We start from the raw sequence: 72089 nt of genomic DNA on the forward strand, positions 1-72089 counted from the left end.
AAAGATTGTACTGTGTACACCTATAACAAATGATGACGGCTCTACCTCTCAGGTGTATTGCGTTAATTGTGGGGAAACAGGTCATCCAGCCAATTTTAGTCAATGTAAAAAAAGACTTGAATTCATTCAAAAACAAGAAAATAAAACGTCATCTATCAATAATGTGAGACTTAAAAGAGCAGTTGAAGTCAACTCATCAATTTATAATAGGAATTCCCAATCATCTTTTGCTGATACAGCTAAAAAAAAGTACTCAATCTGTTTCGAATCGTCTCAAGCCTGTTGAAGGTGAACAATCTGTTTTTGGTGATTTTATGAAAAAATTAGTCAAATTATTTGGGGTCCCCCTTAATATACTTTTGTCAAAAGTAAAAGATTTTTGGCCAAAATATAGGTCACTTAACGATCAGGATAAACCGAGTGCATATCTCGGTTTCATTGCCTCTCTTTCAATAGGAATATGACAACATTAACTATTAACATAAATTCTTTAATATCATTTGAAAAGTGCGCAGATCTGGGCATTCTCATTGATGATAGCTGCGTTCCTTTGGAAATATTTATCTACTTTTTAGTACTTAAAACTACTTTGATCTACTTTGCTATACTGAAAAAGTAGTTCAAAGCAGCTTTAAGTACTAAAAAGTAGATAAATATTTTCAAAGGAACGCAGCTGATATTAAACCTACAGTAATTTTCATACAAGAAACACACTTAACATCTAAACACAAAAGACACTTTAACAACTACAATTTTATAAGAAACGATTCAGGGGTTGGAACCGGAATTCTTATCAAAGACTCAATCCAACACTCAGTTATTCACTTTAATAGTAACATAATCTCGGCTACAATCATAAGTATACATTTCGTTGACTCCCTTGGCCAATCGGACAGGATTGCTTTGGTTTCAATTTATGTACCATGTAACACCGGACATTCATTAAATCAAGCCCTTGATGACCTCTTTGATACATTAACCGGATTTAATCATTTTATTATTGGTGGGGACTTTAATTCCCGACATCCAATGTGGAGGGACAATGTAACCAACCAAAATGGATCAAATCTTTTTAATTGGTATCAAAATAATTTTCTTCGGGCAGATATAATTTTTCCTGGTGAACCAACCTTTCCTAGATCAAGTTCTTATATTGATTTCTTTTTAACTTCTCCCAGCTTAACATCAAGTTTTTCTCAATCTCAAAATTTCTCTTGTCTTACTCTTGATGCAATTTCTGACCATTTCTCTGTTTTATTAGCTCTCAATATAATTAATTTTTATCCCCTACCAAGTACTCAAATTCACCCAGTCTCGTTCAAATATACTAATTGGAATATTTGTAATAGAGATCTTGAACGTATCATTTCGAACCACTATTTCCCAAATGATGTAAATTTATCAAATTCAGAAATTGATAATCATATAGAATTCTTAACTAATGCTTTGAATACTTGCATGTCTAATCATTCTTCAATTCTTAAAATTAAAAACTCTTACAGTAACATTAGTGATAACACAATTACCCTCATGAAAACCAGAAAAATTTGGAAACGTCAACTTAAACGCATTTTTCATAGTAATGGAAATCGAAGAAATCAAATATATCAAGAACTTTCTGCTCGGATCTTCTGTTTAAGCAAAATTATAAAAGACAAAATAAGAATCGACTTAAACGAAAAACTTAAATCAAGACTTCAAAACCTTAAACCTTCATCCCAAGTTTTTAAAGAGATTAACCAGCTTACTGGTCGTAAAAAATCCAGTCCCTCTCAACTGCCACTATCATATAGAAATACTATTCTTTTAACAGACTCCGACAAGATAAATGCATTTCAAAATTTCTTTTCTGAATTATATGCAGATCATAGTATTTCGTTAAATCCAGTCACTGCACTTGAAGTTTTAACTTCAAAAAGTGCATTTCTCACTTATAATAACAACCCTACCATTTCTTCTTTTTCTCGACTAAACAAATCAGACTTTCCCTCCGAAAATAATTTTATTTCGACTTCCTATATTGAAAACACAATCCTTAACTTAAATAATAAAAAATCTTCGGGCCCTGACAAAATTTCAAATTTTTTTAATAAGAAATGCAACAAACCAATTTTAATCCCGCTAACTATAATAATTAACAACTGCGTAAATAATTCATACTTTCCCAAGGCTTGGAAGGAAGCCATTTTAATTCCATAAAAAAAAAAATTTTAGAACGCGCTATTTACAAACAAATTGAACCTTTCTGTGATGACAATAATACTATCCCAAATACTCAATTTGGGTTTAAAAAAGGTCACTCTACAGAGCATGCTATAATGATCTTAGAAAACCACATTTTAGAAAATTTGAGAAGACGAGAATGTACTGTCCTATGCGCGTTAGATCTTAAGAAAGCATTTGATTCTATGTGGCATGACGGTCTCATCTTTAAAATGATCTCCTTAAATTTCCCTGTCAATGTTATTAAAATTTTAATCAGCTTTTTATCAAACCGTTATCTTAGAATCAAAATTGGTTCTAATTTTTCAAATCTAGTTCAAGTCCATTCTGGTGTCCCGCAGGGTTCCTTTCTGGGCCCTTTTCTTTACAACATTTTTATTCACGACTTTCCATCTTCGATAGGTGCTTCACGGAGTATTCAATACGCCGACGACACAATAATATTTGCCTCTCATGAAGGACCTCATGAAGGCCTTGAATTAATTAAATCTCACCTTTATCAAGCGATTACTTATTTTGATAAATGGGGCATTTCACTCAACTTCCAAAAGTGCGAATTAATAGGTCTGAGGTGCGTTCTTTTTCTAGCAATAGTTAACTATTGTTAACTATCGTTAACTTTTGTCGTTCCTAAACTACATAATAGTTACGATTTGTAACTATTTGACAGATGAACATCGTTCCTAAACTCGTTTTGAAGTGTCAAATAGTTACAAATCGTAACTATTTCCAACTCACCTCCATGATATGAGTTGAACACTTATGAGATTGTTGATGTGTCAAAGTGGATGTTTTGTTTACAAAACCAGCTTAAGGATTTTATTCTTTTGGAAATAAGCGGAATAAAATGAAAATAAAAACAGAGTTTTGCAATTTTATGATGCAAGAGAATTTATTTTGACTAAAAAAACATTATTTTTGTTATAATTATGCAAATATAAATATTTTCAAAACAATTTTTTTTTTTGTGTTTGACAGTTTAACAATATCTAACAATAAATCGTTCCTAAATGATTTGTAAAAAACCCAACATTTTCTAACAATGACACATCAACAATATTTTTTGACATAACAACGATAGTTGACTATTGTTAGAAAAAGAACGCACCTCTGTTTGGGTTCTTTTTGTACAAAAATATGAAACCTGTCAAATTTTGAGGAGTGGGGATAAAATCCTCTCAGAGAAAGAAAAATTGTCCAAAAGTACCCAAACGCTTTTTGTTCAAACTTTTCTGCTTCCAAAAAAGTAAACAAAGAAAAAAAAAATAAACAAACGAAAAATATCAAAATAATCCAGTCAAATAAGGGTTTAACCTCGGAATGAATGTTAGTAGAATTTTTTTTGCTCAATATCTTCGTTTTGCCATTCTATAACATATCTCAAAAGTCTAGAAAAATCTCATGTCCGCTTGTCGCGATTTCAAGGTCAAATCGCGAAATGGAGATTTTCAAAATTAGCAAAAATAGGCTACCCAACTAACAATTTCGATGATATAACGATGGTGAGAAGCTTTTTGTCATCACTAATTTCACACCTAAAAGACTCATATAACCCTGTTTATCATCAAAAAGGCCCCCTTTTTTTACTCCTATTAAACCTATAAGAAGTACGATGAAATACTCCTGTAAAGTTTTTCATCAGTAGCCGAATGTGGTATTCGATCCTATAAATGTGCGAAGAAGTACACTGTAAGACTACTGTAAGGTTTCTCATCAGTAGCCGAAAGTGGTATTCGATCCTATAAGCCTACCACAGAATTCTTATTGGAAGCATAATAGGGCTATTCACCAGGAAGGAGGAAAAAAATAAAACCGAATAAAATAAAAAACGAGAAATTATTTATACAATATTTTATTTTTATAAACAAATACACTTCAAATTTACCCGTAATAGCACATTTTCTATGCCCTTCATCACACTTAGTTCGAAGGCCCATACTAACAGTCTGCAGACGTTTTATTTCAGCATTTTTACCTTCCAGGGCTTTGATTATGTCCAAATGGAACTCAGCCTTCATTTGATCTAATTTCGATTTGAGAAAATTCTTTTCGCCTTCTAGCTTATCGTTTTCTTGTTGAAGTGATGCAATTTCTCCAACGAATTTTGCATTTTATTCACCTAGCAGCATTTATCTCAAAGATTGTATCTAAAAACAAAATAATTAAAATAAGAATAGAACTGAACAAAGATGATTCTTTTAGAGTTATACGATTGGGAACCTTATTTTGCAGAAAGATAACCAATTTACTTACGCTGTTTTTCATTTAGTTGCCTTTGGATTTCCTCCATACTGCTGATATATTCATCTCCACTTTGATTGTGAGAAGAGTAGCCATATTTCCACTGGTTTTGGTAGCAGTTAAAGCAGCGGTCAAAATATCACTATAATAGATTTCATGAGAGCGACAAATTGTTCTGGTGCTACATCGGTTATTGAGCAAAGATCGATGATCCCAATTCACTTTGTTTTCGATCAACCGAACTGCAATTGCTGTATACAAATTGCAAGACCTCTTGGATCCATTATCCCTTCTTTTCATAATGAATCGAAACACCAATAAGCTGCGCAATGGCATTGCGAACGGATTTTTCTTGCTCCTGGATAAATGCATTGAGCATTCATTGTTTAATCCTGTAAATTAATACAAAAATGAAAGAATATTATATAGGGGAAGAAAATTGCATTTTTATTCTTACTCCAATTATTGCTCGGGTGGAATATTTTCCAATTGCGTAGTTTTCCAAAACGCTTTTCCGACAAAACAGCCGAATATTGGATTTTAGGTTTCTTTGATGAAACAACGATCTGGCTGGAATAGTTTCGGGATGCTTTTGTAGTCTTTTTGCGAATCATCCGTTGCCTGCAAAACAATTTTACAAAATTAATGGTTAAAAATATAAATTTAAAGAAAGTTCAGACCAAAAAAAAAAGGTTTTCCATTTTATTCAAGTTTAAGTCTTTCATGTAACTTTTTCAGTTTTGTTAGTCTGCCTCTTTCAAGATGTAATAAAAAATATGTTGGTTAAATTCAGTACTGCAGCGACTACTCTCATCCACTACTTTTCATATTTTGTAAGGTTTTGCATTCATTCATTTTATTCTGATCTCGCTGAGCGCGCTCTGACCATGTTCCTTAAAATGTTCGGAATGAAAAAAGAAATACAATTTGAAGCTCTGAACGTTCAGAGGAAAAAAAGAAACTTAATTATTTGTTTGTCAGTTCAGGCTCTGTTCTAAACTTAAGAAGAAAAACGCCTATTGATCTGATCAAAATTATCTTATTTTATCACCCTGTGAATAACAATACTGAACAAACAATTATTATGTTTCGGGGAGTTCGTTATACAGATGACTAACAGCGGCAAACAGCTCTTCAATTAAGTTGTTAAGACAATTGGCCTACGTGAAGTTTGCTTCTTTCGATTGCAATATACCGATTCGAGGGGTAACCTAACATGGATAAAATTATATAAAAAGGTAATGAACCAAGATGTAAAGAAAAAAGATACAGTTCCGCCTAAGAGGCAAATTTTATCCAGATGATGTTGCCGAATAACTCATCCAAGACATAACTCTGTGTCTGTTTTACTTGCAAGTAAAAAATGCCATATTGTCTTATGAAATCTATTGCCCGCCAGTTCTATTAGCATCGTATGCCGTTCAGACACGCCATGGTGATCACAATAAGAGCACCCACACCGCTGGTTTCCTATCCAACGACCAGACGTATCTGAAAAAAAGATTTTTTTAGTTGCATTGGACTTCAAACGATTTTAATCCAATAATTCAAAAGTCTTGAACCGATATTGCACTCTAAATTTTCAAGAAGCGAAAGAAACTTATTTTTTAATTCGATTCAACCGGGGCTGAAAAACGAGTGTCTAGAGTATTCATTTCAAATAAAAATATTTTTTTAAATTCATCTTCCAAGAATATTAATTTTCATTTGTCAGTTTCATGGTTCCCAACTTTATATTAAATTTATTTATTTTTTTACAAACAGCTCACAACCGTGACCACCCCGATGTATAGATCTCCAGAAATGGTTGCCACCTGGAACAATTATGTTAAATACCCCAAATTGGATATCTGTGCTTAAGGATGTGTTCTTTATTGTTTATGTTTCCAAAAACATCCATTTGAAGTTTCAGCCAAGCTACGAATTACAAACGGAAATTATACAAAGCCATCAGATGCCGGATTTAATTGTTTCCATGATGTCATCAAATAGTGAATAACTGTGAACCCCTCAAATAGGTTTAACATTTCAACAATTTTAGATCGTTTGGCTGGGATATCTTAAACGAAAAATTGGTCATTAAAGAGACCAATTGAATTGGTGGTAAGTAATTTTTTCTGAAAAGCAAAAAATGACTTACATGTTTGTTTAATTAAAAGGGAAAAACCATTAGTAATACCACCAAGTGGTTCACCGGAAAACAGTCCAGCAACAACAAATGCACCTGTGCTCTCTCCACTTCCCTCACGACCTACACCACGAAGGCCTACACATTCTCCCAACCTATCGGCCTATTCAGACAACAATGTCTCAGATAGTTTTCCCCAACATCAACAGCAGCGTCCAGCAAGACCACCACCAGCTGCTGCCACCAACAACATGCAACAATACAACTACCAAGGACAAAATCTACCACAGCCACCCAAAGCAGCAGGTGCCGCACAAACAGGAAGTCTTTTCTCCTCAATCCGAGGTGGTGCTAGCAGTTTTCTCAAGAATCTCAAGGACACCTCCTGTCGAGTTGACATCGAGATAAGTTACATTACATCAAGTATTCTAATGATGCCATGTCCCTCTGAAGGCTTCGAATCGGCCTACAAAACAAACATTGAAGACGTCCGGTTGTCCATCGCAAGTCGTTATCCACCAGCAAAAGTAAGCGTCTACAATTTTGGCAATCGAAACTGTCTACGTCTACCTCCACCGGTACGCCGGACAGTCGGAGACGGCTCCATCTACACATGTCCTCAATCCAAAGCACCGCATTTACATGGAATGTTTTCCGTTGCTAAAGATATGTATGTATGGTTTCTTGACTGCATATCCAAAAAGTATTATCATTCAGACAAGTGATAGTGGTGGCTGCAGTGCAGCCACAATGGTTTGTGCCCTTCTCATGTACAGTGGTCTTATTCATGAACCCGAAGATGCTGTTCAAGTGTTTGCTGTCAAAAGACATCCAATTAGACCTTCAGAGTTTCGCTATTTGTATTATTTGGATGATATTCTGAGGACAACACCACTTCTGCCGCACTACAAGACTCTTAATGTGGTTTCGTTAGTATGCCAACCAGTTCCACGTATGACAAAAGCTCGTGATGGTTGTCGATCGAAGTCTATTGCAATGAAAGACTTCTTATGAATACAGTTCAGGATTATGAAAAAATGAAGTGAGTTTTAGAAGATTTTTTGTACAAATTGAAATTCATTTTGATTATTTTAGATTATATTTATCTGGACCTGGAAAAATCATGCTACCAATTAACCTTACTGTTTGTGGAGATCTTACAGTTGTTCTCTATCATGCACGCAATGCTCTCAAGGGAATGGGTCGCCCTCAAGGCTTGAAAATTAAAATTAAATACTGGCTTCAGGAAACCCTTATTCACAACCAACGATTTGGACGAGCTAACTGACCAGGAACATGTTCCATCTAACGTCACTGTGTCTCTCTCGATTGTCGTTACTGACAATGAAAGCCGCCCGTCAAAGAATCCACCTTGGTTACCGGCTAAACCAAAACATATTCCAATCAATCTATTTAGTTCATAATAATTGGAATATGTAGAAATGGTTGATAGTTTTGGTAATCAAACAAAAATATATTATTCCCGAGTCTCGAATAAATTGTTCGTTCTTTTGTAGTTACCAAACCAACTGCGGGATCCGTGCCCGATCGCCCACACCAGCCGCCACGATCAAGGCCAGCACCACCCATACCCCATATAGAAACTACAACCAATCCGGTTTCAGAAGTATCTGAGCAACAAACAGAAGCACCTTTGGTAATGCCAGACATTACAGAGAATAGCAAAGAGCATCCTTATGCAAGCACATTGCCAGCTCCACCAATCGATTTGCTGAATTACGGAGGAGGAAGCCAATCAATGACTCAAAATCCAACAACATCTTAAAGTCGACAAAAGAGGTTAGCTTTGATTTGTTGGGATCATTTGATTCAGGTGATTTGCGTTCAGCTCTAATACCTGATATTTTGGGTAAGTTTTTTTTTTTAATTTTTCAAAATTCATAATTTTTGAATAATTATTTTAAATTTTTGTGTGGAGATAACAGTCAACCAAAATCAACAGTTGGATTAGATGATATATTTGGATCAATTAGTGCACCGGCCACTGCAACGGGGGGAAGAAGCAAGGCTCAAACAGGTTTGTTTAAAAAAAAAAAGTCAAAGCATATTGATTATAATATTTATTTGTTTGTTTTTGTAGGTTGAAGCTGCTGCTTTCTTGGATGCATCAAGAACACCGCAACGTCATCATGTTGCCGAAGATGAAAACGATAATAAAGAAGAATTGGCCAACGGTGATGTTGGTGGTGATGTGTAGATTTACAAGATGCTTAGAAATTGCTTGAAGAAGTCGTTGTTTTACCGATATTGATGCCATATTTTTTAAGGCAATTTATTATTTCATATACCTAAATACCATATACATAATATGCAATTTTTAAAATTTTTTTTTTGTTGACATTCAGTTTCAGTTAATTATTAGTTTGATGAAATAATTAAAAATGAAATAAAAATCATAAGTTTTTTTTTTTCGTATGTTTCCATACTTCCATTAAGGCTGCTGTTTTCCGTTAATTCGATTATGTATAATCTTTAAACAACAACAACATATTGAAAAGGTGCTACCACCAAATGTTTATGGCTAGATTTACCATAACAGAAACACGAAACTAGTAAAAAGTGACTAAAAATCTGGAACTTGAGGTGTCATAATAAGTTCTCTGCATAGTAAATGAAGTGTGTCTGCGCTTTTGTTTTGTGAAGATAATTCGTTTCGTATCATCAGCTTAATAAATCAATTTATTTTTTTTATTAACAAATAGTAGGGTATGACGTTACAAACAATGCCGCTGCGGGTGTCAGTTCTAACCCTCTACTGCATACGAAGCCAAATATGGTTTTGCCTGTTTGTATGCATTTTTCTCTTCTCTGTCACAAAAAAATGGTAAAGATTAATTACAATCCTCTTCTTTGTGTTTCTGAGAACCCATAGAGATAGTTATTTCGTGTGTCCGACACAAAATAAAGGTGTATTTTATGATCACAGGTGAGTCGATCAGTCGTGTGCATTGAAATCGAATGTGTAGAATATATTCATACTTTAAGTGCTAATTACTGCGTTTGTTTGGAAAGTAAAGTGGAATAAAAAAATTTTTTTTGATCGATTGTCTAATTTTGAAAAAAAATTATTGGACTGGTCTTGGGAGGGTAAAAAGTACGGAAGCCATATTTGGCTTCGTATGCATTGAGGGGTTGTAAATCTACACAATTTGTTAAATTTTTTTATTGGAAAATTTTGTTTCTTTACATTGTTATTTAGCTTGGAAGTATGTTTTACTTCAGAAATGGAGCCCCTTCGCTTTAAGAGACATTTTTCTCATGTTTACCCCATTTCCAGCGGCGTAACCACAAAAATTTTAGGGGGAAGGGGGCTCACCTATAATATTTTTCAATAATTTTATTACTTTTTAGTTTTTGTAAGATCTGGGAAAATGTTGGAGCAAGACTTAATTCGGCAGTGGAAAGAATGTGAGCCAGACAAAATATATATAACGGACAAAAACAAACTGCTTTTCTCGGTTCCATGTCTTAAAATGAGCCAAATTTGAATTAATTCTTAACCTTTTGTAATGCAATGTATTTATTTTACTTTATTTTGTTTTTAAATGATAAATATTTATCTTTTGATATTTTTAATTGTATTCTTTACAAAATCTGAGTAAAAAAATTAGTAAAATTTCTTACCCCTTAATGCATACGAAGCCAAATTTGGCTTATAAACAAATTTTTTAAACAAATTAATTTAAACAAATTTTTTTAATCAAACCCGTTTTTAAACAACCCAAAGAACCCATGTAAAGCATTTTTTAATTTTTTCGTCCGCTAATATTAATTCATGCAGTAGAGGGTTAAATGTTTGTATATCGCTCAATTTTTGTATTCCCGACCTTGAAATGACTAATCGATAACATTTTAGAAACTAGAGACATGCTCAAAGTACCTACTGAAATCGAATGAAGTGCTGTTTTTAATTAAATAAATAAAATTCAGCAAATAAATGAGCTTGGATTAGTTAAGTTAGGCATTTCAAAACCTTAGCTATTTTTTTAAGGTGGGGCTTTCAATGCTATATGCATTTTTATTTGGTCCTTGGGTTTCGGAAAAAAGATTACTTTATTTCTATTCCATTGGGTTGGTTCCTTATTTGGTTTGCATAAGGAACAAATTGAAAGGAACAAAAGTCCCCTTGTAAATGTTGAGTTTTTGGAATCGAAAAGGGGTAGACAGACTTCGTATGTTATACAATGGTTAAAAACTGGTTAAAAATTTAATCTTATTGGGGTGTAACATACAATCAGTACTGCTCATAACTGATTAGAGTGAAGGTATTAAGAGCAGTTTGGAGTTTGTCAAGAAGTAAAGATGCGGTGAGACAAGGTCTCTCTAAGCAATCACTTTGAAATCCTCAATTTCAGTTCAATGTTGATATTGGGGTATCCTACTTAGTTATGGTAAAAAAAAAAACAGCTACGGCACATCAGCCGGATTTGGTAGTGCTTGCTCAATTTAAATTTGAAGAGTAAAACTGAATCTGACAAGATAAGTGAACGACTACTAGGTCACTTAAGTCACGCTGTTCGCGCTAAATTTTAACCGATATAAAATTCCCATACAAGTTATCGATCATTTGTATGGGATCCATTTTAGCTGATATAAAATGTTTCGTTAATTTGTATGGGAGCTAAAATTTAGCGCGAGCTGCGTACCAGGCTTTAGAATAAAACTTTTATTTTATATAAACTATTCAATAGGCATGATTTCAAATATAGCTTTAAAGATTCAAAATGTGAGACGATTATCGTCTTTTTGATTATCATTTTAAAAAGTAATGAAATGATGAAAATACATTTTTCGTTCCAGCTGATTTACATTTGAAGTGTTCAAATGTAAAACTAGAAAAATAAAAAATCTCCTCGTGTCAATGGGGGGACATTTGTGTCCTTTTTGACTCTTGTTATTTTTGTTTTTATCTAGTTTTAAGTAGTTACCTTATCACAATATGTACACTCTGAAAAGTGCCTTGAACAACACTTAAATATATATGTTACTAACTAGTAAAGTTATCTATTACTTTGTACACAGGATATCTAAATCATTTTATGAATATTTATGCATAAGCTAGATTAGTCCAAGTCAGCAATGAACCTAGTCTTAGTATTATTACTTTAAAAAAAATGTATTTAAATGAAAGTCTCAATAAACTTTGAATTGAATAAATTTCCTGACCCGAAAATAAAAATTAACTAGTCAATAACTAAGTTACATACCACACTTAAGCTGGGAATCGAACCCAATCCCTTGTACTTGGACATCGTTGTCAACTGCTTTGAAGAATTTTGAAGCGAGTTAAGCATCTAGATGATTTCTCTAAGCAATGAGTGTTCTGGACTTGCGACAATCAAATCGTTCAAATGATAATTTTTTTTTGACGTTTCCAACAGGTGGGCTATTTGATCATAGAAGTCTTATCATCAGTCGAATTTCAACTAAGGCATTTAACTTCGGTTGAAGAACTTTCCTCTTCTCTGACCATACCTGTAAATGAATTTATTAAACAAAATTATTAATTTTGGTTAGATGGATTTACATTTAAATCGGAATTCGAGTCCAAATAATCATCAATTAATCATCATGGGAAGTTCTTTTCAATATTTGCCTTCTTTGTCGACCCTTTTGGAAGCTGCTTTTAAATCGAATTGATCTTTATTTTCAGTCTAACCGAGATTATAAACAAGTATTAAAGAGAAATTCTAGTATAGATCAAGATACATTCTCTTCGTAGCACCCAAAACAAATTGGGTCCTTGGCCAGTTCTTCTCACAGCTCTTGGAGGTGTTCGGCATATGGAATTTCTCTCTTGCATTCCTTTGATTTTACGTTTTTTTTTTGCTTTTAATGCTTAAGTTGCCAAGATATTCTACAATGTTCACAAATGAAAGGAATTTAAAATAGAATTTTCTATTGTTGAAAAGAACAAAATAACTTCACTCAAACGTGTTGTAACTTGTTGAGTAAATTTTGGAAGATTTTCTTGTTCGCCGAATGTCGTGCATGTTGTTGGACATTTTGTTGAATGTTGATAAGTACCTATTTTTGAAATAAATAATTTAATTTTTATAGCAAAAATGATCACTAAATTGTTTTTATAGAAATAAAATGAACAAAACAAAATGTAGCTAAAAAAATGTTTCACAGATGACAGATGAGCTGATTAGGGATGGGCCGATATTTCAGTAACAGGTATTGAATAACAGGTATTGGAAAGTAGCAATAACAACTTGCTACTCATCAGGGAAAATACCTGTTACTGAAATAACAGTTAATATTTTCAGTATCTAAAATAAATTTAAATTAAATTATTTTTTTTTTTGCAGTCCAAGAAAATTTTCGGTAATAAGAAGGTTAATAAAATGAAAAATACCTACTAATTATCTAAACAACTTTCTCTTATCCTACACAAAAAATTAATTTTATCGGTAATAATTAATAATCTGTAATACCTGTTACTCGGATCAAAATTATCTCCTTACTCAAAATTATCAAGGAATTTATAATACCTGTTACTTTTGATAAAATTCATCTTTGATACTTTCAGTTCAGGCAAATAATCTGTTAAAAACACAAACGCTCCTATAATACCTGTTACTCGGATCAAAATTATCTCCTAAATCAAAATTACCAAGGAATTTATAATACCTGTTACTTTTGACAAAATTCATCTTTGATACTTTCAGTTCAGGCAAATAATCTGTTAAAAACACAAACGCTCCTATAATACCTGTTACTCGGATCAAAATTATCTCCTTACTCAAAATTACCAAGGAATTTATAATACCTGTTACTTTTGACAAAATTCATCTTTGATACTTTCAGTTCAGGCAAATAATCTGTTAAAAACACAAACGCTCCTATAATACCTGTTACTCGGATCAAAATTATCTCCTTACTCAAAATTACCAAGGAATTTATAATACCTGTTACTTTTGACAAAATTCATCTTTGATACTTTCAGTTCAGGCAAATAATCTGTTAAAAACACAAACGCTCCTATAATACCTGTTACTCGGATCAAAATTATCTCCTTACTCAAAATTACCAAGGCATTTATAATACCTGTTACTTTTGACAAAATTCATCTTTGATACTTTCAGTTCAGGCAAATAATCTGTTAAAAACACAAACGCTCCTATAATACCTGTTACTCGGATCAAAATTATCTCCTTACTCAAAATTACCAAGGAATTTATAATACCTGTTACTTTTGACAAAATTCATCTTTGATACTTTCAGTTCAGGCAAATAATCTGTTAAAAACACAAACGCTCCTATAATACCTGTTACTCGGATCAAAATTATCTCCTTACTCAAAATTACCAAGGCATTTATAATACCTGTTACTTTTGACAAAATTCATCTTTGATACTTTCAGTTCAGGCAAATAATCTGTTAAAAACACAAACGCTCCTATAATACCTGTTACTCGGATCAAAATTATCTCCTTACTCAAAATTACCAAGGCATTTATAATACCTGTTACTTTTGACAAAATTCATCTTTGATACTTTCAGTTCAGGCAAATAATCTGTTAAAAACACAAACGCTCCTATAATACCTGTTACTCGGATCAAAATTATCTCCTTACTCAAAATTACCAAGGCATTTATAATACCTGTTACTTTTGACAAAATTCATCTTTGATACTTTCAGTTCAGGCAAATAATCTGTTAAAAACACAAACGCTCCTATAATACCTGTTACTCGGATCAAAATTATCTCCTTACTCAAAATTACCAAGGCATTTATAATACCTGTTACTTTTGACAAAATTCATCTTTGATACTTTCAGTTCAGGCAAATAATCTGTTAAAAACACAAACGCTCCTATAATACCTGTTACTCGGATCAAAATTATCTCCTTACTCAAAATTACCAAGGCATTTATAATACCTGTTACTGTAAGAAATATTTCTATACCTGTTATTTTTGGTATAATTTTACATAAGAAAAATGGGAAAATGTAAAATTAATACCAAAATTTCGTCGTTTTCCCCAATACCTGTTACTGTAAGAAATAATTCTGTACCTGTTATTTTTGGTATCATTTTACATAAGAAAAATGAGAAAATGTAAAATTAATACCAACATTTCGTCGTTTTCCCCAATACCTGTTACTGTAAGAAATAATTCTGTACCTGTTATTTTTGGTATCATTTTACATAAGAAAAATGAGAAAATGTAAAATTAATACCAAAATATCGTCGTTTTCCCCAATACCTGTTACTGAAAGAAATATTTCTATACCTGTAATTTTGGGTATCCATAATTAATGGTTTCATTATAATTACAGAAAAAAAATAACTTCAGGTTTTAGTTATATTTTGCATAAGATACGCATTTTATAACTACTTAAATTGCCACAATTACAGATAATTTTCTGCTCTTATTAAATATCATTCTCAAAATAATGAGATTGCACTCTCGTTCTTTAGTGAAAATTGTATTACTAACTGTTATTTCAGTAACAGGTATTTATACCTGTTATTGGAAAGTAGCAATAACAGGTAGTAACAGTTATCCAAAAGTAGCAGTTAAGCCCATCCCTAGAGCTGATCCATAGACAAATAACAAAAGATTTATACATTATTAATTGAAACAAAAATAAACACAGAGCAAAGGACGCCTTCCCTTTCACATTACCTGCCCAGATTATGGGTTTTGACTCCGACGGAACCCCACATCTGTATCAGACAGAACCGTCTGGTATTTATTACGAATTGAAAACCAATGCAACTGGTCGCTCGGCAAAAACAGTTCAAGATTTCCTCAAGTACAAACAACGCATTAAGTAGCTGAGGAAAATGGTGCTATTAAAGCTCTCTTGGGAGTAGAACAATCGGGACAGAAGAAACCAGAGATTGCGGTCATGCAAAAGAACAAACCCACTAAAAATGCTCGATGTTCGCAGTCAATTGAAAAACATGTAGCGATTATTAAAAACACGTAGACTTTTACATGTATATTTTTATGAAAGTATTTATTTTTTTAATTTGTTTTCATGAATCAAAATGTAGCTATTTCAATATTGTACTTGAAAAGGTAAAGTTACAACCCGTTCTTTGGCGTCCTTTATAGAACAATCGAGAAGCTGAGTATCATGCCTTCTATAAACCCTTCCAGATGCTACATTTTGTACACCTGTAAAGCTTTATAAGAATAAAATTGTTATGATGATAAGAAGCTTTTAATGACCTCTGTCGTGGATTCCTATAGGATTAAATGCTTCTCGACATCGTTATAGTGTGCTTATAGATAATTTTCTCATCACACCTATAATCCCACTATAAGATACTCCTAAAAAGTTTTTTAGAAGTATAAATATCAGCGTTTACTGATAATTTTTTTACCGTGGGTAGTATACCAGCCTTATAGGTGCGAATAGCCCTTTAGACTTGCAACCCGTAAGCAAAAATGTTAGTTGGGTATGGTATTATATACACATATGATACATGATTTCAAGGTATTTTTTAATGCTGATTCCAAAAAATCTAAAATCAAGACAATCTGACGTCTCTGGAAAAAGTTATACCTGTTTTTCATCTGTCAACTCATATTATTATAACAGTTGCAAACTTACTGCCGAAAAACCCTTAAAAGTTATGGTAGATGAACCAAATTTTGCATGAAAATTTTAGAATCCATCATTATTTAAAATCAAAACAATCCATTACAAAAAATATATATACTGTAACGATGAATTACCGAACTACTTTTAAGATAAAAGTCTGAACACACTACCTGCTACAGTAAAGGTAGAAATGTGAACGGACCTTTAGTAATTAAGAAACTACCCTCTGAACGCATCCAAAGAAATTCCCTCGACTGCTGAATATCCCAAAATATCCCACTGGACTGGAAGTATGAAGCGCCCCCTCTTGGAAAGGAAGCTTCGAGAAGCAAAGACGAGAACCTTCGAAGACATTCTCGAATTCCGAATTTCCGGTATAAAAGGGCAGCGTGGACACCGACCGGATACAGTTTAATCTTGAAAGTGAAAGAGTACAGTACAAAGTGAAATAAAGTGTTGCGAATTGTTAGTAGTAAATAAAGTGATTTAAAAGTGTGTTTGTTTGAGCGAATAATAAAAGTAAATTGAGTTGAAATAAAGTGTGTTCTTATTTGAACGGAAATATAAGTGGAAATTAAATAAGTTTTATTGTGAACCCGGAATAAAACATTACATTGGTGTCAGAAAAGTGGAATAAAACTTATTTATTTGTGCGAATCAGATAATTTCGCGAATAAAATAAAAAGTGCACGTGTGTTTTAACAATAAACAAAGTGTAAAACAGTTTGAAATAAGTAAAAGTGCTCGCGTTTTGAAAAGTTAAAATGGGTAAGACATTAAATCAGTTAAGTTTGACTGAGCTGAAGGCGGAATTAACTAAACGAGGTCTTCCTACTGCTGGATCGAAAAATGACCTCATTATTCACCTGCAGGATTATTTAACCCAGAAAAGCGAAGATTTGGATACATTTCAATTCGAAGTTGAAATGGTAGAAGAAAGAGTAAGTACTAGTTCCGATATGTCATCCATGATGGCTGTTCTCCTTGCAAAATTTGAAGAACAGAAAGATCAAATGGAACAGCAACGTAAAGAACAAAAGGATGAACAGAAGAATCTTCTCGAAAAATTAGATGAACAGAAAAACATCATCCAAGGTAAGCTTGACGCGATCGAGAACAAGTTCGTTGCTATTGATGCTTCCATCAAATGCGTTGAAAAGCAATCTCAAGAAAAGTTCGAGAAAGTTGAAGAAAAACTCGAGAAAGTAGAAGGAAAGTTCGAGGAAGTGGATGACAAATTTGAAAAAATGGAAGTTAAAATGCAAAGTATTACTGAGGAACTTGACAAGGTTCGGAAAATTAAGATCCGAGAAAGTTCTGGTGAGTACCCAAAGAAGAAGGAAATGCAGCCACCAACATTTGATGGACAAAGTTCTTGGTCGATCTACAAGAAACAGTTTGAGGCAGCTGCAACAACAAATGGCTGGGATGACGAAGACAAATGTATAGCGCTGACTCTTGCTCTTAGAGGTCCTGCTGCTGAGTTGTTACAAACTTTACCACCAGAAAAGAATGGTAACTTTGACGCTCTTGTCCAGGTCATTGAAAAACGCTTTGGACATGGCCATATGCAGGAAGTCTTCCGCGTCCAACTCAATACAAGAGTCCAGAAAAGAGGAGAAACTCTGCAACAACTCCAAGCAGATATTGAAAGGTTAGCTCATCTGGCATATCCGACAGCAGGAGAGGACATTATCAATCAGTTTGCGACAGAAGCCTTTGTACGTGCTGTATCTGATATAAATCTTCAGCGAGCAATTCGAACAGCTGGAAAACGTTCCCTTCCTGAAGCATTAGCGTTTGCACTGACTATGGAAGCAGCAGAACAGGCTTCTCAAGGCGTTCATCGGGTAAGAGAAGTTGCAGTGGAGGAATGCTCTTGTCAAAAACTCGCATTCCAAAGAAACCAGCGAGACGGAGCTGCTCGATGCTGGAACTGTAACAAGACAGGACATCTCCAGCGGCAGTGCAGATTGCCACCAAGAAGAACTGCTTGCGAACACTGTGGAAACAGGAATATTGCCCAACAACAGGTAAGCGATACAACTAACACTCATGCTCATCTTGATTCCCATTCGGGAAACGAGTAAGAACCAACTTCGAGGGGCAGAAGCTGGTTTCTGGTATCGATGGCCCCAGAACCACAATTCAAGTCTCACAGACTAAACGAGACAACAAAAGTCTGACAGTGGAGGCGACCATAAACAACAAACAACACGTGGCTACAATTGACACCGGTGCCACCGCCTCCATTGTACGAAGAGACTTGGTGAAGATGACATGGCTACATAACACCAACAGCTACCGTCTGAAGACCGCCACAGGAGAAGCAGCAAGGGTGTACGGTGAAGTTCGTCTTACGATCCGTATGGCAGAACTAGAGTTTTCGCATGTGTTTTTGGTGGCAGATATATGTGACGAGTGCATCATTGGAATCGACTTCATGAAGGAGCATGGAATCATTTTGGATATCGGTAATCAAGTTCTGAAATACAGAAATGTAGAGATCCCAATGGTCTATGGCACTGAAAACTCGACAACAATTAGAACTGTCATCGAAGAAGACATGTGCCTGCCTCCTTCTTCAGAAGTTTTTGTGTGGACCAAGTTAAAGGGGAACTTTGGAAGCCATCGATACCTCATGGTTGAACCAGAAGTTGAGCAAAGTTCCGAAAGCATCATCATCGGGAAGACTCTTGTGGCACCAAAGAACAACATGGTACCTGTACGGATACTTAACATCAAACCGTACCCAATCAAGCTTAAGAAAGGAGAAGTTGTTGGGCAATGTGAATCTGTGGCCGCAATAACTAAGATCAACGAGGTGGATACACAGATGACTATGAACTCTGAGAAACTAAAGACTCAAATTCTCAAATCAGACAACTTGAGTCAACATCAGCTTAATGTTGCTGGAAGGCTTCTTCATGAATATGCTGATATCTTCTCTTCACCCAGCGGGCAATACGGCCGAACACAACTGGTGCAGCACCGAATCGATACAGGAGACGCTAGGCCGATTCGTCAACCAGCAAGACGTCTCCCCTTGGCCAAACAAGGTGAAGTTGAAGAAATGATATCGACAATGAAGAAAGACGGGCTGATCGAAAATTCCAAAATCCCTTGGGCATCACCGGTAGTTCTCGTCAAAAAGAAGGATGGAAGCACTCGATTTTGTGTCGACTACCGCAGACTGAATGATGTGACGAAGAAAGACAGCTACCCACTGCCAAGAATCAGCGATACTCTAGATGCAATGGAAGGAGCACAATGGTTTTCGACTTTGGACTTGAAGAGTGGCTACTGGCAGGTAGAAATCCATCCAGAAGATCGAGAAAAGACGGCTTTCTCCACAGGAAATGGTCTGTGGCAGTTCAATGTCATGCCGTTTGGGCTATGTAATGCCCCAGCTACTTTTGAGCGCTTAATGGAGTGCGTTTTAAATGGATTAACCTGGAAATCTTGCCTAGTCTATTTGGATGATGTCATCGTTTACGGGAAAATATTTGATGACCATTGTGAAAACCTAAAGGCTGTATTCCAGAGGCTACGAGAAGCGCATCTTAAGTTAAATCCAAAGAAATGTGCACTTTTCAAGACCGAGGTCAAATATTTGGGGCATATCATCTCATCCCAAGGAGTAATGACTGATCCAGAAAAAGTTGACACTGTGAAGAACTGGCCAACCCCTCAGGACAAGCATCAACTTCGGAGTTTCCTCGGTCTGGCAACGTACTATCGACGATTCGTAAAGGATTTTGCGAGAATCGCCAAAAGCTTGCACCAGCTAACGGAGAAGGGTAAACCCTTTAAATGGTCAGGTGAGTGTGAGAAAAGCTTTCAGGAACTGAAGCTGCGGTTATGTGAAGCTCCTGTGTTGGCCTATCCGACTCCAGGCAAACAATTCATCATTGACGCAGATGCAAGTAATGTTGGAGTTGGTGCTGTTTTATCGCAAGTTCATGACGGAGAAGAAAAGGTCGTTGCCTATTTCAGCAAGGTACTCTCGAAACAAGAAAGAAACTATTGCGTGACCAGAAGGGAACTTCTAGCTCTGGTATTGGCAACAAAGCACTTCCATAAGTACATCTATGGACAGAAGTTCCTTCTTCGCACAGATCATGGTGCACTAAATTGGCTTTTGAACTTCAAAAATCCAGAGGGTCAAGTAGCAAGATGGATCGAGATACTCCAGACGTATCAATGTCAGATTCAACATCGAAGAGGAAAGCTACATTCAAATGCAGACGCATTATCTCGGCGCCCGTGCAAGCAAGACTGCAAGCATTGCACACGGCTAGAGGAAAAGGAAGTTGTCGCTGTAAGAAGAACGAGAGCTGATCCCATTTGCGGCTGGAGTAATGAAGAACTCAGGATGGCCCAACAGGAAGATTCGGACATCGAACCCATCCTTGCATGGAAGGAACATGAAGAGAAACCAGAATGGGCCGACATCTCCGACCGAAGCCCCAATCTCAAAGCATATTGGGCACAATGGGACTCACTTCATGTGCAAGAAGGGTTACTCAGGCGTAAGTGGGAATCCGCAGATGGTAAATCTTATGTAATGCAACTAATCGTACCTCAGTCAAAGGTTAATGATGTTCTCCGAGAGATGCACGAGGGAACTTCTGGAGGCCATTTAGGCATCAACAAGACGCTGGAAAAGGTACGCCAGCAATTCTACTGGTTACGTATGAGAGAAGACGTTGAAAAGTGGTGCCGAAAATGTGATACTTGTGCCGCTAGCAAAGGACCAGCTAGAAAAATGCAAAGCAAGATGCATCAGTACAATGTGGGCACACCTTTTGAGAGGATTGCAATAGACGTGGCAGGTCCTTTTCCCGAAACCAACAAAGGAAACCGGTATATCCTCGTAGTGATGGATTACTTCAGCAAGTGGCCTGAGGCATTTGCCATCCCAAACCAGGAAACCAAAACAGTTGTGGATAAGATTGTCTTTCATTGGGTGAGCAGGTTCGGAGTACCCATGGAACTTCATTCCGACCAAGGAAGGAACTTCGAATCTAAGATTTTTCAAGAGGTTTGCTCACTCCTTGGCATCAAGAAGACGCGAACAACACCGCTTCATCCACAATCTGATGGGATGGTTGAGCGATTTAACAGGACACTTAAAGAACACCTGTCAAAAGTAGTCAACGATAATCAACGAGACTGGGATCGACATATTCCATTATTCTTGATGGCTTATAGAAGTGCAACACATAGTTCCACTGGACATACACCATCGGAAGTCCTTTTTGGTTCTACAATACGGCTGCCAAGTGAGATAAAATTCGGATGTGTTCCAAATGAGCCACAGGAAATAGATGAGTATGTTGATAACCTGAAAGAAACACTGGCTGACATTCACCAACGGACAAGGACAAATATAAAAGCGTCTAGTGACGGGATGAAAACAAGATATGACGCGCGAGCGACAGCAACAGGGTTTCAAGAAGGAGAACTTGTGTGGTTTTACAATCCCCACCGACAAAAGGGACTATCACCGAAGCTTCAACAAAACTGGGAAGGCCCTTACACAGTAATAACCAGAATCAACGACGTGGTTTACCGTATACAGAGAGGGGTAAGAGGCAAATTAAAGGTAGTTCATTGTGACCGTTTACATCGTTATAATGGTGAAAGAAGCAATGGAGTTGTTCGGGACGAACAATCCTAAGAGGGGGGCAATGTAACGATGAATTACCGAACTACTTTTAAGATAAAAGTCTGAACACACTACCTGCTACAGTAAAGGTAGAAATGTGAACGGACCTTTAGTAATTAAGAAACTACCCTCTGAACGCATCCAAAGAAATTCCCTCGACTGCTGAATATCCCAAAATATCCCACTGGACTGGAAGTATGAAGCGCCCCCTCTTGGAAAGGAAGCTTCGAGAAGCAAAGACGAGAACCTTCGAAGACATTCTCGAATTCCGAATTTCCGGTATAAAAGGGCAGCGTGGACACCGACCGGATACAGTTTAATCTTGAAAGTGAAAGAGTACAGTACAAAGTGAAATAAAGTGTTGCGAATTGTTAGTAGTAAATAAAGTGATTTAAAAGTGTGTTTGTTTGAGCGAATAATAAAAGTAAATTGAGTTGAAATAAAGTGTGTTCTTATTTGAACGGAAATATAAGTGGAAATTAAATAAGTTTTATTGTGAACCCGGAATAAAACATTACAATACCTACGAAATAATGGTATTTTTTGATGGAGGGGCAAATTTTAGGATATGCACTAAAGAAGATTCTTGTTCATCTTAGGAATAAGTGCTAATAGGCTATTTTTTCATTTTAATCTTTGTTTGGATATTCTTTAACTACCCTCAAAAATCTAAAAAAATCTCATGTCCGCAAGTCCTAATTTTTTTGGTTTGAAGATAAGGTGCAGATTTTAAAAATTGAAAAACTACACTTCAGATATTTGTGTCAGATCAACATGAATAAGGTGCTTTACTTTTCAGGGATGGTCAGGTTGACTTGTTTGTGAGTTTTGTTGGAATAAGTGTTAAAAAATACCTTTAAATCATGTCGCTTATGTTGGTATACATATACAAATTTAAACTTTTCTTATTAATTTTTTTAAATCTGTACCTTATCTTCAAACCAAGAAAATTAGGACTTGCGGACATGAGATTTTTTTTTAGATTTTTGAGGGTAGTTAAAGAATATCCAAACAAAGATTAAAATGAAAAAAATAGCCTATTAGCACTTATTCCTAAAATGAACAAGAATCTTCTTTAGTGCATATCCTAAAATTTGCCCCTCCATCAAAAAATACCATTATTTCGTAGGTATATATATTTTTTGTAATGGATTGTTTTGATTTTTAATAATGATGGATTCTAAAATCTTCATGCAAAATTTGGTTCATCTACCATAATTTTTAAGGGTTTTTCGGCAGTAAGTTTGCAACTGTTATAATAATATGAGTTGACAGATGACAAACAAGTATAACTTTTTCCAGAGACGTCAGATTGTCTTGATTTTAGATTTTTTGGAATCAGCATTAAAAAATACCTTGAAATCATGTATCATATGTGTATATAATACCATAGCCTATTTTTGCTAATTTTGAAAATCTCCATTTCGCGATTTGACCTTGAAATCGCGACAAGCGGACATGAGATTTTTCTAGACTTTTGAGATATGTTATAGAATGGTAAAAGGAAGATATTGAGCAAAAAAAATTTCTACTAACATTTATTCCGAGATTTACCCCTTTTTTCTCCTTATTTGACTGTATTAAAACATTTTTTTTCAAACAATTTTTTATTATTTTTTCTTCAAATATTAATATATTTTAAGAATTTAACCACTAAAACTTGATAAACTAAAATAAAAACACAAAAAAATCCACACCGCTATGTTTTTAGTTTTTTTTTTTTTTTTTCATCAAAAAATGTAAACAACACCAATTGAAAAAAAAAATAAGGAAATAAAAAATATCAAAACACGTCAAACACTTTTTTTATAATTTTTACTTATGTCGTTTTCGATTGGCTCTCCGGAAGCGTCCGGAATCATTCAGAAGCCTTCTGATAGTGTTTTATTCGCTCGAATTTGACAGCTAGAACGCTTCTGAGAAGAGAAATTCTCTTCTCGATTTCAAATCAGAATTCAAATCGGAATTCACTCACATGTCAAAAAAAAAAAACACTCAATCAATGTTTTTTGTTTTTGATTCAACAATTTATTGTTTTCTGAAATTTAAATTAATTATAAATCAAAAATTCATACAGTAATGGATAAATGACCACTTTTTTCGAACATTAGTTTATAATTTTCCAACTCTAACGCCATGATTTTCATTTGCAAGAAAAAAAAAAATAATAAAATTAAAAATATTTGACATTTGAAATTTCACAGAAATAAAATAAAAATAGAATTGAGTGGAAGCGATTTGACCTGTTCCATTCGATTTTAGAATGTGTCAATTCTTGAGTGAAACCAATCGAAAACGACATTAGAATATTATAATATATTTTGATCACAAAGCCACTAAAACGCAATAAATTAAAATTAAAACACAAGAAAAAACCACACCGCCATGTTTATAGTTTGTTTTGCTTATGTTGTGCGACAAGACCGAATATGTAAAACAGAGAAAGCACTACATTTTGACAGATTTCAGATTTTTGTCCGACGAAATTTTCTGGGCAGAAAATCGCAAGAAGGGGAAATTATTTTCTCTCTCGCGGCCATCTTTTTTGTGAAAAAATGCTCAATTTCAGAGTACCCAAACAGGAATTGGGTTAAAATAGTTGAAAAAAGTAAAAATATTTCTGTTTTAGGCAGTACCCAAACAGACCTAATATGTTTCAGAAATGCTTCTCCCAGAGGTCATTACCTGGCAGTAAGAGAGAGTAAGCAACTTAATCTTTCTATACAAGGCAACACAATTCCACTAAAAAATCAAATAAAATACCTAGGCATAAACCTTCACCATAGATTAAAAATGAACATTCACGCTCGGCTATCACTTAACAAGAGTAAGGCCGCTGCTGCTCAACTTAAATTTCTATTTCGATCTAGATTTGTCGATAAAAATACGAAGCTTCTTTTGTATAAATCACTTATTCGACCTATACTTGCTTATGGCTTTACTTCTTGGTTCAAAATCTCCCCTACAGTAGCCAAGGAGTGTCAAATTTTCGAACGATACATATTACGAAATTGTGTCCATAAATATAGGAGACCTGGAGGAAAATGGTATAGAAACTCAATTATATATGACGAATCTGAAATCAAACCGCTGCTATTTTATCTTTCCGAATTAGCAATCAAAAGAATACATTCATTTCGTTACCAAGAAAACCCACTTATAAGAAATTTGTATTCTGAAAATATTAATTTTAATTTAGAAGAGAGATACTACGCTTCTCCAATTAGTTTAGCCAATCCCAACTCATTACAACTTTTGCAACTCAATAATAACGAATCCCTTTCTGACTTCTTCAGGAGAAGTAGCCATGTCATAGATAGAGGATAACAATTCATAAAATTTTGTAAATACTTTTTTTTATCTTCAACCTTATTACAAATGTTATATAAAGATTAAAACTATAGCTGATATTAAACATTTTTTTTGATAAATTATTATATGTTCCTTTTGTCAAACTTTAGTCATTTCACTTAATGAATTGACAAATACACAAGCACTTTTTTTATTTTAATTACTTTTTTTTTTTTTTTTGTTATTGTTTGTTAGTTTTAAGTTGTATATACGTTTGTCTTTATATCTAGTTTTAAGAAAACCTACACATTTTGTAAATTTTGTAAGTGCCTTTGAGCAGCACTAAAATTATTCCTAATACTATATAAGTTTCTTACCTTAACATATTATAGAATTAACAAGTCTATTAATTTAATTATTGAAATGTTAAAGCTAGACCAATTCTAAGTCAGTTTTTTTAAATATACTAATGTATTTCAAACATAAGTACTTTAATGTAATCAAAAATAAGTCTCAATAAATCTAAATTTTAATTTATTATTCCTTGAACAATTTTTGTAAATAATTGAATTGTTTTTTTTTTTTTTTAACTCAACTCATTCAAACACTTTTTGTGGCTTTTTTTTTAATTAAAATATTAACACACTTGAACAATTCCAGATCTCAAAAAAGTTTTTTAAATAATGTACAAATTTATAAACTTTATGAAAATTCTAAATTATTTGCTTTATTTAATTAAATGAACAATGTACAAATTTTATGAAATATTCAAAACCTTTTGCTTTATTTAACTAAACTTTATACCATGTATAATGAAAACTTATGTAATACCTTTTCTGGTATGATGCATTTATCGACTCATGTCAATGAGGGGACTTTTGTGTCCTTTTTGGCACGAGTCGATATCTGCCTCTTGTTAATTTGTTAATTTTTTTATTAAGTTTTAAGTACCCAATCACAATATGTACATTCTGAAAAGTGCCCTGAGCAACACTTAAACACATATGTAACTAGTCAAGTTATTTATTACTTTTTCAAAAGATAATGTAAATCTTTTTATAAAAATTTGTATGTATGAGCTAGACCAATTCCAAGTCAGCAACAAAACCTAGTATAAGTTTTACTACTTTTATAAATCAAATGTTAAAAATAAAAGAAAGTCTCAATAAACTTAAATTGAATTGAATTGACTATCACCTCTCATCTGTCAGCTGTCATCTGTCAGCTGTCATCTGTCAGCTGTCATCTGTCAGCTGCCATCTGTCAGCTGTCAACTGTCATCTCTCAGCTGTCATCTGTCACCTGTCACATGTGATCTGTCACTGTCATCTGTTACCTGTCATCTGTCACCTGTCACGTAATTTCTTAATAACTTTTAACATTGACCTATTATATTATTCCTTGAACAATTTTTGTAAATAATTGAATTGTTTTTTTTTTCAAATTACTATTTCCCGCTGCCCTACCAAGGGGCGCCACCATAGCTTGAACCTGGTCCTGGCAGTCCATATATAATAGGTCAATGACTTTTAAGCTATGATTCACCAAATTGTAAAATCTATTCACTAAATTTCACTTAATTCTCACAAATTTTTGAAATTCCCCACTAGTGCTGGTAAGTTGATGACGATAAATTTTTGTTGGTTTTTTATCCAGAAATGCGAGTGCAAAATCAGTTTTAAAAGTTTGCTCATTTTGCAGAGTAGTTTTGCAAGTTATACCTCAATGTGGTCTCACCTTAACTGTGAACATTTCTTTCAAATCGTCATATACATCCCTGCTTTTTGTGCTTTCAAAATGTCTATAATGTCTTCTCTTTTTCTCTTCAAATCAAATAGCTGCCCTTCCGTTTTTTTATGACAGGTGGAAAAAACGGGAAAAAACGAAAGTTAAAGTTCCAAGTTGGCAGTAAAATTCCGTAGCTGAAATTTTGCACTTTCGTTTTTCTGTCGTTTTTAATTCTAAAAAAACAAAAACTACTCAAAATACATCGCAGATTTTCGTACATTCTCAAAACAAAGTTTATTTGTAAAATAAATAACTGCATTTTGTGTAAAACTTGCAATTTTTCGTGTTAACAAATATATGTACGTGCATATATAGGTAAATAATCTTATGTTTTTCCTAGGGTGAAAGTTATCAAAAAAAAAAGAAAAACTTGTTTTTATTTCAAAAATTGTGTTGGAAACCTGTCGACTCGCCTTCTTCTTGTGTTCGAAAAAGATAAATCTATTGTAGGCAAATATTGCTGTAGTGCGGGTATAACAGTTACCTTATTGTTTTTGTTGGTGTCATACAAAATAAAAAGTTCGCAACCATCCGATCAGACAGAGACAGCCAGTTTAAACCTGTCAACTTGGCACCAGTGTTTTTTTCACTTCACGAAACGAAAATTTTTCTGTCGTTTTATTGTTCCTTGTGGGGATTAATTTTGAGGAAAAAAACTGACAAAATTTTCTGTTTTAATTGAGTATATTATATTTTTGGCTATATATTCTAAACAGCTAATTGTGATTTGTGTTTGTGAGCCAATAAATTGAGAAAATCGTATTCAAAATTTGATTTTTTCTCAACCCTACTTCGTCGAAAAGCAACCAAACGAAAACATCCACGTAAACTCGTTGAACGTCAATCCAATCACCTCACCTCAGAGTATTTTTTATTTAAATTCTCTTTGCGATTAGCTTGCACAATCAACGAATAAAAAATAAACTAAATATGAAATCCAGTTTATTGAAAATGTTGTAAAATGCTCGATAGGTAATTTTTGAAGTTAGTAGTGGGGGTAAATTGAAACGAGTCCGAGTGCATTTTTAATTGAAAGTAAAATTTGAGACTGGGAGAAGAAGGAAATATCGATTATTCAATTAATTAAGAACGGAAATGTCGTGGGCCCCTAACCGCCAGCCGGCGAATATGGCCAAACCACCACCTTCATCTTTGGTACCGCTCCAGCATTTACAACCCCAGCAGGTGGGTGTAGTTGCTGTTGGTAGTTCTAGTGATCATGGTAGTACGGGAAATTTTGGCTCTCAGGTAAATGTCTAATGTTGTTGTACATGTAGCAAGTAGTTCGAGAAAAGTAGTTTGTTGCTTTTAATTAATTTTTTTTTTTTGTTTAATTTCTTTTTTTGCAAAAAAAAATAAAGATTTAAAATTATGTAATATAGTTAGGTGCCTGGAGGGAAGGGGGGCGTTTATCTTTCTAATTAAACATCAACAACAAGCATTCATTCTTGGGCAATTTGTTACTGTCCTAAATCTATCATCGGGAATCTTTCTGATTATTGGGTTGTTATAATATTGAAAGTGTATTTCACATACTCTCAGTGGCGGATCCTTCTGTAAAAAACAAAAAATTATAAGACAAATGGTAGAAGCAAGGTCTTATACAATATACAGGGTTATTTTTTTTAATGGGCTGGGTGTGTTTTTAGAAATTATCCATTAGCATATTTGGACAAAGTCCGTTTTAGGCCATGAGAACAATTTTTGATTTCTTACACATTTTTTTAACGAAAGCTTAAAAAACTTGAAAAATCATATAGGTTACTATGGCTACAATAATAGCCTGATATCATAATTTTTTTGACAATATTTTTGAACCAACAAATTAAAAATTCAGTGAGTTTATCGCTTCAAAAAGCCCTACCGCATTCGTTGTGACGGCAGTGTATCCTGATCCACGAACATTCTATCATAACTAATCGCAAAAACGTAAATGCCAAAAACATTGCGCTTTAAAACATTTATACATATATTGATACGTCAATGCTTTTTTTAAAAGTGAAACGCAACAGGGATTTAATGCAATAAATATTAAGTGTTGAGCTGCTGATGCACTGAATCTGTGTGTACCTATGAAGGGACTAAGTTCAACCCAAAACACGATTGTGGAAAAAATCGTTAATTTACATATGCTTCTAATACAGTTATTGCCTTATACTTTAGGACCTTTGGAACCATAAGCTACCTTCCATGTAAACATTTTGTAAAAGTATCATTTTCCCAAACCGGTTCCTACGATTTTGATAAAAATATTCAGCTTCTAGTTTTTGAACAAGGTTTATCTTTTCATAGAAAAAGGGTTTTCCGAAAATTATTATTAACAGTATCTCCTACTCGCTGAGGAAAAAAAACGAAATGTAAAATGTTTTAAAGTCAACGTTGAAGCCATATTAAAAACAACTTACCCACATGATTATTGTCTTCAACACAAAATCATTCCGAAAAATAGTTAAATCAAAGTAGTTTTCGTTGATTTTAACTTGTTTTTTCCTTAATTTTTTTTTAATTTCTGAAAAACTTTACCTGAGTTTTCCATACAATTTCCTCAAATATACATACATATGCATATTTGATCTAAGATTTTGGATAAAATTGAATAGAAATATGTACATACATTCTAGATTTAACTTTAAACATTAAAACAAAACAATTATGTACAAAAATCATTTACAAAATTTCGAGTTACATACATTTTTTGATGGTTTTCTTGTAATACAAATATTTTGTGCATTTGAACAAAACCGAATTTCTAGTCCGCGCCTGCATACTCCAAAATTTTAAATAGTAATCGTGTTATGAACCCAAAGCAGAAGTTATTGGAATAAAGTAATCTTTAATACTGCAAAAATTAATTTCTTAACTTTAAAAATTGACGAAGAAGGAGCACTAGATTTGTTTTAGAAACTAACTTTTTACATACAAAAATAGATCGATACTAAATTTAAAACTCGTTTTCTGAAAAACCAATTTTTTGAGTTATGACAGTGTTCAAGTAAATGAGCGACATGCACGCAATAAGACCAATAAAACGAGAAATTGATATACCTATTTTTTTCAAAATTCTATCCGACTTGCTTACTTACTTACTTAGGGTCAACAATTTTGGCCTCAATAAGCTTCTCCAGCCAGGTCTACCCATAACCAGCTGATTCCAGTTTTACACGCCAAGTTGGTTGAGGTGCCCTTCTACAGCGCCGTTACCTTGGGTTGGAGTGATGGCCATTATTTTCCATGCGCTCCACATGACCTGAACCATTACATGTACAATCCGTGCAGTTCCTTTTTGTATCCTCCTCTCCGCGTTGTTTTTGTAATACATATAAATTCTTGATGGACGTACGGATAGCTATACAAAAAAAAGTAAAATTATAGTTAAAATTAATGAATAATGTACATTCGTATGCAAGTCTTACAGAGTGTTATCGATCTGCGATTATCTTTCGTCGCCGATCGATTTATAATTAAAGAATTAACTAAACCCATCCCCCGTCGCGTCGAGTATTTTTTAGTGCAGGTTAAAGAAAGAAAGTCTCTATAGACTGTAAAAGGAATTGCCTCGAGTATTGAGGCATTGAGTTTTCCATAAAATTGAACTTAAAAAAAATAGTAAAAAACTATGTTTCAAAAAAGAGTCCACAAAAAACCACAAGAAAATTTCATTTTCCTCAATAATTCAAAATAATTCAATACTTAGTGAAATTTCATTTCTTACTAAATTTTGAATGGGATATATTAAATCTCTATAGTTCATAGAAAATATACCAAGTACAGCCACCTGTCATTAAGTGTCACTAACAGCTCGAGTAAGAAAAAAAAAATTTGCAAAATTTTTCTAAAGAATAAGAAAATACATGGATAAAAAATTCAAAAATAGTTACCAAACGTTTTCAATAAATTCGTTTTTAGAAAAAAAAAATATTTTTTTTAATCCAAAATGTGAATTTTTTGAAAATCAAAGTCACTTGATTAATTATGTCGAATTTGCTTTAAAAAAGTTTTATCTTTGGGTTGGGTGCTTCTGCTTGTTTTTGAATTTCCAAGAAAAACTGTTTCTTAAAACTTAACTTTTAGTGCCATTTGAACACATGTTGTTTTTGATAATATCACGAGTATTAAATGGCAGGTAGCATAAAACTAAGAGCTTTAAGAGTAGTAAAAAATGAGAAAAAAACAGTCCCCTCTAAGGAACCTCCCAAAAGAGTTTGAAGAGTTTTTGAGTTCGATTTTTGTACGACTCATTAACTTGCCTTATAGTATACATACATATCTATCCATCGAAAGAAAAAGGCTATTGGGCTAGAGCCACGTTCGATAATTAATGAAAACAATAAATATTCTTTTACTTTTTACTAAAAGATAATTTAATTTTAATTTTAGCTTTTGCGATGCTTTTAATATTTCTTACATAATTTTATTTATATTAAAATGTTTCTTTTAAGGCGGTTTGGAAGCCAAACTTTAATCAGCAACAACTCATGCAACCAGTTCAGCAACCTCCACCAAACAATTGGGCTACACATCCAATTGGCAATGTCTTTCAACAAAAGCAAGAAAACATTTTGGCTCCCATGCCTCAACAAACTCAACAAACTCAACAACAAAACAATAACTGGACCCCACAAGATTTTCATACGCCCTCAACTCAACGACAACAACAACCAGCTTTGCCTACATCAGGATATTTTCTGAATCAAGACAATTTTAATCAACCGCAACAACAGTACCCTGTGTTGCAACCGGCGTATCCACCCCCACAGCAATATCAACAGCAAAATGTTCAGCAAGCTGTTGAATTACCACTTGCTACTCCAGTGGCACCTGCTGTTCCTGTAAGCTATTCGCGTCAAAGCACACAGCAGATGGATAACGTGCAGGAAGCATCCGATTATTTTGATAACAAGTCTAGCAACACTAATGATGGCTGGGGTGATTGGGATTGGAATGATAATAATCTTCAACAGCATCAGGTACAGCAACAACAAGTTCAGCAACAGCAGGTACAGCAACAACAGGTACAGCAACAGGAGGTGCAACAACAACAGTTACAACAACATCAAGAACAGCAACAACAACTACAACAATCGCTCCCAGTTGCAACTTCTATATCAGGAAACTTGCAAAACAACAATACCAGCATTGACGACAGTTTTCGCATTGAATCGAATGATAACTGGCAATGGGGGCAAACTGTAGAAAAAACCCAACAAAATAATAACCTGGGCTCTGATGACCACCACCAGAATTCCCAAAAACCTCCACTACAAGGACATGGCGAAAATAATGCACCTCAACCATCAACGAATAGTTCGGAGTCGATTGCATTAATTCCTCCACCACAACCACAGGCCCCCAACCTACAGCCTGCGTTGGTCACACTTCCGCAGCAAATAATACATGATTCGGCAGTTCTTGTCAAACCAACTAATCTTCCTCTAAACGATGTATCAAGCTTACCAGAGAACACACAGTCTAACAATAACATACCGAGTCCAGTTTATGTTTCACAAGCTAAGCCCGTTCCAAAGCCCCCACGCCAATTTGCCAGTCCTCCTGGTACATTAAGCGATACCGTGAATTCTATCGGGCCCACAACGCCACCACACGCATTTCAAAATCGACCAGAACATCAGCCAGCTACTATTTCAGCGGTTCAAATACCAACTTCAAATCCAACACTGCCTCCTCCGATGATAAGTAATGCTTCATCGTCTTCCACGGCATCCAACAACCCTTTCAAAAGGGCTGGATTACCACAACACCACCGAGCGGATATTGTTGCACCACCAGTCAATGTACAAGCATCCAATTTAGTAGCTCCACCAGCTCCTTTTTATGCCTCTCCTCCACCACCTCCTGAAGATTTTGCAAATCCTTCTGTGGAAAATCACGAGGTAATTGCTCCCGATAACTCTGAAATATTGCATGAAAATCAAGAAATAGCACCCAACAACGATCGCAACGAATATCTTCAGACCAGTCATTTATCTGAAATTGGTGGTGGGCATGCTGATGCTGCATTTAATATTGAAACGCAAGAACAATATAATGAATCAGATGACTTTCCTCCTCCAGGACTGTCGAGATTAGTTTTAGGTCAGCCAGAAAATGAATCTCGCCAAGTTCCTGGAACAGAAGATGACAGCAGTTTGAATATTGAGCGCCAAGCTGATGGAGAAGATACCGACCCAACACAATTGAGATCTAACTTTGCTTCGTCCTCCGATAATAACCAAAACAATGCTTTGCCAAGTCAAATTGACATTACTGCGGATCGAAATTTGTATTTAGTTCCAGGTGAAAGTGATGCTCATGAACAGCGAGTTGTTACTGGTCTAGAAAATGGCTCTTCAACCACTGTTGCACTACTTCCCATTCAAGTTGAGCAGAGGGAACTTGAATTAGATGGAGAAAATATTGAAGATCAACACCAACCACAGCAGCCTCAGCAAACCTCGCAGCATCATCATTCCCATCAACATCGACCTGCAAGTCCTGTGCAAAATGTTCGCGATGAAGCCCTTGATGGAGCCAACAGCCTCGACCGTCAAGTACAAGGGAGCCAAAATAAGAATCAAGAAATTGGATCAAATTTGACTCAGGAAACAAATTTAAAAGATCTTTCTAACATCTCCACTGGAAATGACGAAAGCGACCAACGCGATCGTCATTACAATAAAACTCGGCGAGGAATAGCTGATACTGACAACAAAAAACGTCGTTCTGGTCACGAAGCAAAAGAAAATCGATACGAAAGCGAAGAATCAGAGTTTTCTAGTGATAGAGAACGACGCCGATATCGTGAGGGTAGCGTGCGCAGCGAACGGGATAGGGAAAGGGATAGCAAGGAGCGCAAAAGACGTGACAAACGTGAAAGGGAAGCTGGGGGCGAACGCGATCGGGAACGTTATAGAGGTGATGATCGTGAAAACAGATATCGAGAAAAATTCTACCGTGATCGTGAGGGTAAACAAAGTGGTCGATATGTTGGTGGTCGTTATGATGTTGATTCAAAATATGAAACAGAAAGTTCAACTCGCCACGAACGCCGAAGAGGTGGAGACCGTGGAGATAGATCTGATCGTGTTGATCGTGAGGCGTACGAAGAGTACCGAAGATATCGCAAATACGACCCTCGCGAAGAACGTGGCGGCCACGACAGACGTGGAGGACCTCGTGTAGATGGAGATAGACGTCGAACCGATAGGGAATACCGAGAAGAACGCGATACGCGTCGCCACAAGGAAACGCGCGAAAAACCTCGCATTGAATACGAAGAATATCGTAAGGCAAGCAGTCGCAACGCAAGAGAAAGTGATATTGAAAAAGATTCTCGTATACGCGAAAAAGATCCCCGCTATGCTGGTCATAGCATGTATGGTGGATACTCTGGATATGGATATGATCCGTATGCAGCCTATTATTATGAACAGATGGTAAGGACAAATCCACAGGCATACTCCGAATGGTACAAAAAGTACTATGGACAAGCCCCAGCACCCGAATCGATAACTAACAACGGCAGAGAATCGGTTCATTCAGGGCGAAGCTCAGCAAATAATGAGAAAGATCGGTGAGTTTTATTTTTTGATGGTGACGATGAGTAAATGAAAAAGCTTTTGTACATTTTCACAGTTTTCGAATACTAAGCAAAAGACATTTAACACTTTGGTAGTTGTGGCTGAAGATCAATTTATTTTACTTTTTATTTTTAAATACACAAAAACATAGGTATAACTTGAAAAAAAAAACTTTAATTTTTTGTTGCAACAATAGAAGTTAGTTTTTATTTGATGTGTGAAAGTTAAAGGTGTTTCTTCAAAGAATAAAAATATCATCTATATAAGATGAGGTATTCAATGATTTTTAAAGCATTTGGACATTGAATACACTTATATTGTTGATTAATTTTTAAAATTGTTTTTTGAGTTTTCACAAATTTCTATTGACACTTGAAATCAATACTTTTCGCAAAACCCGTTTTTCACAAGATTAATTTTCAATTAAATCTTCGTGGTTTTCTGTTGTTTACCTCAATAACGATGGGCGAAATGTCTTAAATTCTTATTTCTCAAATTTAGATTTTCTGTTTCACATTATTTGACGATTATCAACTCCTAATTTTCATTCAAAAAATAACTTCCCACATCATTTAAAATATAATTCAAAACAAGTTGCTAACAAATATTGAAGAATTTTATGATGCACAGTTTGTTTTTGAGTGGATATTTGTGTTGGTTGTTTTAATTTCTTTTTATGTTTCAACCATTTCCTGTTTTTATATAATCATCAAAACATTTCTATACACAAATCTCTTTTATCATTTTAACCGATCAAGACAAAATTTATAATTAAAAATATTGAATATATAAACTTTTTGGTTTAGTTCTCTTAAATCAAAGAATAAAGTAGGGTAAAGTTATAATATTTGAGTATAAAAATATTAACTTCTGAAACTTTTAACATTTCATTATCCGGATTAAAAAAAAAACATAAATTCCTTGAAAACAAAATCAATTTAGGTATACCGCTCAACACCATCAATACATTCCACATACTGGTGATTATCAACGACATTTTATGCCTCCTGGGTCTATGGCCGCCAATATGTCGTCGGTTTCAATGAACTCTACCATGAATGAGTCACAGCAGCAGCAAAAACTACAACAACAACAGCGAAACTACGGCTTAAGTGGTGGACCATCAACTGGGAATCTGTCGCAAATTAATCAACTATCTGGACCGGATTACTATGCATCAACAGCTCGATCATACTATGCCCGAAGTGAATATACTGAATCAAGGTGCTTACAATAAATTAACTTGTTTAAATACAAAGAACCAAAAATAAAAGCCAGTATTTTGTAATTATTGTAATGCATTAAATTATGTAACAGTAACTACAGAGCTCCTTTACTGCTACTAGTAGAAGCTGTAAACGATTAGAATATAATATATGTATTTTAAACCCTAAATGACCACATAGAAAATATAAAAAAAAAACTACAGCTGTTTGATGATTAAAATAATGGATTTTTTAAAATAGCTGTCTTGAAATATAAAAATGTGCAAATGGTTCATATTGGCGTATGATATTATCCAGAAAATTAATATAAAATAAGAGAAGGTGAACTTTAAAATGCATCGGTTTTCATTACAGTTCAAACGGTATTTAACATATTCTTTTGGATTCAATTTAAAAGCCCATAAGGGAGTCTTTAATCCTAATTCTTAAATAAAAATCATAGATTAGGTTTATATTTAAATACATTTTAAATACATATTATTATATTATTGAAAGTTTGGAATATTCCGTATTCTATTTCACCTATTTCATTATTTTTACCACCATCGATTATATTACATTGCTCACTGCTAGTTCTTTTTCTTGTGTGTGTATGAGATCGCAATCGAGAAAAAAATTAAAAAATCAATTTTTAAATCGTGAATAACTTCTTCAGAACTCAATTTAGGGAAAATTACTAAAAGACCTTTTTTGTAGAGAATTAAATTTCCTATAAGAATCTGTCGTGGTTTTATTTTTCTATTCACTTATTTGCTCATCACAAAATTCCAAAGTGAAACAGTCAAATTGAAAAAACACTTCGATTTAAAAAGCTTAATTACTCGAATACGGCTCGTCTGACGAAAATTTTCAATCAGATCTTTTTTGTAGGAAATTTAATTTTATATAAGAAAAAATGAACAGAAAATTTTTTTACTTTGATCGTCTAGCAGTTCTGTTGTAACACATCATATCATGTATAAAAATAAAAAACACCGATGATAGACCTCTTAAAATTATTTTTAACGGCTCAAATTTTCACCAAATTTTTTTTTCATCATCCTGAACAAGATTTTCGAAGTAACTTTCAAAAAAAAAAATATTTTATTTTTTTGGCCCAGTCTAATGTGTATAAATTATGTATGAAAACAATGCTAATTCAGCAAGTGCAATTTCAAAATTCTTTTATCCGTACAGTAAGAAAAAAAATACGATAAGTATGTACGCTCAATATTTTGTCATGGTTAACAGGTATTTTCATTTCACTTTTCCCTAACAATTCATAATAATAACCGATGCATTTAATGAAATAAGAAATAATAACCAATAAATATATTACTTACGTAAATATATACGATTTTTTTTCAAAATATCATTTTTTTTGTATAGAAACGAAAATAATTTGAACTTCTTTCAACAACAATATGTATTTATGAGACCTTGATACATAGCAGAACTTTGTTCATATTTGACGTAAAATAAACTAACCTTATCATGTTACATACACTTATTTCATAAATAAGAACCGATAATCATTTTTAAAATCCCCCTTGCGCTTCATATAATTTTATGCTTAATCTTTCTATTTGGTGTTTTCTTAGTTTTTTATTTGGTTACATTGTCAAAATACATTATTTGCTTTAAAAAATAATATTTTTGTCTCAAATTGTGTAGAATTAATCAATTTCATTTTAATATTTTCGATTTAACGCAAATTAGGCCAGATAATTTGTCACATAATTTAGTTGATGCTCCAAATTCATCAACCCAAGAAGATCCTCAACGACTAACGCCACATAAATTTACGATCGACCATCCAATTGTTTCACTGGGACCAGGTTTAATGGTCACTGTAAAACCCAATTACTCTCAAAGCGGAATAACAAATGTTGTGAAGATTTTTAGAATGGGTTGTAATGATGCAACTAATAAACTGTTTCAATCGTTCCCTGGTCCACTGATCCGTGGTCTTACACACAAGAAGACTATAATAGAATTTTGTGAGGACCAGATTCGCCTCGGACCACATTCGGCTATTAATCCTTCACGACAAAATTCAACAAACAGCCTGTCTGTGGTAGGACAACCGAATAAGCCATCATTCACTTTAATGTGGAATTTATTGATTCTTTTATTGCGGCAAAATGGCGTAAGTTATTTTGTATTTAATATAATACCAAATAAGGACATTACTAATAAATGTTTTGTTTAAATTTCTATTTCAGATGGTTGTTGGAACTGATATAGCAGAGCTTCTTATTAAAAATCAACAACAGTTTCCATATGAGAGTGCACAAAATTCTGTGGCTTCAAATTCAAATCTACGTGAATCTCTGCAATCAGATGAACAGCGAAAATCTAAAGAGAACACCCCGAGTGAGCCAATACAGGATGAAGATGAATCATCAGCAGACGAATCAGATGAACAAACATCAAAAACGTCTTCGCTTAGTGAAGATGAAATAACCGAAAAGTTCCGAAACTATTTACTCTATGGAAATGTTAACGAAGCCTTAGAATGGGCAACAGACAAAAACCTCTGGGGACATGCATTGTTCTTAGCGTCAAAAGTTGATAGACGCTCACACGCAAACGTCATGATGAAATTTGCAAACAAACTCTCGTTGAACGATCCTCTTCAAACATTGTATCAACTGATGAGTGGCCGTACACCATCGAGTGTAACCAGTGTTCAGGATGAGAAATGGGGAGACTGGCGTCCACATTTGTCAATGATTTTATCCAACACTTCACAAAAACCAGAATTGGATAGGAAAGCAATTACAACGCTCGGCGATTCACTTTTCAATCGTGGAGATCTGTTTGCGGCTCATTTTTGCTATTTAATGGCTCAAGTTGGCTTTAGCAAATATCCAGAGGAACGAAGTGATACAATTTCATCACAGAATTTGGTTAGGTAAGTAAATAGACATACAATCAAATTTCTTTCTTTTCTTCTAAGTTTACTCAATACTCATTTATTAACTAAATCAATTATTAAATTAAAACTCAAAAAAAATTTGTGTTCAAAAATTTGGAAAATTGTACAGAACACTATCATTAAGCCCTTAAATGGATTCTGAATATATCTATCTGTCATTTTTGCCCAATAAATACATTTGAGAGGACTTTTGGGTGCTTTCGAACGCTTCTGGGTCACTAAACGAAAACCAATCGTAAACGACATATTTATTGCCTATTTACGATTGAACACTGAAAAACACTTGAAAATTATTGATTTTTATTATCGAATTTCGTGCTCTGTGAAAAAATGTTTCTCTTTTTTATCGATAAAAATTGTCTATGTTGTAAGCTAAAGCGTAGCACTTGCACGATGAGGGACCTCAGACAATACAGTTGTTTTATTTAGAAAACTGCACTGTTTCGTGCGGTCTATAGTCTGGCCGAATCTATGGCCCGTATTTATTCAAAGATGACGGTAAGAAAAATAATACCTTCAATGGTGGCCATTGTTTTTCAATGGTGTCGAACTTTTTGCGACGATGCTAAAAGCATACAGTACGCCAATAAATGGACCGAATTGTCACTTAGCATCGAAAAATTAACGACATTAAGCCAACTCAGTTTTTTTTTTGTGAATGGTTGCAAAGTCGCTTTCCAAACTAGCTTCTGCCTGCTTGAAGCGAAAAGTTAGAAAGTAGTCAAAGGATTAGTTGAAATGATTCTTGCAGGGAAAGTGGTTAAGATTTAACCCAGATGTTACATCAAACTTAGTAAAATCAATGGCTTCTAGAGAATTTCCCATAATCGTTTCAAGAGGTATTACTCAATGTTTTAATCAAAACCAACATTAAGATACTGGAGAAGTCCGAAAAAGTGGTATTGCTAGTTAAGTCCGTTGGTATCTGCATCTGCGCGTCTATCTGTACACATTTCCACAGCCTAAATGGGTAGTCAGATTTCCTTCAAATTTGATACAGATGATTTTTATGGAATTCTGAAAGTTATTTTTTTTGTTTCTTTTTTTATGTCTCCCATAGAACGTGTACAAATGTTTCCAATTTTTGCAAATTTATCGAAAACCGCTCTAACGATTTTGATTAAACTTTGCATACATAACATTCAAATTGCAATTGCAGACATTTTTAGTTTTTCTCAAAAAAGTAAGAAAAAAAGACTTGTGGCACTCGAGGACTGCCGCGGTTAAGCTATTGCATTTTTTATCAACTTATGTAATTATAATTTGTTTACTTACACTACACAAAACCAATAATTATGTTATGTATCTAACTTTCAATTCATATACCTACCTAAAAAAAAAAAAAAAAAAGGAATATAAACAAAAAAAAACATCAACATAGAAACTCTATGAACAAAGGGAATTTCATCATCAAATTTAAAATCAAATAGCAATTGGTATACGACGATTTCATACATCTACATAAACAAGTCTTATAAGCAACAAGGTCACATTTGAAAATATGCATACATACAATCTCATCTGTCATAAACTTCTCCAGATCAAAAAATAAGAAAACACAAGAATACTTTTTCTCGTGTTATTTAATATCGCAATCCCAACGCAACGCTTTATTCGTTCACAAATCACAAGTTGAACAAGAAACAAAAGAATAGGAAGAGAAAACTAAAGAAAAAAATACGTAGATAATTTTCTTTGCTCACATACCATTTATGGTCTTCTTCCTTACTCCTTTTTTTGTTGTCTAACACAATTTATATAACCCTCTCTGTTTGAACCAAAAAGGAAAACCATTCACACAAACGGCACTTTCTTGCTCTCGTTCGTCTCGATTCATGGAAGCTTCGTACAATTGTACATTCGTACCATGTACACAGATACCATACACGTTTAGTGAACCATCCATGTGTGCGGCGTAATAATTTTTCGTTACTATTTTCGTTACTAAATTTTTTGGTTTAGTCCCCATCCCCATGCCAAGGTCTGCCATAAAATCTATGCAATAGCTTAAAAAAATTCATTGAACAAAAATGTATCCTCCATGTCCACTCTTCCAATGTTCTTATAAAGTTAACCATATTCTTCCTTTTGTTACAGACTAGTTCTTCTAGGATCTTCACATCAAAAAGAATTCGAAGAATTTGCGACAAACGAATCAATTATGATGACTGAGGTCTACGAATATGCATGTTCTTTAAACGATGACAAATTTTCTCTTGTGGAGTTCCAGGTTTACTTAATAATGATACAAATACAAATATAGAATGAAATGCACATACTTTTAATTTTTCAGCCTTACAAATTGTTGCTTGCTACTCGAATGCTAGATTATGGATACCAACTAAAGTGTTTAATGTATATGGAACAAATTTCTTTGCATATAAAACGAGATCCATCGAAATATGAGGCATTGTTTATCAATCAGGTATATAACTTTTTTCCTTATGGTGCTTGATGATTTAACAAAATCATAATTTTAATGCCTTAGGTGTATGAACTTGCTGATCGTTTGAAGTACTACGATCCAGTCCTTGAAAAGTCGATGGATGAAATAATGGCCGATGGTGAAGATCATAATAATGATGTGCCTTTTGATGAACAACCTTGGCTACAAGAGCTTCGTTCATTAGCCATTGAACATACGGTACACAATGATAATAAGAAATAATTGTGAGTTTTTTTTTTTAATAAATATTCAAAACAGGTTCAACCTAATTCCCAAGATATTAATGAAGACTACCAGCAGACATCGAATGTAATTGATCAGCAATTTGCAGAAATTAATCGTCAGTTTAACGAGCTTAATTTGCAATATGATAATACGAATACATTGATACAAGACCAGCATCAGCAACTTCCATCTCAAACAGATCCAACGCAAGTGCAATATATTCCTCAACCAGATGGTAGCCAAATTTCTCAAACAAATGAGCAGATATATCCACAATTTTACAACCCAATGGATGGTCAAACAACACATGATGTTGCTTCGGAAGGAATAACGAATGTTAATGGATATATGCAACCGACACAGGAACCATACCAACAACCATCGATACAATCAAATTACGACCGGGAAAACAATCAAGCATATACATCGTATGGTCAAGACGAACAGCAACAATATTGGTCAAATCAGGCTAATATACAAAACGATGAGGTACGCTAAAATGTGTTGTTTTATTTTTTTCTGTTGAAAATTTTCAAATTGTGCAAGAAATTTCGTAGAAAAAAAATCGTTTATTTGAATTTACACACAAAATATTAAAAGAAAATAATATAATCACAATTTGGGAAATTTATAAATTGAAACATTGAAATGTGATGTGCCAGTGCCCGTCTCAGAGCTTTTTCATTATTTAGTATTAAGGGTATGTTTCTTTATATGTACATTTGCATTTGTTAAAATTATTTTGATTCATGTGTTGTTACGAGCTAAGTTATAATTTGTACCATGAAGCACCAGTTTGTCCTGAAGTAAAAATTGCATCAGTTTTGAACATCCAGCGACTAATTTTATTTTTATTTGTGTTGGTATTTTTTGATTTTATCCAAAAAATTTTGAACACTTAAAATCAACTTTTAATTTAGATTGATGTAAGTTTACATAATTTAAAGTTACTACGCCCAAATTATTGAGAAATTTAAAAACTATGTAGTTTATTTGAAAAGAAGTTTTGTGAAGGTTTTATTGTAATTGTTTTTCATAATATATTTGTGGAAATTGTGCTACTTAAAACATTCACAAAACAAGTTTTCAGATAAAACTACTTTTCAAATGTCTGAATAATACGGTCGTTATTGTACATTTTAATTTTATCCGCAGCAATACTAAATTTCTATTATCATATATTTTATATAATATATAAATAAAATAAAACACAGATAATATTATTATCTGTGTTTTATTTTCCTCGTGATCCAGATCAGATCATTGTTTTTATAAGCCTTACAACAAAAGCTGGATTTTGTTTTGTTATTGTTTCGCAAAAAAATACAACTATCTGGGGTCGAACTACGCATACGTACGTTAAGGTATTGACGCTTTATGTCTATATCATTTTCTTCTGATTAAATAGAGAGAGCAAAAGTCAAGTCAAAACGTTAACGAACGTATGCCGTAGTTCGACCCCTGATCTGGATCACGAGAAAAATAAAACACAGCTGTTGTATCGTTAAATTTAAAATTTAATGTAAATATTTTAATTTTTATACTTATTTTTTTTTTTTAATTTTTTATAATTTAAAATTCATTACTCAGCTTGAGATTTTGTTAAAATATCCTCAAAAGTTCGTCAAGTATTTGAATATAACTAAATGAAAGAGTCTTCCTGAGCTATATTTCCTGGGCTATATTTTTGTGTGCTCATTGATTTTGAAATTTACCTTATTACAAACATGGTTTTGTATTTGAGAATTTTGTTTTCCAAATATTATTGAAACTCAGTGGAACTTCTCTTCTGTTTTTAAAAAGGGTTTCCATGGGTAAAATAAATCAATTTAATTTGTATCTAACACAGATTTAGCCTGTTTTTGCATTCCAAGGGGCAAAATATATTAATTAATTTTTAATTTAAAATCAAATATGCAGAGCTAGATTTTTCGGCAGATTTGCCTCTCTGTGGAATCATTTTTGGTTCTATTCTATGGTATTAAACAAATAAATTTGACAACTTAGTGGGTACGTTCAGGAAACGTTAAGGACTAAATATTTAGCTAACATCATTGTCAGAACGGGCATTTAGGAAGATGAGTAAATCGAGTTAAGAGATTTCTCTGGCAGTGGTTAGCCGAGGTCTTCGAAATGATCATGATCTCAAAATATAATAAAACATCGTTTTTGTAACAACGTCATCGTTGCAAATTAAAAAATCCTCAGCTGAATTTTGTTTTGTTTTCTGCGATCGTGAATCTCCTTCGGAATTTGTTTCCAAGGAAAAAAAATCCTATGAATGACAGCTTAGTTTCCCTGAAAAATATATTCCGAGCGTAACTTTTCATGATCGTTTCGTTCCCATATGGTAACATTCCCAGGAAAATTTGTATCCACGATAGCCCCCAATATTTTTAAATAGGACGTTGTAGATATGGAGAGAAAAAAAAAAACTAGATTAAAAATTTTCGAACTTTCGTTTCATTTTTGAAAAATGGATAGCCAATGGATATCCATAAAAAAAACATGGAGTATGAGATTTTTTGCTTATTTTTGTCTCTCAAAAAAATGAACCGCAATATCGAAAATTTAATCTTTTGGTTTTACCTCGTCTAGATCTCCAACTTCACATTTAAAACAAAAACATATTTTGCAACGATTATGTTGCTGTATCTTTTTTCATATTACTTTTCATATAACTAACTATAATGTAAATTAATATAACAAATATCTCTAAAGCTCTGAGAGTGTGGTGTACATCAGATCTATTTCATTAGTTTGTCAATTTTTAATAAAGGTCCAATAAAAAAAAACAGATCCGAACAATTTCTAAAGTTTATACCATTTGGTGAATAATAATTTCTAAATAAATTCAATAATGTTTTGTTTATTACCTTAAGCCTTTTGTAACTGTAAAAAATCAGCTTAAATAATACTTTTACTACTCACAATTTTGTTCTCCTTTATATAAGCTTTTGAAATTTTTCTTTATACATAGCATAATTTGTACTGTATGTTTTTTTTATTGGATTTTTAACTATTTTATAAAAAAAAAGCTAACATAAACAACGTTAGCGTAACTCTTAGTAATTATATTTGCCCTTTCCCATTAAACTACACATGGAACGCAGCTTGAGGACAAAAGTAACTCAAAATCAACTTCACAATCAGATAACTCCGATTCAATGAGTAGTACAACTAAAACCAACTCATTATACATAAACGGTCCTCAAAACACATTAACCACATCCAACCATTTGATTTCAAAATCTCAAAACAAATTATTGGAATCCCCGAAACATTTAATGGTGGAATCAACGAAGTTGCAGCAAAAGCAAAATTTGAAAAGCGTCAGCTTAGTACCAGTTGAAAGAAACTTTAAAAAACTGCAACAAAATGACTCACCGACCATACGTAAACAAAATTCTCCAAATACTCTTGGTTCGGGAACAAAACAAAAACCACTAAAACAACAGCAGCCTTATAATATAAACACAGATGTAAGTAATAAAGAATTTGCACGAAGCAAAAACTTACTTGCATCGTCGAATAAGACAAGCCAATACAAGAGCCAAACGCTTTCACTTATCCCTCGTAATCTAACTGATCAGCAATTAGTAAGGAAACTAAACCCTAATAACAAAAAATCTTTAGAATCTTGTGCAGTATCTAATTTAAATTGTATTCCATCTAGTAGTGAAATTGTGACGAATAGTAAAAGAGTAAATTTTGATCTCTCTGATAGTTTAGGAGAGAAGAAAATAAACTCTTTAGTCAGTTCGACATGTAGTAATAACATTGCTAGTAGTAAAATAAATTCCACTAAGCTTGCAAACCAGGTTTTAATCAAAAGCAAACAAAAGATGTCTATGAGCTATAAAAATATTGTTTTTAATGGTACCTATCCCATTGATATGCCTCTTAAAAGTCGTTTTAATGCTATTCTAGAGGACTATGATCCTGAAGCAAATAAAAAGAATGTTTATGATGATGAGGACGACTATGATGATGAAGATGATGAGGAGAATGATTACGATGAGGATGATGACGATGATGAATACGATATTGAGAATGATGAATATTATGAAAACCATCATGCCGCTTGGACAATACAAGAACTTTATAATGATCCTTCGATACCATTAAACTATAAAAAAATGTGTAGCGATGTAGAAACTAGCTTAACGAGCTTTGAAAGGTTTTTAGATAGTAAACAAATGATAAGAGAAAAGGAAGTTCGTACATTCGATATCGATGGCCCTATTATTGAAGAAAAGAAAAATATATAGATAGCACAAATTATTTTAATATTCCGGTAGAAATTGATAGTCTTTTTTTGTGTTATCCCTGAAAAAGCAAATTTCAATACAAATAACACCAATACTCCTATTGCGATTATCAATAATCAATAGATAAATTAAAAATATTAAAATTTGGGATTTTGAAAATGATTTTATTCTATTTTTTTTTTAAAGTAATCAACTATTTAATGATAATATTTAACTTTATATTAACTCACAGTGGTAACGAACATTATTTATAGTCAATATGTTTGTTAATTTATTAAGTTAAAAAATATTGAATTTTAACTCTGTTAAGCTATTAATTGATAATTGACATTCGCAATACGGATGCAAATATTTGTTGGTATCGAAATTTAGTGAGCAACGTTTTTTTCTAACATTCATGAATGTATCCTTCTTCTTATCGGAGATAGTTACATTCAAACGAAAATGTCATTTTAAAAGATATGTTGCATGTCAAAAAGTACATTTTATCGATATCATTTAGTCACACTTTCAATACGGCCACAAAAGGTCGTGCCATGTCTTTAACCTCTATATCTTCGTTTTATTGTCAAAAACAATGCTTTAATTTAATTCATGAATTTTTATGATTACAACAACACAAATATCACCCCGATGCCCGATAACATATTCAAAGACCTCCGAGTTCCTTTTCATGAACTCTTTCAGAAAAGAGAATAAATGGGAAAGGTTCGCAAACTAAGACATTATGCCACTTTATTTAACGGATCGAATGGGACCTAAACCTACAACTAAAATAATTTTAAAGTCGAGTAATGAATTCTTCAAAATTTTTGATTTTGATGATTTTTTTTTTCGGAGCTGTTTCTGAGGATAACCTGGAAAAGCCTTCATTGGCTCGACTATTAAAGTAACAGAATTAAGCCCCCATTTTTGCAAATATATATTATATGCGTACAAAAATAAAAAAAAACAACATTACGATGATGGAGAAGTCCGAAGAAGTTTGTTTCGTTATTTCGTCCGACGACCTGTCCGTCCGTCTGTACACATTTCCACGCTCTAAACGGATGGACGGATTTCCTTCAAATTTGATACACATGGTTTTTATACATATAATTTTCAAAGTTGTTTCTTTTTTTCGTTTTTTTATATGTGTCTCGCTTCAAAAGAGGCTCTTACAATTTTGTTTAAACATTGCACACGTATTATTCAAAGCAATTAACAATTCTTCTAAAAAAATCAAATCATAAAAGATTGGAGTTTTCATTAAAATAATTGTCATCTGTGTCGGCTCTTCCCGTATATCAACCGAGTTTCCATAAAATGCATATAGAGTCAGTTCATGTAATATACAAGTTAAGTATATAAAATAGCTTTGAACTGCAAAAGCAAGTCGACCAAGTAGTATATTTTACTTGAATACGAAAAACTTTCAACGATCTGTAAAAAATTTTTAGAGGATACAATTTTCTGTCAGAACCCATCATAAAAATTCATGAATTTATTTTTCCGACCCTATCTGCTATCATTTATAGATTACACTGGTTTACAGCCAAAATAAACACTCAATACTTTTTTTGTGTCGTTGTTTTTCCAAGCAAACTTAGTATTCGGGCTATATCTTGAATAATGACCAATTTGGAAAGAAGAATCGGCACCTGCAATTCGAGGATTCGAAAAATTTTGATTTTTTTTTGTAAAAAATCCATTTTTTTTGTAAAAAACTTCCTTTAAAAAATGTTTTGATTCATTGGACTTACACATTTGAGGTGACCCGGAAAAGTTATTCTAGTTTTTCTTGCTTTCCTGCTTCTTTAAGCAACCAAAGCTTCCTTCTGTTCAGATTGGTCATTTATTACTAAAGAGTGAAGATATAGCTCTAATACTAGGTATACCTGAAAACAACGACCGTATCATTTTAAAAATCATATCTCAAAAAACTATCCATAAACTTTTTTTTAGCATGATTTTCGAGTTTTATTGATTCCATACAAAAAGTATAACGACACTTGGTGTTCATAATTTTTTTTTATTATTTTTTTTTTGTAAACAAGTGTTATTAGAACAGTGCCCTCTTCATTATTGAAGTTGAAGTGTCTACCCAATTAATAAATGTAAAAATTGTTAAGACTTGTCGCTCATTACAAATTTCGATACGAACTTGCTATATTTTTGTATGTTATTATTTTTTCAATGCCCAACAAAAAGATGAATCTTACATACATTTATTGTATAAACTTATTTAATATTGAAATGTATATTTTAATGTAAAAATGCTTTAATTTTAAGTTCGGTATTATATTATGAAAAACAAAATATATATGCCACTCATTTGTTTTTAGTATTAAAAAAAAAAATTGATTCAATAAAAAAGAAACTATATCAAACTAAGGAAAACAAATATGTAATGTCTCTTATGTACTGTGATGATTTGCGTATGGAGATATTTTGGTTTTTAACAGTTTTTGTTATTATTTGGAATACAATGAAAAAAAAAAATTACGGAATCTTTTCACGGAAAAGCTACACGTTTGTTTCTTAATATATGCTTTGAAGATTTGTATATCAAGGAGTCTTAAAGTAAAATATTTATTTAACTTTTAAATGTTATAGATGAATAATACATGCATACAATGTCAGGATGATTTCAAAACTAAAACTAGTTGTAATATAAAATTCAGTGTCATCGATCTATAAGCTTTCAGTCTACTTAACACGTTTTAGGATCACGCTTCCTCTTTGTTTCTACACAATTTCTTGTCAGTAAATCTTCAACTAGTAACCATTTTCTTGGACAATATTCCATGGATACAAAACTAGCTATTAGCCAAACGTAATTTCATTTTACATTTCCTTCACTCTGTTTTACTTCAGATAGCCCACTTTGTTACAACAATTAAGAGACAAGAATTCCTGGAATGATTTGTGATAAAAATAATTTAACCTGTATACAATTATATCACACAAAAACATGCTATTGTATAAGAAAACAGTTTTGCAAATAACATACTCTCCGTACTAATGCAAAAGTATATAATTTTTTCAATCAATAACCTTGCTTTTAATCTACATTTCTTTTAAAAAGACAAAAAAAAAACTGCCAGCTTTTTTATTTAATCCGTCATCTCATTTGTATATGTTTACTTAAGTATTTTTTATTTTGTTTTCTTAAGCTAAATACATATACCAAAGAGAAGTTTCCTTAATCTTTAATAATAATTTAACATAGACTTAATGATTTTCAAAACATTATAATTGTTTAAGAACCGAAGAATAAGTTCAATTAAAAATAACTTTAGACCGCACGTCCAACAATATCGATGCCAAATTCACAATCACAAAAATCTGGATCATACGATGAAGACTCCCAGCCAGGCGACTCCAAACAAAGTGATGCAAAGAGGACAGGTAATCAGGGATCATCTGCTGCAGGACCAAAGGCTGATTCGAAAAATTCTTCAAAAGGGTATGTATAGAAACATTCAAATAAATGTATATCATTACTGTACCAACTAACTACAAAAAAAAAAAAAAACAACAGTGGACATAGTTCTAGCCAAAATTCTGGATGGTTTGGTGGCATATGGAATAAACTCTCTTTGAAACCTAAAAATCAAATGATTTTGCCTGATGACAAAAATCCAGCTATTGTGTGGGACCCAGAGAAAAAGAAATGGGTAAACACAGATGGCGAAGAACAAAATGAAGAAAGCTTAAAACCGCCGCCAAAAATGAGTGATCTTGTGCCCAAAGTAATGCAGAATTTATCAGTGTCACAAGTACAGCAGCAACACCAACAAGCGCTGCCACATGAGGAAGCTTCACAGCAACTGATTCAGACAATGCCAACGCGAAGTCTAGATCCTGTACAGACATTTAATGCGGCACCTGCATTTGTTGCCCCAACACTTGGTGAACCAACGAAACCACCAAGCTTGCAATCGAACATGTTTAAGATGCAAAGAAATAGAAGTAAGCAAAATATTTAAAGTTATTTTTGTATTGGAGGTTTATTTTTATACGCAGTCTCACTTTTTACTTTTTTCCATCACAACTATATCACAGCTTTTTGTTGTTGAGAAATGCGGGTAATAACATAGACATCGCTTAACCCTATAAATGAGATTCAAATGTGAAAAACTAAGCCATCTTAATGGCTTGTTCATATAATTGTCTTTTTGAAAACGCACATTTTGCATATCCTATACCTATATTCAATTTCCGCACGAAAAAAATGTTCAATTCGGTTTAATGTAGATGATTTAAATATAATACCATATCATTTTTTTCGCAAAGTCAGGAAAGCATTATCTCAAACAAACATCTATTTTGGGCGCAGGAAGCAAAATACTATTGCGAAATTCCACAAGAACTGCATTTAATCGAAAACCTTACGGATTTGAAATGAACAAGTTACCAAGTCTGAGAGCCCTTAAGTTGGTCTATCAGTATATTTCGTTTGACCCATTACTTTTGGGACACCCTGTATATTAGACTGATTCAAAAAAAAATTTTTTTTATGTTCAAAGCATTGTTAAAAATATTGTTGGAAATGACGAAAAAAAAATACTGTAAAAGTTTCAGCCCTTAATGTTAACATTTAGTACCGCCGCATCGCAAATTTCTATTAACAGTTCATCCAAAAAGCTTGATTTAATCATTTCCTTGTATAAAATTGAACGCTCTACAAAAAAACTCTTATTAATTTTTTTGATTTACCCCCGCGTTTCGAAGTTATTCAACTTTAAAATATAAAAAATAATTTTTTTCATTTTTTTCCGATTTTTTGACGAAATTATTAGGTTTTTCAAAAAATTTGGCAAAATTTTCGAATATTTGTATTCTATGTTGTGTTTTGGTTTCACAGATCCTTTTATATAAATCTCAAACCCCTATTACTATCATATTAGATTTCTTCAATAAATTGGAATTATTCATTTTTTCAACTAAAAATTATTTTAATTAATTTTTCGCGTCCGTTTTTTTTAAATTTTATAAATGCAATTTTGTAGAGCGTTCAATTTTATACAAGAAAATGATTAAATCTAGCCTTTTTGATGAACCATTAAAAAGATAAAAGATTCTAAACACAAATACACAATCTTCCCCATACAAATCGTATGGGAAATAGAAATTTGCGATGCGGCGGTACTAAATGTTAACATTAAGGGCTGAAACTTTTACAGTATTTTTTTTTCGTCATTTCCAACAATATTTTCAACAATGCTTTGAACAAAAAAAAATTTTTTTTTGAAATAGTCTACTGTATATAACTCTTACTAAAAAAGAAAATACCACATCCAAATTTTAAACTTAAGTTTTTTTTATTTTTTGCATAAGACATATAACTAGAAATCTGAACTCGAAAACCAAATGAAACTCCAATTTCTATTTCTTTTTTGTAATTACACGAAAAAAACGTTTTTAATTTTATTTTTGTTTAAAGCACTGAAAAACTCGTATGTTGATGTATTTAATCCATCTGGTGCGCCACCGAAACCGACAGAACAAGTTCTAGCGCCAGCCCTACCGCCTGCTGCCGTTCCATCTGGCGGTTTCTTTGTCCCAGGAGCTGCTCCTAATGACGGTGGATATCAACAGCAGCAACAGCCTACACAAGATGTAAGATCCTAAAATTATTCAATTTTGCAATAACAAAAATTTGTGTTTTTTTTTTTTTTTTTTAAGGGAGCCCCTCAATTCTATAATCCTAATCAATTCGGTGGTTATCAACAATAAAATTAAAAATTTTAAAGTTATATAAATATTAATTTGGATCGAAAACCATTAATATTTTATAATAGGCTGTTAAACTTATCTATTGAAAAGATTATTTAAGACCTAAAAGAATAATAAATTATAATATAATGTGAGTGTGCAAATGGATAAAAAGAATTGTTTAATAGTTTTTGAACATGTCAAATCAAAACGAAAATTTATTATATATTATTTAAACAAAAAAAAATTACTTTAAAAAATTTTACACCTGTATAAAAAAAATTCAATTTTCTGTTGTGATTTATATTCTACGTACTTGATATTTTGTTTATGCATGGAATACATATTATGGTTCTTATTATTAATTCAATATACAATTACAAACAATATATAATGTAGATAGAAAGAAATGGGGATACACTTCAGTGAGTGGTAAAACAAATCTTGTTCTGATAAATTTTTAGTTTAATATGTGGATTGTCTATTTTTTGTCTTAATTTAATGATAGCAAAATAAAATATTAATAGACTTCAGTTGTTTATATTTCAATTTGCATTTATTTTTTTGCTTATATAGTTTATAGGAAAAAAAAACTAATCCAATTTTATTCGTTCCTTCTGTATTAAGTCGGTGCTGGAGTTTGCTATTTTTTTATCCGTTCACATCACCCACCAAGTTTTAGACTTAAAAGTAAAAGACATCATTAAAAGATCTATTAAATGCAATTTTTGTTTGTTGTTACTGTTGGAAAATATGCACAATTTTGATCTTTAGAAATATTTAATCTGGATCGTAAATTCCACTAAGCAAAATTCTTCATACAGCTTTTTATCAACGGTCAAAAATAAAATATTTATGTGTTGATAAAATAACAGTAAAATAGAAACGAAAAAAAAAAACGATTGAATAATAAATTTAAACTTTACATTTGTTAAGCAGTAAGTAAATATTTAAAAAAGATTAAATAAATAAATTTTCTGATATAAAAAGAAACTGTACGATGTTCCAATACTTTTTCTGTTTTTTTCCAAACCCCGGAAGATTCTGAAAACCTTTGTTTGGTGCTGGAAAGAAGAGAAAATTGATTTTGATAACGGAATCAGAAAATAAAAATACTCTTTAATAACTTCACCTAGGAGTAAAAATACGGCATCAAATAAATTCATATATTAAAAACAAAAATTGCAATGGATAAAATATTTGTTCCTCAAAGTCTCATGGTCTCATTTTAAAGCTTGAATTGTTTACTTAGAATTGTTGGGAAAAACATGAAAATTCATACGATAATATTATAGTCCAGTCAAAGCGTCGGAAAAAAGGGCATTACCTTGCGCACAGAGGCACTGTCAGTTTTTATTTCATGGATCGATAGGGGTATATTTAAAAGGTTTAAACCCAATTTCTCACCACCTGATCATTCTTTTTAACGGAGTTATTCACAAAAATGCATTTTTTGGGATATTTTACTTCTAAGCTAATATCTTTGCTTCAGATTGTCGTAGACCAAAAAGACTTCAACAGTAGTTTATTTTGTTTTTTTATGTATGTTTATTTTTTGGTCTACGACAATCTGGAGCAAAGATATTAGATTAGAAGTAAAATATCCCAAAAAATGCATTTTTGTGAATAACTCCGCTAAAAAGAATGATCAGGTGGTGAGAAATTGGGTTTAAGCCTTTTAAATATACCCCTATCGATCCATGAAATAAAAACTGACAGTGCCTCTGTGCGCAAGGTCAAATGACGCTTTGACTGGAGTATTAGTGCTATCTGACAATAAATCGCACTTAATTTTTTTTAATGTTAAATTTTCCAGATACACTCTGTTTTAACTTCCGTCTTTTTTCCTTACATACTTCATTTATTTTGATTGGATCTATATAAAGTGAACAGATTTTTAAGTTCATTTACCTAAAGCTTTTGTTTCAAGCTTTTCAATGGTACCATTAACATACATACATGTATGTCAATTACATCCTGATCAATTATCGTTTGAACAGAACGCAGGGGGTCTATTACGTAATACGGAACGAGCGACAAGTCAACTATACCGAAGTAAACGATAGTCACGACAAAGAGCGATTATGTAAAACGAGAAAGTCGGTTGGCCAAACTAGACCGAAAAAAAAATTTTTTTAGGCTCACATGAATTCTACCAGCAAACGCAATAATATTGTGACAGCTGAACGAAAACGAAAGTTAAACGTTAAACGGCAGTCGTAAAGATTAACGATGATAGGGGCCCCAGGGGCCCTATTTTGTAAAACGATTATCGTTGAAACTACTTCGTTTTCTTTGAAATGCGACTACGTATTACGTACGATAATCGTTTTATTTCAACGATACTCGTTAATCTTTACGACTGCCATTCACCTATCGTTTAACTTTCGTTTTCGTTTAGCTGTCATAATATTATTGCGTTTGCTGGAAGAATTCATGTGAGCCTCAAAAAATATTTTTTTCGGTTTAGTTTGGTCAAACGACTTTATCGTTTTACATAATCGCTCTTTGTCATGACTATCGTTTACTTCAGCATCGTTGACTTGCCGCTCGTTTCGTATTACGTAATAGACCCCAAGTTTGATTCCATTTTTTTGCTCCTAAGTGTATTATTCAATAAGTTAGATTTAAATTTAATAATAACAAAATTTCAACTACTCGGAGCAAAAAAATATGTACATTTAAAACTTTCAGATTAGTACAGGTAAAATAGGCATTTATAAAAAAAAAAAATTGTTACACTCATGAAACTTGGCAAAAAGTTTGCTTTTGGGATAAGAACCAAGTACAAAAAAAATCTATAAAAAAAAGTTGGGTGGAAGGGTGTTTTTTCGCGGACAAGAGGGAGGGGGTGAAGGTCAAAAATATACTGAAAAATATTGTTTGTTGAATATCATCATATGACACATGTTTTCAAGGTATTTTTTGATGCTGAATCTAATGTCAAAATAAAGTCAATACGATTGCTCTAAGAAAAGTTATTTCCGATTAAAACCCAGGGTGCTTGTTTTTTGATCTCAACAGGTAAAATATAACCGAAACCCATGTGAAAAACATGCAACACTGACAAAATTTGGGATGAAGGTTTAAGATAAAACAGGGACAAAGGATTCATAAAGTTTTTAAAAATATTTTGGGTGAAAGGGTGTTTTTTTGATAGGTTAAGTTGTCTGTGAGAAAGGTATCATAACAGCTAACTTATATTTTATTAATTTTTAAAACTTGGTGAAATAGTTTTGGTTGGTATAAGAATTCAGAATCTATAAAAAGTAAAAAATTATTTTGAGTGAAAGGGTGTTTTTTTTCAAGAAATGATGAAATTCGGAATTAATACCACAAAAACTGGGAAAAAATTGTTACACAAATGAAAATTGGTAAAAATGTTTCATTTATTTACAGAAAGCAAGAACTCAAAAAGTCTATACAAATATTTTAGGTTAAAGGGTGTGAAATAGGGAAAAATCCGCGATAAGTCCGATAAAAATCAATGGTATAAATGGTACCCTTACGAAATTCATTAAATATGTTCTCTTTCCCATAGAAACTACGAATAATGTAAGTCTATAAATTTTTTTTATGTGAAAGGGTGTTTTTTTAGAAGTAAAGAAAATATGGGTATATTTGAAAAAGTGTGTATTACTAGAGTAATATTAGTGGCACCCTATTGAAATTTAGCAATTATGTTACTTTTAAGATAAGAAACAAGAATATAAAGTGTCTATAAAAATATCATGGTTATTAGGGTGTTTTTTTTGAGTGAAAACAAAAATGATGGGTCACCCTAATGAAATTTGGTAAAAACATTGATTTTGGGATAGAAAGCAAGAATAAAGAGTTTTCATAAAAAAAATTTTGGTGAAAGGGTGTTTTTTTCGAAGAGACAGTTAAATCTGTAATTGGTCCCAAAAAGCCAATGATTTATTTTATTTATGGTTTTGATGACAAATTAAACATTTATAAATAAGTTCCTACACGTTTTACGCGAATCATTGGCTTTTTGGGACCAATTACAGATTTTACTGTATTCAGCATCAAAAAATACCTTGAAAACATGTGTCATATGATGATATTCAACAAACAATATTTTTCAGTATATTTTTGACCTTCACCCCCTCCCTCTTGTCCGCGAAAAAACACCCTTCCACCCAACTTTATTTTATAGACTTTTTTTGTACTTGGTTCTTATCCCAAAAGCAAACTTTTTGCCAAGTTTCATGAGTGTAACAATTTTTTTCTTTATTGATTTTATGTACTATTGTACTTGTACTAGATTTAAGGATATCATTTTTAGAACCTATGAGAACAAAAAAAATTTGAATTAACTGATTAAGAAGACTGTTAGCATCATAGTTTCGTAATATGAGTCGCATTTCAACGAGAACGAAGTAATTTCAACGATTATCGTTTTACAAAATAGGACCCCAGGGGATGAAATTTCATTTTACAGAACAGCTGACTGCCAAATGCAAAAAAATTCCATTTCGTTTTACTGATGAGTTTCATTTTTTACTGTTCCGGTGCCATCATTAAAAAAATTACTAATAAAATCAACAGTAAAAAAAATGCTTGAGGCGCAAAATGTCAAATAAACATTATTTTTAATTTAATGAAGCAATAAATTAACTTATTGCTATAAACGCTCATCAGTAAAAGATTTCAGATTTCTGATGTTTCAATTTTTACTGATGCATTTTACTGATACACTGAACCAAAAATGTACATGGAATTAATGAAAATGTTCATTCTATTTATGTATCGTTCATTATTATTTGTCCAATGATCCTGTTAATATAGATAATGAACGGCCGTTCATTAAAATCAATGAACGTTCATTAATTCAATGAACCATGCATAATTTCATTCATAAAACTTCGGACTTGAAATTTCGAAGATATTTTAATGAATCGTTCATTAAAATAATGAACGCGTTCATAGAATTGTTCATTGATTTAATGAATACGTTCATAAAAAAAAATAAATGCGTTCATTAAATTAATGAACGGATTCATTGAACTAATGAACCGTTCTTAAAAATAAAAATATCCGTTCATAGAATTAATGAACACGGTCATTAAAATAATAAACCGTTCATAAAAATAAAAAAAATCGTGCATAAAATTAATGAATGTGTTCATTAAATTAAAGAATGCGTTCATTAAATTAATGAACCGTTCATAAAAATAAAAAACCTGTGCCTAAAATTAATGAACGTGTTCATTAAATTAATGTATGTGTGCATTAAATAAATGAAGGCGTTCATTAAATTAATGAACGCGTTCATTGAAGCAATGAACCGTTCATAAAAATAAAAAAAAAAACGTGCCTAAAATTAATGAACGCGTTCATAGAATTAATGAACGCATTCATAGAATTAATGAACGTATTCATAGAATTAATGAATGCCATTCATAAAATTAATGAACGCCGTTCATAAAATTAATGAACGCCGTTCATAGAATTAATGAACGCCGTTCATTAAACTAATGAACGCGTTCATAAAAATACAAAAACCCGTTCATAAAATTAATGAACGAGTTCGTAAAATCAATGAACACGTTCGTATTAATTTTACGAACGTGTTCATTAATTTAACGAACGCGTTCATTAATTTTATGAACACAGGCCTACGTTCCGTAACTCTTGCACCGTCATAAGTGCTCGAAAAACATTGTGAATTCGAATGAAATCCATTTTTTTGTACAAATTTCATTTTGATTCAAATTGTTTTTCGACAACTTATTTCTATGCAAGCGTTATAAAACGAAGGCACTGTTTTCAATAAATTTAGAAAGCAAAATTTCTTATAGTCTTATTCCTTGTCAAAGAATTTTTAATCTCCTCTCAAGAAATTAAAAAAATCAACTGACAAACAAAGAAGTCATGAAAGTTTAGCTATCTTTTATTAGGTCGAGATCTGTGAAAAAGAGAGAAAAATTAATGTGAATCGCCGTTTTCAATGTTTACAAACCTGTACATTCGTTTTTTCATCTCTAACCTTCCCAACTAACAATTTTACTTCCACAAGGATCTAACGAAGCTGTTTCGATTTTAGAAATATTGCTTGTATACGACCATAGAGAAGCCCATCTGGCCCACCCGAGAAGCTTGATAGGCCTTAGAAGAGTCATATGCAAGTTGATTGGAGAGACTCATAACATGTCTTTAATGCCTTATAGAAACAACCAACATTTGAAATTTGAAAATGTGTATTATTGTTGCAGGCTTTTATTTTTATTTAGAAGCTCTGAGCAGACTTGTGGAATGATTGTGAAAATCTAAACGAGGTATATCCCAAATAGAATAAAATAGAATAAAGAAAAAAAAAATATTTTTTTTTCATTTTTTTTTTTTGTGTACCTATTACATTTTATTTTTTCATTTTCTTCTTTGTTTTCCATCCAGACAAGTTTTGCTCCTGAAATTAAATTTCCCAACACAATTATATTAAGAAAAAAACTTCTACTTACTTGACGAATTTTGCTGGATTTGAACCTCGTACATCCTGATTGATAGTCCGGTACCTTACCCATCGAGCTACTCAGGTATATAATGTTTCAAATTTGGACTAGTTGAAACCAGAACTTTTTAAGGGCTTCGACTTAATTCCTGATGAGTTGCACTATCTTAAAGAATATGGTGACCATTTGTGTTTTTTTCAAAGTTATTATTTTTGGTTAGGTATTTTCTGATTTTTTTTATCTTGTAAAAAATTATTTAATAAAGACTTAATAATATTATATTCTGATTCTCAAATCTTATCATTATTGAGAAGATGAAAGAGAATAACTTTTTACTCAAGAACAATTTTTCTGGAGCAGAAAAAAATATCTGAAAAATTCGGTTTTTTTTAGACTTGAGAGGTTTCAATCGGATGCCGTCAACTTGCATTTTTCCGAAGCAGAAACAAATTTTTTAATTTTTTTGGGCTTTTGGCTTTTTCTTAAAAATAAGAGAATTAACTTTGTTTTGAACTTAGGTAAAAATCTAAAATGTCTATCAATATTTTATAATTAAATAAGTGGAGAAGATTAAAATCTTGTTTTCCTTTCTTCTCTACTGACTTGAATATGAACTCCAAATTGGTCAGTAAACCATTTTTAATATCACTATTTTAAACCAATTACCGATATGAAAAGATTCACTTTTTTATTTATTTCTTTATAGGTAACAATGAATAAAAAAAACCAAAAATGGTCACCATAATGGCACTTATCCAAATATTTCTTATTCTCATGAGTTTGCCTGACAGTTTAAAAAATTTAGCTTGTACTCACTTTCACAGGGCTTCTAGAAATAAAATTAGTTCGCTTAGGCAAACTTATAAAATTAAATGCTTTTTACAATGTTTTGCTTGTACTTAAAGGATCTCTACAAATATAAATAAATGTCCCCTAACTTCGCTAAGGCAAACATATAAAACTAAAAGCTTTTCGCGCATGCGCCTGAAATTGAACTTCTTTTTTTCTCATACAGAGATACAAAATAAACATTTATGTAAGTCGTTATATTTGAAAGTAATATAAAACATACTTTGTAATATTTTCAATCAAAAACAATGATTCAACAATTTTTTAATTCAAATATTAAAATGCAGTAACTATAACACATCTATTTTGTGGAATATTTGTTTAAAAAGGCAAAACCGTTTAATGCGGTTTATTTGAAATTCAACGTAATGTTTTTTTTTATTTAATGAATATCACGACTCATATACTATTGACATAATTTCGGTAATATAGAATTATAATAATAAATGCATTTAAGGCAATTGTATAAGTTGTAGGTACTTCTACCATACTTAAATACATACCTAAGTCATTTTTGAGTCTAATAATTTTCGAATTGGATAAAAAAAATAGAAAGCATTCATAAAGATTTTGTAAGCAGTTCTAATACAATTTCTTTTGCAAAGCCATTTAAAAGAAGTCAGTTATTGGCTTTTATTTCTTGTGCTTCTACAATGGAATTTCATGTGGCCGTATTGAAATTTAAACGGAATGTTTACATTAATGCTTGTAGAAATTTTTAGATTCCACTTGCACTAGGTTTCTAGGAAGCGGTTAACGAAAGTTAAGCCTCGAAAGTTTGAATTTTCGATTCACAAACTAAATACAAGCCCTGTAGATATAATAGCTGCAAGAAATTAAAAATCTTAACCTCGTGGAAGTAAAATTGTTAGTTGGGTTCTCCTTTCTGAAATGTTAAAGGTTAAATTAAAGAAATATTTATATTTACATTAACTCTTTTATTGTTCAAATTAACCAAATGAATGGCAGGAAAAATTTTATTACATTATTTTGTAGATTTATCTTCGGATAAAAAAGTGAAATTAAGTGAAATTTGAATCAAAATACATATAAGAATTGAAATTTTATGATCTCATTTAACAAAACATGAGCATTTGTACATGCATACATTTTTCTATTTAATTTATCTTCATTTAAGTTACATTCTAATCAGTCAAATAAATTATAAGGAGTGGAATTAAGTTAAATTATAAGGATTTTATCAAAACATGAGCCTTTGCATACCTATACTTTTTTTTAAATAAATAAAGTGAAACAATCCATAAAAAGTGTAATTCAGTGAAACTATGAGATCTCATTAAGCAAAACATGAGGCTTTCCGCACATTTTTTTTTATTACCTTGATGGTATTGCGTTTCTATAAAACCCCAAAATGAGGAACAAGCGGTTGGGTACTCCAGATTAAATAAATAAAAAATTTTGTAACAGATATCCACTGCTCGGATGAAACTATTAAACGGAAATTTAACTCCATCAAAATAGAGAAAAATTTCAGAAAAATTCAAGATTGACACACCGTGAACAATAATGAATGGTTGAGGAAGGCAATATGGTCTTCTATAGCTTGAATTGTGTTGCCTATCCAAACGAATGAATTCTGCGAGTCCTTGATGGTATGTCGTATAACGTGTTTTCTACCATCTGTGTCTTTTTTTATAACTTTTTGGAAAGGTACAAAGTATCCATGCAGAGCCCAAAGTAATGCCGCATCTTTACAGTCTGAAAAAAAGCCAACCACAGAAATACCAAAATCAGTAAAGCTTTTAACAACAATTTGATACAATAATTATATATTTATACATAGTTATATTAAAATGTATGATATTGTATTTTTAAGTATACATTTATTTTTACTAATCACTAATCAATGAAAAATATTTTTCTTGGGACTTAGAAAATTTTCGATGCCAAAAAAAAGTTAGTTTTTTTTTGGGACTTAGAATATTTTTCAATGAACAAATTTTTTTTTCGGACTTAGAAAATTTTCCATCCCAAAAAACTTAATTTTTTTTTTGACATTTGAAAAAAAATTTCGCATAGAAACATATTAATTTTTGGGGATTTGGAAAATTTTTTAACCCAAAAAATAAAGCAAAATATAAAGATGTATAATTTTTACCAATTTTTCAGTCGGGAATCTTTCTAAAATCTCCTTTTCAATTTTGTAACTTGAATGTAAATCCAAATGAAGGTTGTTCTGGTCAAAATAAATGGCTATTGCATTGATAAGTTGTTTCCTATGGTGTTCCTGAAATTTTTTCGACTTCTAATGCCAAAGTTTTGGGATTGCTGTTCAAAATTTCGCCTAAAGATATGGAGTTCGCAGAATTTTCTGATCTAGATGATTTTGGCGTGGTCGGTGTCGATACGACCGAGAAGGATGCTTCAGATGAACATTGTGAGTTTTGAAGCGGCCTAAATGAAGTTTGGTACAATAAAAGCGGCTTTCCAAGCGCGCTTCGCCACTCTTTTAATTTGGCCTCAAACAAAATCAATTTTCCGTACGAAAACGGTTTCATAATTTCTCCCAGGTGGTGGCACTCAATATTTTTCAAAACCTCAATATCTGCAAGAGTGAAATTAAATTGTTTTATCTTAAGCAAAGTTAGAATTAACTTATAGTTTTATTTCAATAGCTTCGTTTAGCGGTAGGATGTAATTAAATGGAAAATCTTTGAAATAAAAAATCTCAATTGTCTTTCAGCTTCCTTTATAAAAGCATCTTGAAAGTCATTTGAATTACGATAATGTGTAACATATGATAAGGCAAATTATTGAAGTACCAAAAACAAGAAACCATCATAGTTTTGTTGTGTAAAAGATTAACTCCAAGTTGATTTCATAATTTCTATTCAAAAAACATATTTTTGAAAAGAACCCCACAGAGAAACGATAGCTTTTGACTTGGGTCAAGTTTAAATACCAGTAGGTAAATTACTATAACTTATTCATATTTTTTTTATTGTAAAATAAAATAGAGGTCAAATATTTAAGGTATATTTTGTGGAAAAACCCGTAGCCTAATAAAGTTTAAACTTACTTTTAAAATGATCCAATACTACCAGGTGGCCCCAATCTTTTAATAAATTTGTGAGTTCATCATCTACTACTCGTATATTAGTCTTTTTTTGGCAGCTTGTTAAAATTGAATCCAATTCATATTGTGATGATGGTAACTCTACTGGGGGGTCATTCCGTATCTCGATTATCGTCAGACGTTAACGTTTGGACGATAGACTTGCTTCACGTAAAATTGAAAACGTCAATCGTTTGGACGATCACGTTTTCGCTAAAATTTTTTAGCTTCACGGAAGACGAAAATCGTCTAAACGTACACGCAAAAACGTTGACGTTTGGACGATAGCTAAATAGCTCACATTTTCCATACGTTTATACCCATTTAATGTTTTTTTTTTTTTATTTTTTCAAGATTGACCAAATGTAATATTAGATCCGTGTTTGTTTATTATTAAATACAAAAACCATCAAACGATATGGTTAATTTTTTTTCTTAAAAAAAATTAAAATGACAAGTTTGTCCTTACAAACGTATTTGTATTTGTTACATTTACAGGTGCATACATATTATAAAAATTGTGTTTGCTAGAAAAATGCAAAGAAAAAAAATTAACAGATTTATTTTCCATTTTTCTTCAATTCATACCACCAAAAAAAAAAAAAAAAATGACAGGACACAAACACAAAAAAAAAACACATATAAAATGCAACCACGCTTCTTCTTCTTCTTCTTCTTCTTTTGCTTAGTGACAGACAGAGTCAGTATGACATTTAAAGCAGTTTGAGAATTTCTGAAAGCTCTCAAACTGCATCAAGAAATAAACGTAGACGAAACGTATTTCGCTGAGTTACGTGAAGCAAATTGTGGACGATCACGTCCACAATAAACGTTTCGACGATAAACGTTTTGAAAATTACGGAATGACCCCCTGATTTCTTCATAATTTCAATGTTTTCCTCATCCTCACCCTCATCTTCATCCTCGTCCTTTGTATATAAAATCTATAGTACTATCATGAAGTGCAATTTTTTAGTTTGTTCGTTACCTGAGTGGTCGCGAGGGCGCTTAGATCGAATTAATAATTGGAGTAAGGAGATGAGATATACATTTCTGTTTGAAATTTGACATATTTTTTAGTTCGTTCGCTAGCTTACTTTTTTGGTGGCGCTGTTTTTTTCATGATAGTACTATAGATTTTATATACAAAGTCCTCGTCCTCATCCTAATTTTCATTTTCATCCTCAATCACATACTCAACGAAAACTTCATCTTCAGTAATATTGGTCGGCGGCGTTGCCATTTCCGTAGATTGAACCTACTCCATTGTTTAACAGAATATTTTAAATATGTCAGAGTTTTCACTAGTTGTTATAATTAGTTTTGTATCATTGAAAGTTGAGTTAATATGTACATTTTTGAATCATCTGTTATTTCAATACTATATTTGAAAGCTATTTTGAATTATTTTTAATTTATATTTGATAAGACAAATTTGATTAATCAAATGGAAAATAATGACTCGTCGATTCATATCTGATAATTTGAAACAAAATATTCCTTAAGTCTTATAACCGTTTTACCTTCAGCAGTTTTTATTAAGGTTATTGGTGGACCAATGAGATCTTTTAAACATATAATTGAAAATCTCCCTAACTCGTTTTCGTCGATTTCAAAAGATAATAAATGCGGATTGTATTGAATTTTATTAATTTTTTGGCAAAACAAGAAAACTGTTTTTTTTTTTTCAAAAGAATAATGTCTATTATAACAAACAGTTCTACATCTGATTTAAATTGGGCTACATACAATTTTATTTGGTATTTGTAGCCTTGGATTTCAGCTTTAGAGTAAAACTCTATGTCCGCTGACGGTAGGTACTTTCAAAATATCTGATACAAGATTTCTAAAATTACTTTCTTTTTTATTTGCTTCACAGATAAAAAAATTGCTGTGAAAGTGATCTAGGGTATTAAATAACTTCAATGCTGTTTATAGCTGATATTTTTTTTTTGCTAAGGTCAAACAAATATTTTTACGAGACGTAATAGCATGAGCATAAAGCTTAAATTCGTTATGCTTAGCTTCAAATTTAAAACACCAAAAGTTCCGAATGGGTCCGGATTGTTTCAGAACAGTAATGATAATGATAATGAGTTAAATTAAAGGTTTCCAAAGTAAAATAAGAAACTTTATAGATAAAATATGTAATAATATGGCAAACGTCGTCATGACAAACCCCTTCAAATAAGTCGTGCATTAGATCAACGCAATAATTTTCTACTACATGAAACGATGGTATTTCATTAAGTTGTGAATATCTTTGTATGCCAGTTTCAGAAGGATTGTTTAAAAGAACATCATTTTGGTAGTTACAACGGTTTCGTAATAGATCGTCTCGTTCAACTGATAGCGTCTGCGTTTCAGATTTTTTGACTTTACAGAACCTACAATAAGAATTAGCTGAAAATGATCTATTGGAATCTAAAATTGTGTTCAAACCCAAATTATCTCCTAACACAATCCCCAAAACAAAATGAACTTTTTTTTTATTTTGACCGTTAATTGTTATATCAACCCCATCGACTTCAAGACTTTTAAGCTCCTGTATTAAAGTTTGAAAACACTTTTCATTTCCAAACGACTTTAAATCCTTAGATTTTATGATTCCTGCTAGAAAAATACTATCCAACTTTGATTCTTTCCACGGGAGGCAGGGAAAAGAATAGTAAATATTACATATCGAATGAACCCCGGCATGAGAACTTAATGGATTATTGATTTCAAAATCATCGGAGTATAGAAAATATGGGATAATTATTTTTCCTGGGTAGGTACAAACTACTTTTTTGCTTCCAGAGGTCACCTTGAATGAAACTTGAAATTTTGTTTTCTTCACTTAAATTTTGCATTATGAAGAATGGTATTTTTGAAAATGTCACCACTCTCAAAAAAATTTTGGAATTGAAACTTTAATGGCATTAAAATACCTTTGTTAGTGTTATCTTCGTCATACGTTAGGTTCCCATCTCGATAAACTGCATTGATCTCATTGTTTACTGAAAATTCGTTTATGATTTCTAAAAAATTATTATTTTGTAGCCAGTTAAAGAGTTTTTATTCAGTGTTGCAATAATTAAAAGGGTTGCGACACTTTGATATTAGACTCAAAAATACGTTATGGACTTCTATGTTTTTGTTCGCAAAGTATTCATTTGAAAATGATTTCAGCAATTCAACGATAGGATTCAAAATAAAATTTTGTATACCTTCTTGAATTTCAATAATATTTTTTCTTGAAAAACTGTTATTATTATGTAATTTCAAAACGAACCCAGTCGCAGAAGTAAAAAGTTCATTCAGACTGTTTTTGACATTGAATTTCTTAGCTTCTGGAATTTTACTTTCGCAATTGTCCGAGCATTTTTGAAAGCAGTTAAGTGTCGCATTGCTTTCGAAAAATATATTTTTTATTTTCTTGATAAGAACTACTAGTACCATTTATGGGTTGTGTTGGTTGTGTTAGAACGTGTTTTCTAGTTAAATGTTTTTTAAAACTTCCCAAATTTTGAAAGGACTGCTTGCAATTACTTTCCATACACCTAAAAGTTCTATATGTGCTTAGATCATGTCTTTTTTTTAAATGTGCTATAAACGCGTACATGATTTGTTTCAAATATTATCTTTACAGATGAAACAAATCATTTTATGATTAACTTTTATTAACTTTACCAATGAAACTACTGACGGAGTAGACGAAGTAGCGGATGAGAAAGAAGTCCTAGAAAAAAATTAAAAATAAATTATTGAAGCATTAATGCTTTTAGAGATGGGATTTAAACTTCCTTCAAACACAAACAAAATATAAAAAAAAACTTCACAACAACTTCAAGCAGTTTTCTGTTAGGATTTTTTGTTTATGAAAAATCATATTGAAAAAGTTAATTTATTCAAGTTTAAAACATCTATGTAAATCAATTTTTGGGCTGTTTGCGGTAGAGTGTTAATGATAATATGCAAGTAAATTTCAAAATACTAATGAAATGATTGTAGATGGTAATTCTAGTTTCATTTTTTATCAATTTAGTATATCAAACTCTATAAATGATCAAAACCAACGCTGAAAAGTGCCTAAAAATCTATTCAAATTTTATTAATACTCTACCGCATACGCTGCTTTCAGTAGAGAAAAATAAGCTAAAAACGAAGTTCAAATAATTTATTAGGATTTTTTTAAGATATTTTATGAAAAATCATATTGAAAAAGTTAATTTATTCAAGTTTAAAACATCTTAGTCAATTTTTGGTCCGGTTGCGGAAGAGGGTTAATGAATATAATGCAATCAAATTTTAAAATATTAATAAAAATGATTCTAGGCAGTAATTGTAGTTCCATTTCTTTGAAATGAACAGCAAGTTTGTTTTAAGTTTATACAAATTTTGAGAATGTCGTTTAATACATTCTTCTGGGAAGGTATCGATATATATATATATATATATATGTATATATTTATAAGATAAAATAAATGCAATATAAATTATAAAAAGTAGGTGCATACGTATATATATATAGGATAAAATGAATGCAATATAAATCATAAGAAGTAGGTGCATACGTATATATATATATAGGTTAAAATGAATGCAATATAAATCAAAAAAAGTAGGTACATACCAGGAATTTTTTAGCAAGATTGGTGGCGGCTGGCGGGAGCAACGTGGTGGCTGGATGGAACGTGGTGTGGCAAATGACGACAACGACAGCAGAGGCAGACAATAATGTGGCGGCAGCGTGGTGGTGGCAACGTGATGACACTACATATATATAAATATATTAATACATACGTAATAATCCTAGTTTCATTTTTTCTCAATTTAGTATATCAAACTCTATAAATGATCAAAACCAACGCTGAAAAGTGCCTAAAAAAGTCATTCTATTCAAATTTTATTAATACTCTACCGCATACGCTGCTTTCAGAAGAGAAAAATAAGCTAAAAACGAAGTTCAAATACTTTATGAGGATTTTTTTTTAAATATTTTATGAAAATTCATATTGAAAAAGTTAATTTATTCAAGTTTAAAACATCTAAATCAATTTTTGGCCTGTTTGCGGTAGAGTGTTAATAATAATATGCAAGTGATCAGGAGGAAGAGGCAGTCGATCGGCTGGAAGCTGCAGAAGCATCACATTGACACTTCCAGATGGAACTAGATTGCCAGCCAAACGCAGCGCCAAGTACTTAGGAATCAACTTTAACGAGCTCCTCAGATTCAACAATCACTCCCGTTTGGTCCTCAAAAAAGCCAACTTTGCCTTCCATCGCCTTCACCCTCTGATAAAAAAAAAGAACAGGATTAAGTCAACCAACGAAACTCTTGATCTACAAGCAGCTTCTGCGACCTGTCATTGCCTACAGCTTTCCGGTATGGTATACCATCTCCAAGACAGCGACAAAAATACTACAGCAACAAGCGACTCTACAAGGAAGCAAAAATCATACCACTGGACAAGTATCTACTGCGATCGGCGAAGATACTTGTAGGAAATATCGCCAACCACCCCAATCAGCTGATGAGAAGAATGATAGCCCAACAACGACATCCGGAACCTAGGTACCTTTGCGCTTTGGATATACTGGATGAGCACATAATTTCAATGGACAACGAAGAAGCAGTTAACTTTTACGCCGACACCCAGTCGGCATACTATCGTGGCTAAACGCCAATCAAACCAACCCAACTCAACCAACCCCACAACTGGACATCCGGGTCTGAACACCCCGAGGACAACCTAGTCAGCAGACTTTTAAAATTAAGTTTATCCATGTATAATATTTATTTATATTTTATAACTTAGTCATTGTATAAGGTTAGGCCCCTTCTGTGCCAATAAAATTTTATATCAACCAATGTATCTTAGAAATAAGTTAATTTTAAGTCAATTGTAAATAACAAGTTCAATAAACTGAATTGAATTGAAATTGAATAATATGCAAGTTAATTTCAAAATACTAATGAAAATGATTGTAGATCAGGCATGTCAAACTTGCGGCCCACGGGCCGCATGCGGCCCACAACGCATAACTCTGCGGCCCAGTCCACATTTTTAATAATTTTGAGTTTAAGTTTATAATTTACAGTACCTTGCCATATTATTAGGGCCAAGCGAAAAAAATGCTAGGTATTTTTGTTTCATGTTGCTCAATTTTTAAAGTTTTTGTCGATTTTAAATTTTGATAAAAAATATCTTACAAAAGGGAATAAGCTCTAAACGACGTTATCTATGGATTTCATGACCGGAGAGTTTCCAGACCGATCCAATACTTTAATTTTTGTATTGAAGTATAACGTGACATTCTTAATTTTATGGCAAGGACCCCATTATGCACAAATAAAGAATCTTTGAGCCTCAAGCGTCAAGCCTATTCCGAAATCGTAGTATCAAAACGAAAATGTCTTTAAGAGCTTAATCTCTTTTACACGTTATTATTTATCGAAATTTATGAATTCTTTTTTTTTTTTAAGTTAATCCGTATCTATCCTTATCGGTCGTATCAAAAATAATCCACAAAAAAGTATAAACTTTAATACTGAATATGAAAAAAGGCTTGCAGATTTATGTCTTTGAAAGACAAGTTCTCTTGATTTTCTTCGCTTTTTTCCTGTTAAATGTACCTGTTGATGCGAGTTGTTATTTAAGTCATTAAGAGGAATGAGTTACCTATAAGATACATCCTAACTATTCTTGGTCTTAGAAAAAACATGGTAAAAGGAATACATTAATGTTATCATTTTTCCTGTTTTTTCATAAATTTGTTTTATAAAAATTTTAGTTCTCCTTTTTTTCTGCGGCCCATACAAATTTTGATTTCGCTGTTTTGGCCCTTCGTTACCATTGAGTTTGACATGCCTGTTGTAGATGGTAATCCTAGTTTCATTTTTTCTCAATTTAGTATATCAAACTCTATAAATGATCAAAACCAATGCTGAAAAGTGCCTAAAAAAGTCATTCTATTCAAATTTTATTAATACTCTACCGCATACGCTGCTTTCAGAAGAGAAAAATAAGCTAAAAACGAAGTTCAAATAATTTATTAGGATTTTTTTAAGATATTTTATGAAAATTCATATTGAAAAAGTTAATTTATTCAAGTTTAAAAAATCTAAATCAATTTTTGGCCTGTTTGCGGTAGAGTGTTAATGATAATATGCAAGTTAATTTCAAAATACTAATGAAAATGATTGTAGATGGTAATCCTAGTTTCATTTTTTCTCAATTTAGTATATCAAACTCTATAAATGATCAAAACCAACGCTGAAAAGTGCCTAAAAAAGTCATTCTATTCAAATTTTATTAATACTCTACCGCATACGCTGCTTTCAGAAATTCATATTGAAAAAGTTAATTTATTCAAGTTTAAAACATCTAAATCAATTTTTGGCCTGTTTGCGGTAGAGTGTTAATAATAATATGCAAGTTAATTTCAAAATACTAATGAAAATTATTGTAGATGGTAATCCTAGTTTCATTTTTTCTCAATTTAGTATATCAAACTCTATAAATGATCAAAACCAATGCTGAAAAGTGCCTAAAAAAGTATTTCTATTCAAATTTTATTAATACTCTACCGCATACGCTGCTTTCAGAAGAGAAAAATAAGCTAAAAACAAAGTTCAAATACTTTATTAGGATTTTTTTTAAATATTTTATGAAAATTCATATTGAAAAAGTTAATTTATTCAAGTTTAAAACATCTAAATCAATTTTTGGTCCGGTTGCGGAAGAGGGTTAATGAATATAATGCAATCAAATTTTAAAATATTAATAAAAAATGATTCTAGGCAGTAATTGTAGTTCCATTTCTTTGAAATGAACAGCAAGTTTGTTTTAAGTTTATACAAATTTATAAAGTAAATAAAATAAAATAAGTAAATAAATAAAAAGTAGGAAATTATTTCAGCAAGATTGGTGGAGGCTGGCGGGAGCAACGTGGTGGCTGGATGGAACGTGGTGTGGCAAATGACGACAACGACAGCGGAGGCAGACAATAATGTGGCGGCAGCGTGGTGGTGGCAACGTGATGGCACTACATATATATAAATATATTAATACATACGTATATATTTATAAGATAAAATGATTGCAATCAAAATTATAAAAAGTAGATACATACCAGGAATTATTTTAGCGGGATGATGGTGGCGGCTGGCGGGAACAACGTGGTGGCTGGAAGGAACGTGGTGTGGCAAATAACGACAACGACACCGGAGGCAGACAATAATGTGGCGGCAGCTTCGTGGTAGCAACGTGGTGTAAGAAGAGCACTACATATATATAAATATATTAATACAATTATAACACATTTTAGGGATGAAAATGAAAACACTTACCTTAAATTTTTGATGCATGAAACGACGTGATGGCAACAGGCGACGGGCGGGCGGCGGCAAATGGGAAATCGAACAAATCTCCTATATATATGATGAAAAACAAATTATTTATCAAAATAAATGTGTACTTTTAATAAATAAATGCTTTTAAATAATAAATACTACGTAATCTAATGAAATACTTACTTTTTATTTTTGCTTCAGCTCTCCGCTGAATAGCTCCTCTTATCGATCAGACATTCACGATTCACACTGTAAGACTGTAACCAGTGGTACCACTTTACTTCAATTGAAGTAGATCTACTTCTTTAAAAAAAAAAAAATTAAAATCTACTTCCTACTTCGCACCATTACAAAAATATCAAAATCTACTTCATTTTAAAATCACTGTTCCAATCTACTTCAAGTTATCAAAATATAAGCCAAATCTACTTATTTTTTTCAGAAAACCAAAAATTTGACTAAAAATTGTTATAAAACAATATATAGAAATACATTTACACCGAAAATATGTAGTTGGAAAGAATTCAATTTTTTGTTTCTAGTTGTTTTTACTAAATAAATTATTTAACTTAAGTAAATTTAATAGAACTATTTTCTTTTAATATAGATTTTTTATAAAGAAAAGGATATTTTGAAATCTACTTCGATTTTTCTCAATCTACTTCCATTTTTTCTTCAAATCTACTTCGAATTTTTTTCTGCAAGTGGTAACGCTGACTGTAACTGAATGGCTTGGGTTGGCTTGGGGACGCTTGGCTACATCATTTAACGAAAGAAATTCTTTCGTTCTACGTATCAACAAGTAGTGTTCCCACTTTATTTTACGCGTTCTTTAAAATTTAAGGGTGAACTATGTGCAAAGAGCACAGTTAATACACAAAAGGTATTCTCTTGTAAATATATGTTTTCAAAAATTGAATATCAGTTAATATAAAGTTAAATTTTTACTGTGATTGTCAATATTCTTACAATAATATTGACAATCACAGTAAAAAAAATTAACTTAAAATTTGCTTTCATGTTGAAAGCACAAACAACCGTTGAAACGACACCAAAAAATAAGAACTAAAGGGGTTTTCACATTCAACAACATTTACATCTCCTTGTGTCGTTAACTACTGTTCACATTGATACGAACGGTTGTTCAACCGAGATAAATGTTTGTGTGAGCAAGAAAACTTTGAAAATGAGAACAAAAAACAAAACTACTTATTATGTACAAACACAAAAAAATACACTAGGTAAAAAGCCCCGTTTTATTTGATTCCCCAACTCGGTTAAAAAAAATGATATTTCGACACCTGTCAAATGTGGTATCAAAACATTTTATTCTCATACTCATAAAAAGGGTTATTTTGAAACCTGCAAACTGAATAAAATTATTACTTTAGTAAAAAGTTAAATGATATGAAAATCTTGTTCATAATGGGTGCGTTCACGTACGCACAGATACCCTATCCAAGATACCAAAGTATCCGCTACGTTTGTGAACACGAATCAGCTGTTCTTCAAATCTCCCATAAGATACACAAGAATCCAGAAATTTTTAGGATACCTTTGGATTTTTTTGCTTGTCAACACATGTGTTCGATCAGCTGAGATTTTATATGGGATTACAACAACACAAAGGTATCCGGATACCCTTGGATCGGTACGTGAACGCACCCAATTTGATACACTTTTTAAAAGTGTGATCACTGCAACACGCAAGTTGCCCTTCGTTAAGTTTTGATTAACTATGCATTGAATCAATGAACACGTTCATTAAATCTATGAACACGTTCACTAAATCTATGAACACGTTCATTAAATCAATGAACACGTTCATTAAATCTATGAACACGTTCATTAAATCTATGAACACGTTCACTAAATCTATGAACACACTCATTAAATTCATGAACACGCTCACTTCCACAATAAATGTATTCGTTAAATGATATGAAAACCTTTTTCATAATTCGATACACTTTTTAAAAGTGTGATTACTGCAACACGCAAGTTGCCCTTTGTTAAGTTTTGATTAACTATACATTGAATTAATGAACGGTTCATTAAATCAATGAACACGTTCA

At 32.4% G+C, this 72089-nt stretch overlaps 1 protein-coding gene, 2 long non-coding RNA genes and 1 pseudogene across 7 annotated transcripts; 2 read left to right on the forward strand and 2 right to left on the reverse strand.

The window, feature by feature from the left end:
- Positions 1 to 4059: 4059 nt before the first annotated feature.
- On the reverse strand, positions 4060 to 5745 carry LOC129912093 (uncharacterized). The gene is made up of 5 exons (XR_008771739.1): positions 5583 to 5745; positions 5145 to 5357; positions 4922 to 5085; positions 4477 to 4856; positions 4060 to 4370 (listed from the first exon to the last, which is right to left on the reverse strand). It is a non-coding gene; the product is annotated as an uncharacterized LOC129912093 (long non-coding RNA).
- A 544-nt stretch (positions 5746 to 6289) lies between these two features.
- LOC129909441 (cyclin-G-associated kinase-like) lies at positions 6290 to 8810 on the forward strand (annotated as a pseudogene).
- Positions 8811 to 27006: 18196 nt separating this feature from the next.
- On the forward strand, positions 27007 to 51842 carry LOC129908228 (uncharacterized). Of its 5 annotated transcripts, none has more exons than XM_055984596.1 (14): positions 27007 to 27227; positions 31368 to 34498; positions 35448 to 35729; positions 37430 to 37859; positions 37936 to 38627; positions 40749 to 40881; positions 40945 to 41076; positions 41140 to 41295; positions 41356 to 41811; positions 44436 to 44804; positions 48875 to 49041; positions 49117 to 49547; positions 51022 to 51197; positions 51264 to 51842. In XM_055984596.1, exons 2-14 carry the CDS (start codon positions 31404 to 31406, stop codon positions 51312 to 51314), a joined length of 6570 nt encoding a protein of 2189 aa, XP_055840571.1. In that variant the 5' UTR covers positions 27007 to 27227; positions 31368 to 31403; the 3' UTR covers positions 51315 to 51842. The 5 variants fall into 5 exon arrangements, with proteins under 5 accessions (XP_055840571.1, XP_055840569.1, XP_055840570.1 ...); XM_055984594.1 differs by lacking the exon at positions 27007 to 27227 and adding an exon at positions 27254 to 28176; XM_055984595.1 differs by lacking the exon at positions 27007 to 27227 and adding an exon at positions 27254 to 27610.
- Positions 51843 to 69394: 17552 nt separating this feature from the next.
- LOC129912491 (uncharacterized) lies at positions 69395 to 70272 on the reverse strand. Its single transcript, XR_008771835.1, has 4 exons — positions 70198 to 70272; positions 70012 to 70092; positions 69795 to 69945; positions 69395 to 69707 (listed from the first exon to the last, which is right to left on the reverse strand). It is a non-coding gene; the product is annotated as an uncharacterized LOC129912491 (long non-coding RNA).
- Positions 70273 to 72089: the final 1817 nt, after the last annotated feature.

This window comes from Episyrphus balteatus, chromosome 2 (genome assembly GCF_945859705.1).
Source record: "Episyrphus balteatus chromosome 2, idEpiBalt1.1, whole genome shotgun sequence".
Classification (NCBI taxonomy): domain Eukaryota; kingdom Metazoa; phylum Arthropoda; class Insecta; order Diptera; family Syrphidae; genus Episyrphus; species Episyrphus balteatus.

Bases quoted from the DNA above. Each gene is read 5' to 3' on its own strand.
- LOC129908228 (XM_055984594.1), top strand. From the start codon at position 28,024: ATGTCGTGGGCCCCTAACCGCCAGCCGGCGAATATGGCCAAACCACCA. The intron at 44,805-48,874 runs GTAAGTAATAAA...AAATAACTTTAG, and splicing joins CTTATAATATAAACACAGAT to ACCGCACGTCCAACAATATC. The intron at 49,548-51,021 runs GTAAGCAAAATA...TTTTGTTTAAAG, and splicing joins TAAGATGCAAAGAAATAGAA to CACTGAAAAACTCGTATGTT.